The 72089-nt window shown below is 40.5% G+C and overlaps 2 protein-coding genes across 2 annotated transcripts; both read left to right on the forward strand.

The window, feature by feature from the left end:
- The first annotated feature begins 17443 nt into the window (after nt 1-17443).
- On the forward strand, nt 17444-21506 carry LOC104590865 (uncharacterized). Its single transcript, XM_010249621.2, has 3 exons — nt 17444-18002; nt 20296-20390; nt 20634-21506. The coding sequence occupies exons 1-3, from the start codon at nt 17444-17446 to the stop codon at nt 21504-21506; spliced, it is 1527 nt and encodes a 508-aa protein (XP_010247923.2).
- Nucleotides 21507-22945: 1439 nt separating this feature from the next.
- LOC109114252 (uncharacterized) lies at nt 22946-25291 on the forward strand. Its single transcript, XM_088903829.1, has 5 exons — nt 22946-23236; nt 23312-23719; nt 24082-24511; nt 24648-24982; nt 25070-25291. Exons 1-5 carry the CDS (start codon nt 22946-22948, stop codon nt 25289-25291), a joined length of 1686 nt encoding a protein of 561 aa, XP_088759955.1.
- The last annotated feature ends 46798 nt before the right edge of the window (nt 25292-72089 follow it).

The following is a 72089-nucleotide window of genomic DNA, read 5'->3' on the forward strand; positions in this document are numbered from 1 at the left end:
AGAATTAACAAAGACAAAAAGGGCACTACAGAGATGATAACAAGAAGGTAAAACAGAGAGCAGATGCAATCTCCCTACACTATTATAAAGATTTCCCCATGCATGAGGAATGTCAAACGGTGTCGGAGAAGACGAACGGATGCCAGTACAATACCTGAAATGATGCTTAGCAGAAAAGTAACCCATGAATTTACATAAAAACCCTTCAACAAGTGGGACTAAATGGTGCATTAATTCAAAAGAGATGCCACATCAGCAACCATCATTTCAAAATATCGGTTAACAAAATGATGCCGCATAGACGGTCAAGCCACATTAATTACAGTTTAATTAACGAAGATGCCACTAATCAAGACTACCACGCGGGCATAGCCCAATGACCACCCTGACCCCCATTAACAACACAACACACCAGCTATCGAATCATCCATCATTAATCGAACAGCAGATTAAGTGGTTCATTAATTTAAAAGCGATGCCACATCAGCAACCATCATTTCAAAATATCGGGTAACAAAATGATGTCGCACAGACAATCATGCCACATTAATTACAGTTTAATTAACGAAGGTGCCACTAATCATGACTACCACATGGGCACCGCCCAATGACCACTCTGACCCCCATTAACAACACAACACACCAGCAATCAAATCATCTTAATCGAATAGTTTGCTGCACCGTCGCACAGGGGGGCTTCGCCCCTGTTCAGTCACTAATGATAGAACCCCCCCGCCAATCCCTTTCTTGCTGATAATAGTCAGGGGTGCTTGATACACCAACAGACACCCCTCTGCAAACAACCAGGGGATAAAATTAAGAAACTGAACACAAGTCCGCTCACTGGCAGCAAGGAGTCGGTTGGAAGTAGTATTTCCTAATGTCTTTTGCCGATTTCCTTCCATCAACGGTCAGGGGGGCTGAAACACACAGACAAAGCATAGCAATGACCATTGGCAGGAAGCAAATCACCAAAAGACAGGGGGGCTAAACTGTGGAATGACAGAAACTACCACCACAGGCACAAGGCACACATCATCTACACAAAACTACAAAATACGGTAAATCCCTAGGCCCAACCCATGCAAACGAACCCACAAGAAGACCCGAAAATGAGAAGGCAAGTGCTTATCGACAAGCTCCCATTTACCGATAAACAGGGCTAATGTAGGTATATAGTGTTCACTCAGACCCTCAGAGAACATTAAACACTAAATTGATACCATGTGGTTGCATGCAAACAACCTACAGCCAATTTTCCTGCTGCAATGAACCCACAATGTATCACAGGCCTGCAATGAACCCACAACATGCATCACAGAACCACAATAAACCTGTGGTTTATCTTACACCCTCGACGAACTCACTCACAACCCGAGACAAGGGAAACCTGGGCCGAACCCTTGACAAGGCCCGCATATGCTCGGACCTGCGATAAACCCATGGCCCGTTAAGGAACCACGCCCAGACGACAACTATGTGAGTAACTCTGAAACGACAAACGTGGCAAGGTGCCATGTGGGGTTAATGAGACGTAGCTCGCCAGGTAGTGACGTCACCACCACCATGTCAATTAAGTAAGGCACATGATGGGTGGTAGCACACGTGAGTAATGAGGGCTCCTAGGGGAAAGGAGAGTTGATCCTCAAGAAGATCCCCATGAGACACATGGTGAAACCCCAATGGTGCACTTAATGATTGACAGTAAACACTATATCCACTTTCCTAATGGGAAAGGAGCATCTTTATCTCCTACCTTTTAGGATCTCGGGACCCCCCTCGTAAATAGAAATCCTCCTTGTATTGAAATTGATCATCATCTTCACTCAACACTCAAGCACCCTTTGCCTTGGATTCCCTACTCTACCAACAAAACCCAGCACACTAATTCGGGAGGCAACCTCACTCCAATTCTTGGTCTTTCTCTGTCTTTCAAAGAGACCACCCCCCAACCAAGCCTTACCCTACCTATAGTAACCATGGTAACTAATTAGTTGAAAATGATGAATAGCTCATGAGAGATTGATTCCACATCTTAAAGAGCTGCAACTTTACATGTAGTTGTCTTCTGATGGAATACTTGAAAGAGAAGATTGGTAACAACAAGGCAATGCTTCCATTACATAAAGTCTGCAGTTCTCTCCTTGCAAGGCCGAGCAAGCTCCTCAATAACCCCAAGAATGACTTCTTCAAATTCCACAACAGAAGCATGTACTTTCCTCTCAGTGTCAATTTCAGTCTCTGATTAATAGAGATAAAGAATAACAACTTCAGATATTACTGTTGTCTTGCATCAATCACCATGTGAGAAGAGTCAACCTGTTAGATATAATTTACAAGTAAAACAATAAAATGCATCAATCACCATGTAATAAGTATCACAATGAATTAGAAGATCATGAAAAATTATAGTATCAGCTAGTAGAGCTCAAAACTCAAATAATTTTTATTGATCTTCCTCTCTTTTTATTCTAGTGAGTTCTCATTCTGAATCTGGGAATTCAGAATCGGACTGATATAGGAGCCTGATCTTCAGGTCAGGCTTAAAGATGAGTCTTTTAGTTTTCTCATGGCTACTAACCAACAAATCTTCACCATAATCCCCCTCTCCAATCTCCACTACCAATAGAACTAGCTTTAAGAACTTAAACCTCCCCTTCCCTAAACTCTATCAACATACTCATTAAAACAAGATTTGTCAAATGGAGTATATTTTCTGTAGCCAAACTCTAATCTTCATTGGTAGAGCTCCCATGGATATGTAACAACTTGTAGTTTTAGAACATAACAGAACCTCTGAACCTGTAGTTATTTAACTGTAACTGAGAGCATGAAATGTAAATGAACCATAAAGACTAACATGAAATGTAAACAATGTAATTTCAAAAGTATGTTCTTTTTGAGCAAGGAATTAGATGAAGTTTCCTCTCGTTGTCAATTTCAGTCTCTGATTAACAGAGATAAAGAATAACTCCTTCAAATATTCTTGTTGTCCTGCATCAATCTGTTAGATAGTGTATGCCCTTAGCTCCAATTAGCATAATGTACATTATGACATTTATTGTAATGAATAAAGTACATATTTGACTCATGTCATTGTGGTGTATTTCTGTGTAATACCCTTAAACTAGACAGTTATGAGACTCGTGTTAGTTTAGAATCTTCATAGCCATTGGAAAGATCTGGGGAGATTTATCTTACCAAGTCTGACACTGATGTACCGCCAAGTTGGTTAGGGTGGCTTGTCTCAGCTTCCAGCATGAGACCTAAGGTACATGTAGTGTGGGTTTTCTTGAAACCCTGAACCAGACCAAAATTCCAATATTGCCATGGACCTTGGAGAGAGATGGGAAAAACTGGAATGTTACACCTGACCCCTAGACTTGATTACGGTATTGCACTAGGTGTTGGATCGTGCTGTCTTCGATATGCCAATCAGTGAGATCCTTAGAGGGGGTCAAAACTTGGGTATGTTGGGACAGTCCAAGAATTCATCTGAGTGGGTGATCATAGTGACAGGATCAGCCCCTTTGTCAGACAAAGTGAATGATCGGGGATGCACTCTCTCTAATGGAAACCTAAACTGTCGGTAGTTGATTTCAACGGTTGAAATTTGTTTTGCAAAATATATTTATATAGAGATATACATATATATATTATGGCTTCAAAATGTTTGCAAAAGGTTTTAATTCTTGGGATCCATGTGAGTATAGAGTGCAACACTATTCCTTGCAACCGAAGGAGAGGTCCTCTCTTGTTGGGTAGTGTTTGATCATTATGGGCTAAGAGGTTAAGTGTAAGACCACTAAGGATAATACCTGATGGGTTAATCTTGCATCTACTCATAATCCTTGGGTTTTCGTAAGGTGGCTGGACCCAAAGACCATTTAGTGTAAATGTTGGGCCCATTAAGAGCCTATGGTGATGGACTCGGGGGTTCACTGTGTCCTACAGTGAATTCAGCCAGTCCTTGTAACAAAGGCTAGGCTGAACCCATGTGGGTGATGTGTAGATCAATGTTTGGGTCCCACGCCATACAAAGAGAGCCAACTAGGTAGTAGGTTAAGAGGTTAAGTGAGCACATAAACTTAATCGGCCTAAAGCCCGATTTTGAACTAGGTTAATTAGATTAATTAAATAGGGGCGGGTCTGGGTTTGGATCAGCAGATAAAGATAAGAGGACAAGTCTTATCCTCTTAAAGATTCCATATCCAAATAAAGATTTGGATTAGGAAACTCCTAATTTGATTAGGATTAAGCTAGTCTTAAACTACAGATAAAATAAGGGATTATCCTTATCACTTAAAGAGTCTAGATCCAAATAATGATTTGGATCAGGAAACTCCTAATCAGATTAGGAGGTTGTCTCTTTAAGGCTCTAAATAAGAGAGCAGGGTGGACATGCAAAACAAACCGGACAAGACACAACAAACTGCAGAGTTCTTCCCTATTTTTGCCACCCCTACCCAGTTTGATTTCCACTTGTGAGAGTGATCAAGAATTGTTCTTGATATTGCTTCTTTGTAGAAGAAGCAATCTAAAGTGGTGCTCACCATCCCTCTACTCCATTCTTGCTGAAGAATTCGGTTCTTGCTGAAGAGTCGTCCTACTGATCCTGCTTCACCTCACACTATGTCATCTTCAGTGGAAGCAGGTTTTGGTTTCCTCCTTGGGCGTGAACCCCTTCATTGGGAGTTACTGCTACTCCGTATCAGGCATATCCCTCTCCTCCCTTTTGGTTTCAGATAAGATTGATCCTTGAAAATGCAGTTTTCTAAAATAGAGAATGCGATTCCCAGATGGGAGAGAGAGAATTTTTTTGAAATTTCGCCCAACCTACCTGCAAGGTTCGGCCATCCATATGATGGATCTCTCATCCAGTGGTATTAGAGTCAGGTTCAAATCTTGAACCAAATTAAACTAGATATGAATCTATGCAAATGGGCAGAAAGCGTTCTACCCGATTTGCATAGCTAGCATTTTTTTGGGAAATTGCTTCCCAGTTTTTTGGGCGAATGATCTGAAATTAAATCTTTATTAATCTGATTTATATTTAGAATTGTTCTATATATTTTTCTTGGATTTTGGGCTGTTCGTATGGTGGAGATCGAATTCTTTTATTGGCGCAAGAAATCTGTGCACCTACTGATTTATTCTATTCATTCTTGGTCTGTAATTAATTTTATTTTTTTTTAATTTTTAGATAGAATGTATGGGAATTTGAATCTGATGTAATATTAATAGAAAAATTTGGTTTTCTATTTCTATTTCATTCAAAGATGAAGCAGAAAACGGAAAGGAGAGAATTTCGCAGATTCAGGTTAAGCGATTTGTGATTTGCAGTTTTGGAAACTACATACTGTGAACTAATCTTTGTTTTGCAGTGTAATAGTCTTATGAACAACCCTATTACTGATTCTTGATTGTCATGTATCAGTTGTTTAATTTCAGATCATCTTCTTCAATTGAATCTTGAATTAAACATCAGACCCTAACCCATTTGAACCAGATTGGACCAAATTGGTTGGACCGAATATGTGGTTCGATAGGGGCTGTTCTCAGCCCTAAAATTTCCTATATGGGTTAAGGAGTTGATGGTTAATTACAAAATGCAATTCGGCCCACATCTGTAAAACCCCATTTTAATATGTTAAAACTACTTTAGCCCAATTCAGCATAAATGCTATATGGGCCGAACTGCTCTTTGAAGCTTAGTCCATATACCTAGATAATATTTATTGGTAATATTATTGAATTAAATGGGTTTTGTATATGGGTTTTATAGTTATTTAATTGATTGGATCAATTATGGATTTCATGCATGTGATGTATGGATGTGTGATACGCTACGTTCATGGGCCATAAGCACTTGGCCCATGCTGATTCAATAGTGGCTTTTTCGCACACCATAGCAGAATGCACATCATTGCCATGGTGTCCTTAAAGATCATTGGATGATCTCCCTGCATGGTGGGCCCCACACCAGCTTCCTCCCTAAGAGGAATCATGCGAAACCCTAGCTGTTTAGGGCCCATCAAAATCTAGCTTTATGAAAGTCAGTGGGAGCCACTTTGGTTTGACCTAAATTAAATTAGGGCATAATTATTCCTTCCCTCCTGAAAATATAAGTGCATGTGATAGGGAGATTCATATGATGAAACTCTCTAAAGGCCTTCCATCATTAGTATGGAGATTGGCTGTATTGGTGGGTGGAGATGCACCATAAAATTGGGCTATCAATCTGCTAATGCAATCGGTTGGATTGCTTTATAAGATGATAGGGGCGCCATAGACCGATGTGGGAGGGGCCTATCCTAAAATGGAAGACTCTCTCATGGTACCTTGGCATTCATGAACATGATGGGTGAGCACTTATGGACAGAAAGGTTTAACCTAAAATGGCTATAAACCTTGTTTTACATAGGCCAAAGGGAAAGCACATAAGATGAGTGGTTGAGATCCTTCACAGAAGGTGGTGGGGTTTTGCATCTGAAACAGTTGGCTCCATGCACCCCATGTGGTTTTCTACATTTTTATAGACACAACTATCTCCGTCATTGAGATTGGAGGGAATCTTAGAAATGCCCAAAATGGTAATGGAACATAGATTAAAAGCCCTTTTTATGTGATGACAAGAATCAATTAGATTATGGACTTACAAATCTACCTTGCCTTTACTAGAAATGGCAAATGGAAACTTCACCAAACTATTGGATGATAACAAACTCAAGGGCCCTAATTATGTTGACTGGTTCTAAAACCTTATGCAGATTCTAACGTCCGAGAAGTTGGACAAAATTTCTAAGAATGGGTAGAGAAAAACTCTCTTGCCTGGTGTTATATTATAGCCTCTTTGGACAATCCAATACAGCGACAATTCGATAAAATCGAAGTGTCCAAAGATGTATTGGATAGTCTGAAGACTATGTATGAAGAGCGGAACCGTTCTACTCGACAAAAGGTCTTAAAATTGTTTATGACCGCATAGATCACCGAGAACCAACAGGTTCATGACCATTGTCTAAAGATGATGGGTTATATCAATGAACTGGAGGCTTTCGGGTCAGGGCTAGATCATGACACCAAAATTGATGTTGTCATCAATTGGACAATTCATGACTCCGAATTGGACAATTCGGACAATTCAAGAAGCATTAGAAAGATGAAAAAAAGGCCCACAACTTTTTTGTTTTGGGTTTTGACAGATTCGGCCCGAATCGAGTACGAAAATGATCCCGAAGTCGGAGCAAGTTCGCAGCCAGGCCCATTTCACAACTTAAACCCAACTCGTAGAAGTACCTTGAAGCAGCCCAAGTTTTAAAGCAGCCCAACTCGAATTCAAGAGTTAAGAGTCTGAATTTCGAATGTAATCTCTAAGGATAGAGTCTTATTAGATCTAAAGTCTTTAATGTAATTCTAGAGAGATAAGAAGATTGAGATTAGATCATTAGATAAGAGATAGGAAAGGATTAGTTCAAAGAAGATCAAGACTCCCTAAAGATAAGATGATCTCCTAGAAGGAGTTGGAAAACAGCCCTCTCCTTTGGCTATATAAAGAGGGGGGCGAACCAGCTCTAGCATGACTCACTCTCAGATCCAAGAGATCATCAAGAAGATCAAGAAGCTCAAGAAGGCAGTTCGGCTATGGAGAAGAAAAGCATGGAGATTTCGCAGATCATGAGCAGCTAAGCTTCTTTTTCTGGTTCAAGGGGGGAGGTTCGATTGTGTCATTGTGAGGTTCTGTAGTTAATTTATTTTCTTGCTTTTTAATTCAAGTATTCATTGATTCTTGTGCATATCTTTATTGGATGTTGATGTTAATTAGTTTGACAAACTGAATTAATGTTGATTTTCCAACTGCTATCCATGATTTCGGGGATCCGTAATTATCACGAATAATGGTACAAGTAGCAATTAGGTTGATATCTTTTTGGGTCAATTGTTCGTGACAGCCTTTGACCAATGTTTTAACATGATTCAACCTAAAGGAATTGATGGAAGAAGATTCAGTAATTGTAGCTATCTCAATTATTGTTATTTTAGTTTAACTGTTTTCACAAATCTTAATGCTATCACTGTTTAATATGGACGCTATCGTACCCAGTTAAGTGGTGATAAGTGTTGATCGAATGCTAGGTTTGGTCAACTAAATTAGGAAAACACAAGGTTTATTATGACTATCCTAATAAATCTAAGGTTAAATGCTTGAATTGCAAGAATGCTGAAACATACCTGGGATAGATGGCCAATCGATTCAACCCGAACCCTTGAACCAGAATTTGGTAAGACTGGTTTTCTCTTGTTTAAATTACTATTTATTTTCTTTTCTTTTGCCAATCGATTCAACCCGAACCCTTGAACCAGAATTCGGTAAGACTGATTTTCTCTTGTTTAAATTACTATTTATTTTCTTTTCTTTTAATTTCATTATTTAAATTCTCTCACTCAATTACATTACCCATTCGGCTAAGAGATTATTGATTTGTTCACTGTGGGATTCGAGCTAGAACAAATTTTATTGCAAATATTTTATTGTGGGACTAGTATTAATTTTGAGGGCTTCGACAACCCGTCAAAATTTTGGCGCCGTTGCCGGGGAGCAACTTTAATTTCTTAGCTATTACCTTCCTCTTGTTAACCCCTTCTTGTTTATGACTCGTTCTTCTCAACGAGGTGAACTCGAGTACAACCCCGAAATTGAGAGGACCACCTGTCGTTTAAGGAAGGAGGCGAAACAAAGGAATGATCGTTCACCAAAAAGGGTGAACTCAGATTGTGAATTTCCCACTTGTGATTTTCCCATCTTCGAAGAAGAAGAAAGAATGGCTAACAGAGAAAGGACATTGAGAGAGTTAGTTGCACCAATTATGAACCAACAGCCCCTATGCATCACGTATCCCACTCTTGAGGTAGGTTTTGAATTGAAATCTGGTTTGATTCAATTATGAACCAACAGCCCCTATGCATCACGTATCCCACTCTTGAGGTAGGTTTTGAATTGAAACCCCATGGTATGACCGAGAATCAGGTAAAACTCATAGCCTTTCCATTTACTTTATGTGATAAAGCAAAGGATTGGTTGTATATTCTTCCTCCCGGTTCAATACGCACATGGGATGAGATGAACAGGGTATTTTTAGAAAAATATTTCCCTGCATCCCGGGCTGCAAACATAAGAAAAGAAATATGTGGATTTCGGCAATTTGGTGGTGAGACACTATATGAATATTGGAAAAGATTTAAACAACTTGTTGCTAGCTGTCCACACCACCAAATACCCGAACAACTTTTGATCCAATGCATCTATGAAGGGCTTCAGCCAATGGATAGAAGTATGGCCGATGCAGCCAGTGGAGGAGCCCTAGTGAACAAGACACCTAAAGCGGCCAGGGAATTAATTTCCAACATGGCCAAAAATTCACAGCAGTTCGGTGCAAGGATAGATGGCACCATTAGGCATGCAAATGAGGTAAGCCATGTAAATTTAGAAAATCAGATTTCTGACTTAACTGCCTTGGTAGGCAACTAGCTACAGGACAATTACAAACTGCTAGGGTGTGTGGTATCTGTTCGATCCCTGGCCATCCTACGGACATGTGTCCATCATTACAAGATGGATCGATGCCGCAAGTAAATGCCATAGGAGGATTCCCAGGGCAGCCCCAACGAAAGTATGATCCCTACTCCAATTATTACAATCCGGGGTGGAGAGATCATCCAAATTTAAGCTACGGGAACCAAGGAGGACTGCAGCAATATCAACCCCATTTTCTCAGTCGACAGCCCCAGTTTTCAACACCCATCACAGCGCAAGGCCAACCCCCAAATTCAGGTACGTCATTAGAAGATATAGTTAAGGCTCTAGCTACTAATACTCAACAATTTCAACAGGAAACAAGAGCCAGCATTCAGAATTTGGGGAACCAAATCAGCCAACTTGCCACTGCCATTAGCAAGTTGGAGGCACAGAGCTCCGGGAAACTACAATCACAAACGGTAGTCAACCCCAAGGAGAGTGTAAGTGCAGTGGTGCTAAGAAGCGGGAAGGAACTGTAGCTAGAACCTACCTCACCAAGGAAGGTGGATAAAGGACAGGAAGAAAAGGAGGTACCGGACTCAAGAGTTAGAGAGAATGTTTCAGCTGTGATCAAGAGGACCTTACCAGAAAAACTTGCTGATCAAGGTATGTTCACCCTACCTTGTGTGATTGGCAATAAGCAAATCGAGCATTCCATGCTAGACTTAGGTGCATCTATCAATGTCATGCCATACTCGATTTACTATGCTTTGAGATTAGGTCCTTTAAGGGAAACTAAAGCTGTTATCCAATTAGCTGATCGTTCTAACGCCTACCCAGAAGGGATTGTTGAGAATGTAATGGTGCAGGTTAACGATTTAATTTTCCCAGCTGTTTTTTACATTCTGAAGATGGAGGAGAACACGATCAAAGGTTCAGCCCCACTTCTATTAGGCAGGCCATTCATGAAAATGGCCAAGACCAAAATAGATGTGGATGAGGGTACCCTCTCCGTCGAATGTGACGGAGAGACTGTTAAATTTAATATTTTTGTAGCTATGAAGTACCCAATTGAAGACCATTCGATCTATTTGGTTGACACTTTTAGTCCAACTGTGCAGGAAATTTTTGAAAAAGATATGAATGAGAAGTTAGAATCGAGTGCACAATTGGATACCAAGGCCCCTATTCCAGATTTGAACCCGCCCATGATTAATGGAAGGGGAGCACACCGAAAACTGCAACCACGAGAGTTAAAGTAGCAAGGGAGAATGTCGAGGATAACGACGTTAAACAATTGCGCTTGTGGGAGGCAACCCATTGTGTTTAGTTAATTTTGTTATTTTGTTTGATTTTGATTTTTGTGTTTAGCAGGAACCCAACAAGACAAATAGGGAAGTACCCCCAAATCCTTCTACTTTATGCATAATCACATACATTAGGGACAATGTATAACTTAAGTGTGGGGGGATTAGGGAAATCTAATGGAATATTTGGGATACCTTACCTTCTTGAAATTTCTGCTCCCGGAAACTTATCCTTGAACAATTTCAACTTATCAGGAATCATGTACATAGGCTGAATAGATAAGATAGAATGCAAGCATGACTAACTGAATCTTTCTTGGCTGCATATGGTACCTCATGATTTTAATCGATCAATAGGCAAGATGCATAAGGGTTTGATTGATTTTCACATAATTATCTGCCAAACTTGGGTTGATTATTCTAAAACTTGCTGTGTTAGGCATATAGAGACCACGATCAATGAATTCATGGATCAGGCAGTGAAACCCTGTGATTCTTGTGAAAAAAAAAGGAGTTTGAAAATAAAATCGTGACTAATGTGAGATGGAGCATAAAATGCACTCACATCTAGAAACAAAAACAAGTGTGAGATGGAGCATAAAATGCACTCACATCTAAAAATGAAAGCAAGTGTGACATGGAGCATAAAATTCACTCACATCTTGAAAAGAAGGCAAGGGTGAGATGGAGCATAAAATGCACTCACCCTAGAACCCCAACCCCATTCTCACCTTCAGATCCTAGGAATTCACACTAAGTGGTGGAGATGTGATACATAGCAAGCTTATGGCAATAAGCACACATTGTTTTGATTCACAGAAAAGTAATTGCATCTGGCTGAATTGTTTTGTTAAAAGCAATGAGCACCCGTGCAGTCCAAGGAGTTTCAGCCCTGAAAGGCTTGTCTCCTTGACTATCGATTTAACTTGGGACCATGAGGAATGGTGATTTGCGATAACTCTTGGTCAAGAAAAAGGGGAGAAAGAGATGAAAAGGGAAAGATTACCAAGTCTGGACTAAAGCATGCAATGAACCAGGCCTCCTGTAGAGAAAAAGAAAGATTGAAAATCAGTAGTTGGTTTCTTTTGTGTTACTTGAGTTTTTGCCTTGCCCGAGGACGGGCAAAGTTTAAGTGTGGGGGGATTTGTTGAGACTGAAAAGAACCCTATTTTTGTCCCCTAATTTTCATATTTTTACATTATTTTAACACTTAAATGCACTCATTACTCTTGTATTTCGATTCAGGGCAATAAGAAGGCAATTGGAAGAAAACAGGGCAAATCGGGTGATTTAGCATAGTTTCGGCGACAATCAGTAATCTGGGCCTAACTCTCAATTCCAGACTCTGAATTGGACAATTCAAGAAGCATTAGAAAGATGAAAGGAAGACCCACAAATTTTATGTTTTAGGTTTTGACAAATTCGGCCCGAATCGAGTACGAAAACGAGCCCGAAGGCGGAGCAAGTTCGTAGCCAGGCCCATTTCACAACTTAAGCCCAACTCGCAGAAGTACCTTGAAGCAGCCCAAGTTTTAAAGCAGCCCAACTTGAATTCAAGAGTTAAGAATCGGAATTTCGAATGTAATCTCCAAGGGTAGAGTCTTATCAGATCTAAAGTCTTGAATGTAATCCTAGAGAGATAAGAAGATTGAGATTAGATCATTAGATAAGAGATATGATAGGATTAGTTCAAAGAAGATCAAGACTCCCTAAAGATAAGATGATCTCTTAGAAGGAGTTGGAAAACAACCCTCTCCTTTGGCTATATAAAGAGGGGGGTGAACCAGCTCTAGCATGACTCACTCTTAGATCCAAGAGATCATCAAGAAGATCAAGAAGCTCAAGAAGGCAGTTCGGCTATGGAGAAGAAAAGCATGGAGATTTCGTAGATCATGAGCAGCTAAGCTTCTTTTTCTGATTCAAGGGGGGAGGTTCGATTGTGTCATTGTGAGGTTCTGTAGTTAATTTATTTTCTTGCTTTTTAATTCAAGTATTCATTGATTCTTGTGCATATCTTTATTGGATGTTGATGTTAATTAGTTTGACAAACTGAATTAATGTTGATTTTCCAACTGCTATCCATGATTTCGGTGATCCATAATTGTCACGAATAATGGTACAAGTAGCAATTAGGTTGATATCTTTTTGGGTCAATTGTTCGTGACAGCCTTTGACTAATGTTTTAACATGATTTAACCTAAAGGAATCGATGGAACAAAATTCAGTAATTGCAGCTATCTCAATTATTGTTATTTTGGTTTAACTGTTTTCACAAATCTTAATGCTATCACTGTTTAATATGGACGCTATCGTACCCAGTTAAGTGGTGATAAGTGTTGATCGAATGCTAGGTTTGGTCAACTGAATTAGGAAAACACAAGGTTTATTATGACTATCTTAATAAATCTAAGGTTAAATGCTTGAATTGCAAGAATGCTGAAATATACCTAGGATCGATGGCCAATCGATTCAACCCGAACCCTTGAACCAGAATTCGGTAAGACTGATTTTCTCTTGTTTAAATTACTATTTATTTTCTTTTCTTTTAATTTCAGTATTTAAATTCTCTCACTCAATTACATTACCCATTCGGCTAAGAGATTATTGATTTGCTCCCTATGGGATTCGACCTAGAACCACTTTTACTGCAAATATTTTATTGTGGGACTAGTATTAATTTTGAGGGCTTTGACAACCCATTATAGACCAATTTGTTGGTCACTTCTGCTTCCTGGTGTATTGACTCTGGGGCTTCAACTCATGTGTGTAACTCACTGTAGGGGTTCAAGATAAGCAGAAGATTGAGTGACGGAGAAGTGGCGCTCTACTCGGAAACTTCTGCAATAGTTGTAACTATAGCCATAGGAACTATAGAACTAGTTTTCAGAGAATGAATAATTGTACTTAAAAATTGTCTTTTCATACTTAATTTAAGAAGAAATTTGATTTCTGTCTCAAAATTGTGCATGGATAGTTATTCTATCTTATTTAGTAATGAGATTACTATTAAATGGAATAACAAATTCCTCGCATACGGAGAACATGAGAATGGTCTCTATGTTCTCCATCCTTCTTTGGAAACAAACATTATAGAAACTACGTCAGAATTAATCCCCAAGAAGAGGACTCGTGATATAGTTAATCCCACATGCCTGTAGCATTACCAACTTGGCCACATTAATATAAATCGTATCACAAGGTTGGTAAAGGATGATCCTTTACCATCTAAAAATATATATATATATATATATTATGTTTTATGAAAAAGGTTTTAATACCCGATAACCATTCGAGCAGAGAGCGCAACACTGTACCTTGCAGCCGAGGGAGAGGTCCTCTCTTTTCGGGTAGTGTTTAATCATTAAGAGCTGAGAGATTAAGTGTAAGACCATTTAGGGTTGTAATACCTGATGGGCTAATCTCACTTAAAACCGTTGTCCTTGGGCTTTCATAAGATGACTGAAATCAATGACCATTTAGTGTAAATGTTGGGCCCATTGAGATCTCATACTAATGGACTCTGGGGTTCACTGTGCTTAGCAGTGAATTCAACGAGGCCTTGTCACAGAAGCTAGGTTGAACCCAAATGGGCTTTTGTGAGGTCAATGTTAGGGTCCCATGATGAGAACGAAAAATATCATATTTTTCACTCTTAATATTTAGTCTTATATTTATTTTATGCCCAAATGCACTCATTATTCTTATATTTTGGTTTAGGGCACGGAAGGAGGAGGTAAGTGAAAAACAAGGCTAATCGGGTAATTTTACACAGTCTTGGTGCCGTGTGGTAGCTTGAGCATAACTCTCTCATTCGGACTCATATTGAGATGATTCAAGATGCGTTGGAAAGATAAGGAAAAACTCTACAACTTCCATGTTTTACGTTTTGATATACACAGACTGAATCGAGATCAAAATCGGGCCCAAATTCTCTGCAACTCCACTGGTGACGTGTTAAAGACATTCCTTAGCCTTGAATCTTTCATCCGCGAATTCACCACTCTTCCACTCACACAAGAACTTCATTTTATCTTATTTTTGAGTTTTCTCTTGATAAGTCAGACTTGGAGATTGTTACCTATGGAAGTTTTAGGAGATTTTGTAGGCTTCTTTTGTGGGAAGTAGAGAGAAGGAAAGAAAGGAGAAAAGAAAATCAAGAAATCAAGCAGAAAAAGAGGGTCAAACCTCTCTTTTCTTCTCTTCCCCTCTCTTCTCTATTCTCTGATTTTCTTGAGTTTTCACCATGACCATGCGTGGCTAAACTCTCATACTTGGTCGAAGGAAGCAGAAGCCTCAGAATCCACCAAATTGTGAGATCTAATTTGATTTTTATTGTTTGATTCATGCTTTGAATATAAAATGTTCTTCTATGTTTATGTCTATGATTGTTTCATTTGATTACTAGGAGGCCTACTAGTTTATTATTTATTACAATCTATTGCTAAATTAGATATCAAATCTGTAATTATTTGATCCCTCTAATATGCGAAGCAAGTAGAGTTTAATGGTTTGCTACGTAAGAAATCGTTAGATCCTAGGAACAACACTTGACTGAATTAAATGCATCCGCTTGTGCTTGTGTTGTTTAGATTCATCAACCTCTAATACTTAAGGCTATTCCTGGATTAAATCTTTAACGCTTGTTTGATGGTTGTTCAATAGTAAGGGTTAAGAGGATTGCTTGTTTTTTGATTTACTATGATAGGGAGATGTAGGAAACCAATTCCTACGATGAATATTTGAAGTCTAAATTGATTTATTTTTGCATTGATGAGAAGTAGTGAAATTCTGATGGTGGATGTTATCCTAGACCAAGACTCGTTCTTTTGATTAGTTTCAGCACTCTAAGTTGCCTTGCTTCCCATTTAAATTTTGTTCTTTTTAATTCTGTTTTTCTTTCTTTTAATTCTGGTTTTCGATTTGATGAGAATGAAAAATATCATATTTTTCTCTCTTAATAATTAGCCTTTTATGTTTGGTTTATACCCAAATTCACTCATAATTCTTATATTTTGGTTTAAGGCACGAAAGGAGGCGTTAGGTGAGAAACAAGGCTAATCGGGTCATTTTACACAGTTTCAGCGCTGTGTGGTAGATGGAGCATAACACTCTCATCCGGACTCTGATTGAGATGATTCAAGATGCGTTGGAAAGATAAGGAAAAGTTATACAATTTTATTGTTCTGAGTTTTGATAGATTCGGACTAAATCGATATCAAAATCGGGCCCGAATTCTATGCAACTGCACTGGTGACGTGTTGAAAACATTCCTTAGCCTTGAAACTTTCATCCACGATTTCATCACTCTCCCACTCACACAAGAACATTGCTTTATCTTATTTTTGAGTCTTTCTTGGATAAGCCAGACTTGTAGATTGACTTAGAGGAATTTTAGGAGATTTTGTAGGTTTCTCTTGGGGGAAGTATATAAGAGGAGAAAACCCTAGAGACAAGGCAAGCAGATTGGGAGCAATCGAACCTCTCTTGTCTTCTCTTCTCTTCTCTTCTCTCCGCCCCTCTCTTCTTCATTCTCTGATTTTCTTGGAGTTTTCACCATGACCATGCGTGCCTAAACTCTTGTACTTGGTCAAAGGAAGCAAAAGCCTCAGAATCCACCAAACTGTGAGATCTAATTTAGTTTTTATTGTTTAATTCATGCTTGGGATATCGAATGTTCTTCTATGTTTATATATATGATTGTTTCGTTTGGTTGTTAGGAAGGCCTACTAGTTTATTATTCGTTACAATCTATTGCTAGATTAGATATCAAATCCGTAATTGTTTGATCCCTCTAATCTGTGAAGCAACTAGGGTTTAATGATTTGCTGCGTCAGAAATTGTTAGATCCTAGGAAGAACAGTCGACTAAATTAAATGCAACCGCTTGTGCTTATGTTATTTAGCTTCATCGATCTCTAATGCTTAATGCTATTGCTACATTAAATCTTTAACGCTTGTTTAGGGGTTGTTCAGTAGTAAGGGTTAAGAGGATCGCTTGTTTTCCGATTAACTGATAGTAGGAAGATGCGGAAAATTAATTCCTATGATGAATATTGAAAGTCTGAATTGATTTATCTTTGCATCGATGAACAGTATTGTAATTCTGATGGTGGATGTTATCCTAGACCAAGATTTGTTCCTTGATTAATTTCAGCACTCGAAGTTACCTAAATTCTCATTTAAATTGTGTTCTTTATTAATTCTGATTTTCCTTATTTTAAATTTGATTTTCATTACATACACCCCGCTCCATCTTTGATTCACGTAGCACATAATTTGGGTTAGATACTCTCTGTGGGAATGATCCCTACTCGCACTACTACATTCCAACTTTATGAGTAGAGGTTTATTTTTGGGTGCCTACGACAGCATGCCAAATTTTGGCACCATTGCCAGGGAGTATTCTAATCAGTTTTGTGCTTCTCGTGATCATTGTTTAGTTCTCGAAATTTTTGAAAAAAAAATTCCCTTTTTCTATAGATCGTTTTGATTGTTTGATGATTTTCTGTTTTATTCATTTATTTATTTGTTTAACATTCTAGATTTTTATTTGTATTTTTTTATTATTTTTGTTTGTTTTATGGTATGTAGTTTAGGGTTTATTAGGATTTCCTCAATTTATGCATGTAACTCGATACTCTAAGAAAGGTGATTTGCAGTTCGATCCGGAAATAGAAGGGACTTTGTGCAGGTTAAGGAGGGAAGCTCGGAGTCATTTCGAGGAGAATGATCCAGTCTTCGATTCTCTACCTGTTAGCGGATCTGCTTTGAGAGAAGAGGACATCATGGCCGGAAATCGAACCCTGAAAGAGCTGGCTGCACCGGATTTAAATCAGCAACCCTTATGCATAACTTTTCCTGCTTTAGATGCTGATGTTAATTTTGAATTAAAATCTGGATTGATACATCTCTTACACATTTTTCATGGTCTTGTAGGTGGGGATCCTCACAAGTACTTGAAGGAGCTGCATGTGGTATGCACAAGCATGAAACCCATGGGGGTAACTGAAGAGCAAATCAAATTGAGAGCCTTCCCGTTTTCTCTGAAGGATTCGACTAAGGATTGGCTCTATTATCTACCCTCCGGGAGTGTTACAACATGGAACGAGATGAAGAGGCTCTTCCTAGAAAAGTACTTCCCAGCTTCAAGGGTGGCCAATATCAGAAAAGAAATCTGCGGTATAAGGCAATATAACGGGGAGTCCTTACATGAATAAGGGGAACGCTTTAAGAAGTTATGTGCAAGCTGTCCCCATCACCAAATCAGCGAACAACTACTTATTCAGTATTTTTATGAGGGACTTCAACCTACTGATAAGAGCATGTGTTAGACAGTTTTGTATGCCCTTAGCTTCAATCCGATTTGATGTACTTTTTACATTTAGTGTAAATAAATAAAGTGCATGTTTGATTCATGTTGTTTGGTACAATTCTGTGTAAAACCCTAAAATTGGACACTTATTGAGGCTCGTGTTAGTTTTAAATGTTCACAGCCATTGGATAAGTCTGGGGAGATTTATCCTGCCAAGGCTGATACTGGTGTGCCACCAAGTGTTGAGATGGTCTGTCTCAGCCACCAGGGTAAGACACAAGGCACATGCAGTATGGGATTACTCGAATCCTTGAACCAGACCAGATTTCCAGTATTGCCCTGGACCTTGGAGACAGATGGGCAAAACTGGAAAGTTACACCTGACCCCTAGACTCGATTATGACACTTCACTAGGTGTTGGATTGGGCTGTCTTTGATATGCCAATCAGTGAGTTCCTTAGCGGGGATCAAAACCTGGGTATGTTGGGAGAGTCTGAGAATTCATCTGAGTGGGTGATCATAGTGACAGGATTCGCCCATTTGTCGGACAAAGGTAATGATCAGGAATGCACTCTCTCTGATGGAAATCAAACTGCCGGCAGTTGATTTCAATCGGAATTTTGTTTTGCAAAATTAATATATATATATATATATATTTGTACGGTTTCAAAATGTTTGCAAATGGTTTTAATTCCCGTGATCCATGGGAGTAGAGAGTGCGGCACTGTTCCTTGTAGCCAAGGGAGAGGTCCTCTCTTGTCGGGCAGTGCTTGATCATTAAGGGCTGAGAGGTTAAGTGTAAGACCATTTAGGATAGTACCTGATGGGCTAATCTTGCACCTGCCCACAGTCCCTGGGTTTTTATAAGATGGCTTGGCCCAGGGACCACTTAATGTAAGTGTTGGGCCCATAGGGTCCATGTGATGGGCTCAGGGGTTTACTGAGCTTTTCAGTGAATTCGGCTAGGCCTTGTAATAAAAGCTGGGCCAAACCCATGTGGCTGGTGTGTAGATCAATGCTTGAGTCCCACGCCATACAAAGAAGCCCAACTAGGCAGTAGATTGGAAACTAGTTAAGCACTAAACACTTAATGGGCCAAAAGCCCATTTCGAGCTGGGCTGATATGATCACCCATTTATGGGGTGAATCTGGGATTGAAGTTAGCAAAAGGATTGGGCCTTTAACCTTATCCACTCTGGGAGACCAAATTCAAATTAGATTTGATTCTGGTAACCCCCTGATATGATCAGGAGTAAGCTAACCTAATCTGCAGATAGGATTAAGATCATCCCCTATCCAAATATTGATTTGGATTGGGATAACTCCTAATTAGGAGGTTTCTTAATCAAGAAGTAAAGAGGAGAAACCCTAAGAGAAAATAATCAGATTTCGAACCTAGGGTTGTGTGCAAGAAATCATCCTACAAATTGAGATTAGATCTCATACACATTCCAGAGAGAAGAGAAGCAATTCAGCCATCTTCGTCCCAGGAGTTCTCCTCCAGCCGCCGCCATTCTTTCTTACAAGATTTGATCTTTGAAAAAGAAAGAAGTCAAGAAATTGGTTCTTGACATCAGTTTTGTAGAAAAGACTAAAAAGATCTGGTGCTCAGAGTTTCCAGTGGATTCTTGCGAAAGATTTAGTGTGTAGGACGCACCCTGCTGGTTCCATTCCACATACAACTGCGTCATCTTCAGCAGGAGCGGATCTTGGTATCCTCTTTGGGCGTGAACACCAACTTTGGGAGATACTGCATCTCTGGATCAGGTATAATTCCTCCCATCCCTTTTGGTTCAGATCTGGTTTGATTATGGTTCAAGTAGGATCCTTGAATATTGTATTCTTAAATTAGGGAATATGATTCCCAGTTGGAAGAAGCTAGGAAAATTTTTGAAATTTGCCCACCCATTCCGCAACTTTCATGGCGTCCATTAAATGGATCCTACCATTCTTTTAGCATGATCGATGCTGCTAGTGGAAGAGCCTTAGTGGATAATACCCTCGAGGCCGCAAGAAATCTGATTGCAAATATGTCGACCAACTCTCAACAGTTTGGCTATAGGCTCAACCCTCCAGCAAAGCATGCTAGTGAGGTAAACATCTCTTCCCTAGAACAACAAATTGCAAGTCTGACCTCTCTTGTCCGTCAAATGGTTGTAGGTAACATGCAAATGGTGAAGGCTTGTGGGATATGTTCAACAGTGGGGCATCCAACTAATATGTGCCCAACTCTTCAAGAAGAGCCTGTTGAGCAAGTAAATGCAGCAGGTGGTTTTTCGGGGCAATCGCAGAAGAAGTATGATCCCTATTCTAGCACGTAAAATCCGGGATGGAGGGATCACCCCAATCTTAGCTATGGGAACCCGCAAAATCACCCTACTTTCCAACAATATTAGCCATACCCTCCAAGACAACAGCCAGGCCAAACTTCTAATTCAGGTATGTCCTTAGAAGATATTGTTAAATCTCTTGCCACTAACACTTTGTTATTTCAACAGGAGACGAAACAATTTCAGCAAGAGACACGGGCCAGTATCCAACGTTTGGACAATCAGATGGGCCAAATGGCGACGACAATTAGTCAGTTAGAGGCACAAAGTTCGGGGAAATTACCCTTTCAAACGGTTGTGAAACCAAAAGAAAATGTAAGTGCCGTCGTTTTGAGAAGTGGTAAAGAGTTTGAGACTCCAGCAAGAGCTGCCCCCGCAGTGTCGAATCAAGGAAAGGAGAAAGACATCATTCCCGATGATGATGAAGTACCTAAGCGTAAGTTTCCTCCCCTTTCTGTTTATAAACCAGTACCTCCTTTTCCTAATGCTTTAGTAGGAACGAGAAAAGATGAGCAGTTCAAAGAATTTTATAAAACTTTCCGTAGATGCGAGGCAAATACCCCCCTTTTTAATGCTCTTAAACAAGTACCTCATTATGCTAAATTCCTGAAAGAGTTGTGTACACATATGAGGAAACATAAACTAAAAGGATGCGAAAAGGTGAGAGTAGGGAAGAATGTTTCTGCGGTCATTAAAAAACTCCCTACAAAGTGCAAAGATCCAAATATGTTCACTATCGCCTACATGATAGGTAACACTAGAATTAAGAAGGCCATGTTAGACTTAGGAGCTTCTATTAATGTCATGCCATATTCTATATATGCTTCTTTGAAACTTGGTCATTTAAATAAAACTAGTGTAGTGATTCAATTGGCTGATAGATCTAATGCCTATCCTAAGGGTATAGTTGAGGATGTTCTTGTGAAAGTAAATGATTTGGTTTTTCCTGCTGATTTTTATGTGCTTGATATAGATAATGGTGATCAAACCACTCCTATTTTGCTAGGAAGACCATTTTTGAAAAATCCAAAACTAAGATAGATGTTTATAGTGGCACACTCACCATGGAATTTGATGGTAAGATTGTTAAGTTTAATATTTATGATGCCATGAAATATCCTACTAATGATAATCATGTTCATTCTATTGATATGATTGATTCTTTATCACAGGAAGCTTTTAAACTTAATGCGAAGGATGGGTTGGAGATTGCCATCAGTAAGCATCTTGAGAAAGAGGGGCCAATGTTGAATGCTGATTTGCAAGAAACGATTGCAACATTGAATGGTTTTCCAGAGTTATAACAGTCAGGTAATGCACCTATCGAATGTTATTCTATGTTTATATATATGATTGTTTCATTTGGTTGCTAGGAAGGCCTACTAGTTTATTATTCATTACAATCTATTGCTAGATTAGATATCAAATCCATAATTGTTTGATCCCTCTAATCTATGAAGCAACTAGGGTTTAATGATTTGTTGTGTCAGAAATTGTTAGATCCTAGGAAGAACAGTCGACTAAATTAAATGCAACCACTTGTGCTTGTGTCGTTTAGCTTCATCGACCTCTAATGCTTAATGACCGCTTGTGCTTGTGTTGTTTAGCTTCATCGATCTCTAATGCTTAATGCTATTGCTGGATTAAATCTTTAACGCTTGTTTAGGGGTTTTTCAGTAGTAAGGGTTAAGAGGATCGCTTGTTTTCCGATTAACTGATAGTAGGAAGATGCGGGAAATTAATTCCTATGATGAATATTCAAAGTCTGAATTGATTTATCTTTGCATCGATGAGCAGTAGTGTAATTCTGATGGTGGATGTTATCCTAGACCAGGATTTGTTCCCAAATTAATTTCAGCACTCAAAGTTACCTAAATTCTCATTTAAATTGCGTTCTTTATTAATTCCGATTTTCCTTATTTTAAATCTGATTTTCGTTACATACACCCCCTCCATCTTTGATTCACGTAGCACATAATTTGGGTTAAATACTCTTTGTGGGAATGATCCCTACTCGCACTACTACATTCCATCTTTACGAGTAGAGGTTTATTTTTTGGTGCCTACGACAACACACCAGTTACATACACCCCCCTCCATCTTTGATTCACGTAGCACATAATTTAGGTTAGATACTCTCTATGGAAATGATCTTTACTCGCACTACTGCATTTTATTTTTACGAGTATAGGTTTTATTTTTGGGTGCCTACGACAGCACGCCAAATTTTGGCGCCGTTGCTGGACAATTTTTCTAATCAATTTTTGTGCTTTTCGTGATCATTATTTAGTTTCTTGAAAAGTTTTTAGCGTAGAGTATTTTCTACCTTATTTATTGATTTATTTATTCATTCCAGATTTTTTTTATTTTTATTTTTATGGTATGTCGTTCATGGTTTATTAGGGTTTCCTTGATTTATGCCTGTAACTCGATTCTCTAAGAAAGGTGACTTGCAGTTCGATCCAAAAATAGAGGGAACTATGCACAAGTTAAGGAGGGAAGCTCGGAGTCATTCTGAAGAGAACGATCCTGATCTTGATTCCTTATCTATTAATGGTTCTGATTTGAGAGAAGAGGACATCATGGCTGGAAACCGAACCTTGAAAGAGCTTGTTGCACTTGATTTGAATCAGCAACCGTTATGCATAACTTTTCCTGCTTTAGATGCTGATGCTAATTTTGAATTGAAATCTGGACTAATACATCTCTTGCCCACTTTTCATGGTCTTGCAGGTGAGGATCCTCACAAACATTTGAAGGAGCTGCCTGTAGTATGCACGAGTATTAAACCCATGGGGGTAACTGAAGAGCAAATCAAATTGAGAGCCTTTCCGTTTTCTCTGTAGGATTTGGCCAAGGATTGGCTCTATTATCTACCCTCCGGGAGTGTTACCACATGGAACAAAATGAAGAGGCTATTCTTGGAGAAGTACTTCCCAGCTTCAAGGGTGGCCAACATCAGAAAGGAAATTTGTAGTGTAAGGCAGTACAACGGGGAGTCCCTACAGGAATACTGGAAACGTTTTAAGAAATTATGTGCAAGCTGCCCCCATCATCAAATCAGCGAGCAGCTACAGATCCAATATTTCTATAAGGGTTTTCAACCCACTGATAGGAGCATGATTGATGCTGCTAGTGGAGGAGCTTTAGTAGACAAAACTCCCGATGCAACGAGAAATCTGATTGCAAATATGGCGGCCAATTCTCAACAGTTCGGCTATAGACTCAACCCTCCATCAAAGCATGCTAATGAGGTAAATATCTCTTCCCTAGAACAACAAATTGCATGTCTGACTTCTCTTGTCTGTCAAATGGTTGTAGGTAACATGAAAATGGTAAAGGCTTGCGGGATATGCTCGGTAGTAGGGCATCCAACTGATATGTGCCAAACTCTTCAAGAGGAGCCCGTTGAGCAAGTAAATGCAGTAGGTGGTTTTCTAGGGCAACCACATAGGAAGTATGATCCCTACTCGAGCACATACAATCCGGGATGGAGGGATCACCCCAATCTCAGCCGCACCCCATTAGACAACAGTCAGCCAAAACTTCAAATTTAGGTATGTCTTTAGAGGATATTGTCAAATCTCTTGCCACTAACACTTTGCAATTTCTACAGGAGACAAGGGCCAGTATCAAACATTTGGACACTCAGATGGGCCAGATGGTGACTGCAATTAATCGGTTAGAGGCACAGAGTTCGGGGAAATTACCCTCTCAAAAGGTTGTGAATCCAAAAGAAAATGTAAGTGCAATCATTTTGAGAAGTGGTAAAGAGGTTGAGGCACCAACAAGGGTAGTCCCCGCATTGTCGAACCAAGAAAAGGAGAAAGACATCATTCCCGATGATGATGAAGTACCTAAGCATATGTTTCCACCTCTTTCTGATTATAAAAAGCTACCTCCTTTTCCTCATGCTTTAGCAGGTTCTAGGAAAGATGAGCAGTTCAATGATTTTTATGAAACTTTTCGTAGATGCGAGGTAAACATTCCACTCTTAGATGCTATTAAACAAGTACCTCGTTATGCTAAATTCCTGAAAGAATTGTGTACACATAAAATGAAATAGAAACTAAAAGGATATGAAAAGGTGAGAGTAGGGGAGAATGTTTTTGCAGTTATTCAAAGAAAACTCCCTACAAAGTGCAAAAGATCCAAGTTTGTTCACTATCCCTTGCACGATAGGTAACACTAGAATTGAGAAGGCCATGTTAGACTTAGGAGTTTCTATTAATGTCATGCCATATTCAATATATGCTTCTTTGAAACATGGACCTTTGAATAAGACTGGTGTAGTGATTCAATTGGCTGATAGATCTAATGCCTATCCTAAGGGTGTAGTTGAGGATGTCCTTGTAAAAGTAAATGATTTGGTTTTTCCTGCTGATTTTTATGTGCTTGATATGGATAATGGTGATCAAACCACTCCTATTTTGCTAGGGAGGTCATTCTTAAAGACATCCAAGACAAAGATAGATGTTCATAATGGCACACTCACCATGGAATTTGATGGTGAAATTGTTAAGTTTAATATTTACGATGCCAAGAAATATCCTGCTGATGATAATCCTATCTGTTCTATTGATGCAATTGATTCTTTGGCATAGGAGGTCTTTGAACTTGACAGGAAGGATGGATTAGAAGTTTCCATCAGTAAGCATCTTGAGGAAGAGGAGTCAATGCTGAATGCTGATTTGCAAGAAAATGTTGTAGCATTGGATGATTCTCCAGAGTTACAACAGTCAGGTAATGCTCCTTATGGTATGTTGTTGATTTCTGACTGGAAGCCTTTACCCTCTGTTTTGCAGGCCCCCATTCCAGAATTGTAGCCTCTCCCTAGTCACCTCAAGTACGTGTTCCTTGGAGACGAAGAGACATTACTAGTGATCATCTCTAGTAGCCTTAGCGCATCACAAGAAGAGCAGCTTGTGTAGGTTATCAAGGAGCATAAGACGACTATCGGTTGGACGATTGCGGATATCAAAGGAATCATCCCGTCTACATGCATGCATCACATCTTATTTGAAGAGCAAGCAAAACCTTCCTGTCAACCACAAAGAAGGCTGAACCCACCCATGATGGATGGAAGGGGAAAGCACCGAAAGTTGCAACCACAATTGTTAGAGGATCCAGTTTATGGTGATTAAAAACAGGGAAGTTTGTTTTTTCTTTTTCTTCTTGTTTTTGCATTTATAGTTTAGTTATTTCCACCTTTTCTTTGCATTTTACCTTGCATTGGGGACAATTTAAGTTTTAAGTGTGGGGGAGGGGATTTAGGTTGCGTTTTAAATTTTGATTTAGGTTGTGATTTTCTACATTTGACCAAAAAAAAAAAAAAAAACTCAACTCTTTTGGAATCAATTGAAACAGTGTTCTGGGAAAACTCTTGTGAACTTAGTAAAGTAATATGATTAGGGAATATAGGATTCACCTGAAGCCATCCCCTTTTTGAGCTAGTCCTAAATCCAGGTGTAAGTAAATAGGGTAAATAATTTACTATTGCTATAATTGGTAGGACGGAGCATAAAATGGACCTACTAGACAATAATTCAAATAGTGGGATGGAGCGTAAAATGCACCCATTGACGTCCTAAAAGTGAGATGGAGCATAAAATGCACTCACTTCCACCAAGAAAAAAAAAGAGGAGATAAAAAAAAAAAATTGTTTTCCCTAGTTTACTACCTGGTTTGTAGTAGTAAAAAATTGGATTGGTTGATGGATGAGTCATGTATAACTTGGTCGTGTTGATTTAAAGTTTGTAATAGTTAACCTAGAATATTTGTGGAAAAAGATGAAGGAAAATTGAGTTTAAAGTTTGGTAGAATAGTTTGCTTAATTTCTGTTTTGCTCGAGGACGGGCAAGGTCTAAGTGTGGGGGGATTTGATGAGAACGAAACATATCATATTTTTCTCTCTTAATATTTAGTCTTTTATATTTATTTTATGCCCAAATGCACTCGTTATTCTTATATTTTGGTTTAGGGCACGGAAGGAGGCGTTAAGTGAAAAACAAGGCTAATCGGGTAATTTTACACAGTCTTGGCGCCGTGTGGTAGATTGAGCATAACTCTCTCATTCGGACTCCAATTGAAATGATTCAAGATGCGTTGGAAAGATAAGGAAAAGCTCTACAATATTCATGTTTTGAGTTTTGATAGAAGTGGAATGCATCGAGATCAAAATCGGGACCGAATTCTCTTAAACTGCACTGGTGACGTGTTGAAGACATTCCTTAGCCTTGAAACTTTCATCCGCGAATTCACCACTCTTCCACTCACACAAGAACTTCGTTCTATCTTATTTTTGAGTCTTTTCTTGATAAGTCAGACTTGGAGATTGTTACCTAGAGAAATTTTAGGAGATTTTATAGACTTCTTTTGTGGGAAGTAGAGAGAAGGAAAGAAAGGAGAAAAGAAAATCACGAAATCAAGCAGAAAAAGAGGGTTGAACCTCTCTTCTCTTCTCTTCCCCTCTCTTCTCTAATCTCTGATTTTCTTGAGTTTTCACCATGACCATGCATGGCTAAACTCTCATACTTGGTCGAAGGAAGCAGAAGCCTCAGAATCCACCAAACTGTGAGATCTAATTTGATTTTTATTGTTTGATTCATGATTTGAATATCAAATGTTCTTCTATGTTTATGTCTATGTCTATGATTGTTTCGTTTAATTACTAGGAGGCCTACTAGTTTATTATTCATTACAATCTATTGCTAGATTAGATATCAAATCCATAATTGTTTGATTCCTCTAATCTGCGAAGCAACTAGAGTTTAATGGTTTGCTGCATCAGAAATCGTTAGATCCTAGGAACAACACTCGACTGAATTAAATGCAACCGCTTGTGCTTGTGTTGTATAGCTTCATCGATCACTAATGCTTAAGGCTATTGCTGGATTAAATCTTTAATGCTTGTTTAGGAGTTGTTCAGTAGTAAGGGTTAAGAGGATCGCTTGTTTTCTGATTAATTATGATAGGGAGATACAGAAAACCAATTCCTACGATAAATATTCGAAGTCTGAATTGATTTATTTTTGCATCCATGAGCAGTAGTGAAATTCTGATGGTGGATGTTATCCTAGACCAAGACTCATTCTTCGGATTAGTTTCAACACTTTAAATTGCCTTGCTTCCCATTTAAATTTTTTTCTTTTTAATTTTGTTTTTCTTTTCTTTTAATTCTGGTTTTCGTTACGTACACCCCCCTCCATCTTTGATTCACGTAGCACATAATTTAGGTTAGATACTCTCTGTGGGAATGATCCTTGCTCGCACTACCGCATTTTATTTTTACGAGTATAGGTTTTATTTTTGGGTGCCTATGACAGCATGCCATCGCACACCATACAAAGAGAGCTAAGTTAGCCAACAATTACTAAAGGAACGTGAGCCACCTGCTTAATGGGCCTAATGCCAAAAGATTAATTGGATTAATTAGCGTGGGCGAATTTGAGTATGGATATGGGTTTGGATCAGCAGATATGCGTAAGAGGATAACTCTTATCCACTTAAAAAGTCCAGATCCAAATAAAGATTTGGATTAGGAAACTCCTAATTAGATTAGGAGATCAACTCTTTAAGATCTATATAAATAGAGGAGGGAAAATGGATCCAAGTTTACACATTGTTCTCAGTTCTCCCTCTCTCCTTCTGCTCTTGCCGCCCTAACCCTAATTCGACCTCCATTCTTGAACTGATAGAGATTAGTTCTGATTCTGAATTTTGCAAGAAAATATCAAATCTGATTTCGTGCTCACCTCCCTTGCTCAATCCATGTTGTTGGATTGCAGTTTTTGCTGAAGGACTGCATGGTTCGGCCATCCATATGATTGATTTCCCTTCCCTTCAACAATAGTAGCGAGAAATCCCCTTGAACCAGTCCCCTTCCCATCAAATTCAGTTGAGCAGATGAGCCCAGAAGTCATAGGCAGAATTCGACACCGAAGTTGAAGAACAAACGCTAATATGTAATTACAAACAATAGAATCAATCAAATTTGAAATTAATATGTTTTTACAGCAAATTACAAGATTGTATTGGTTGTTACGTTTATATTGTTAGACAGTTTTGTATGCCCTTAGCTTCAATCATTTTGATGTACTTTTGTTATTTAGTGGAAATAAATAAAGTGCATGTTTGATTCATGTTGTTTGGTTTAATTCTGTGTAAAACCCTAAAACTGGACATTTGTAGAGACTCATGTTAGTTTTAAATGTTCACAGCCGTTGGATAAGTCTGGGGAGATTTATCCTGCCAAGGCTGATACTGGTGTGCCACCAAGTGTTGGGATGGCCTGTCTCAGCCATCAGGGTAAGACCCGAGGCACATACAGCATGGGATTACTTGAATCCTTGAACCGGACCAGATTTCCAGTCTTGCCCTGGACCTTGGAGATAGATGGGCAAAACTGGAAAGTTACACCTGACCCCTAGACTCGATTATGACACTTCACTAGGTGCTGGATCAGCCTGCCTTTGATATGCCAATCAGTGAGATCCTTAGTGGGGATCAAAACCTGGGTATGTTGGGGCAGTTTGAGAATTCATCTGAGTGGGTGGTCATAGTGACAGAATCAGCCACTTTGTCGGACAAAGGGTAATGATCGGGAATGCATCTCTCTGATGGAAACCAAACTGCCGGCAGTTGATTTCAATCGTTGGAATTTTGTTTTTGCAAAATTAATATATTTACATATATATGTACGGTTTCAAAATGTTTGCAAATGGTTTTAATTCCCGGGATCCATGTGAGAGGAGAGTGCGGCACTGTTCCTTGCAGCCGAGGGAGAGGTCCTCTCTTGTCGGGCAGTGCTTGATCATTAAGGGCTGAGAGGTTAAGTGTAAGACCATTTAGGATAATACCTGATGGGCTAATCTTGCACCTGCCCACAGTCCCTGGGTTTTTATAAGATGGCTTGGCCCAGGGACCACTTAATGTAAGTGTTGGGCCCATAGGGTTCATACGATGGACTCAAGGGGTTCATTGAGATTTTCAATGAATTTGGCTGGGCCTTGTATTAAAGGCTGGGCCGAACCCATGTGGCTGGTGTGTAGATCAATGCTTGGGTCCCACGCCATACAAAGAAGCCCAACTGGGCAGCAGATTGGAAACTAATTAAACACTGAATACTTAATGGGCCAAAAGCCCATTTCGAAGTGGGCTGATATGATCACCCACCAATGGGGCGAATTTGAGATTGAAGTTAGCAAAAAGGATTGGGCTCTTAGCCTTATCCACTCTTAGAGACCAAATTCAAATCAGATTTGAATCTGGTAACCTCCTGATAAGATCAGGAGTAAGCTAACTCTATCTGGGAAAGGGATTAAGATTATCCCCTATCCAAATACTGATTTGGATTGGGATAACTCCTAATTAGGAGTTTTCTTAATCAAGAAGAAAAGAGAGGAGATTTTTCGAATGAACCAAGACAGGGAAATCAGATTTCGATCCAAGAGGTTCTGGTAAGCAAGAAAGGTTCCTGCGAATTGAGATTAGATCTCATTCTCTCCAGAAAAAGAAAACAGTTCAGCTTTTTCGTTTCTAGAAATCTCCTCCTGCCGCCGCCATCTGCATTGTTGCAAGATTTGATCTTTGCAGAAAAGAAAGTCAAGAAACCAGTTCTTGACATCAGTCTTGCAAGAAAGACTGAAAGAATTCAGTGTTTAGTACATCCAGGGGATTCTTGTGAAGGATCCAGTGTGTAGGACGCACCCTGCTGGTTCTGTTCCATCCACAGCTGTGTCATCTTCAGCAGGGACAGATCTTGGAGCATTCTTTGGGCGTGAACACCAACTTTGGGAGATACTGCTTCTCCGGATCAGGTATAATCCTCCCATTTATCTTTTGGTACAGATCTGGTTTGATTAGGGTTCAAGTAGATCCTTGAATATTGTATTCTAAATTCAGGGAATATGATTCCCAGTTGGGAGAAGGTAGGAAATTTTTGAAATTCGCCCCACCCATTCCGCAACCTTTATGGCGTCCATTAGATGGATCCTACCATTCTTTCATATATGACTACCAACACGAATGAATGACCAATTTTGTTGGATACCTAATATGTAGCAGAGACATGGCAACTAAGAACCCATAAGGAAACATGGTCACTTGAGCAATACATATTGTGAGCTTCTATAATAGCGTTTTTGCTGGAATTATGTGGTCCTATGTCCATTGAGTTGAACCTACTCATGTTTCCATTCTGCTAGGGAGCAATCCCAGTTTGCAATATAGAATAGAGTCTCATTCTTCTCCTACAATTATAAATAACACCCAATAGATGATTTCAATGTACCATTGGTGAAAGATTGGGAAAAGTAACCAGACAGCATGATTTGAGAGTACGCTTCTCAATATCCAATGACCATTTGAAATAGCTGAATCCTAGGAGATTCAACTTCATATGGAATAAGTGGCTTCCTTTGACAATGGGCACTGTTAATTCAAAGTTCACGGGACCTCTAGGAGTAACTTCAAGGAGAGTGTTGGGGGTAGTATTTTTAGAAATCATGAGGGATCCTTCTTTTTGATATTGCTCGCTAATTTGGCTTTTGTTCAATGATGAAGGCTGATCTGATATCCCTTCTACAAGTTGTCTTATATGCCAAGGATATCTACCTGAGATCCCTTTGGATTGAAAGTGATTCAAAGTCTGCTATAGATATTCTAAACAAAAACTGTTCATGTCCATAGCCAGTGCTACGCATTGTTGATCAAATTACTAAGGCCACTAAAGATTTTGAAATCAAGACCACTCAATATTCTCAGGTAAGGAAATATAGTGGTTGATTCACTCGCCAACTTTGGTTGTGATGAGAAAAATGAGGTTATGTTCTATTTGATGCAAGAGTTGCCTAGACAAACAATATGTGCCTTAAAGTGTAGGGTTAAAAAAATCTCCCGAATCAATGGCCTTCCATACGAACATTTTCCCACAAGGGCTAGGTGAAGATCAACACAATTTTTTGCATTTCTTCATCAAAGAAGAAAATTGCAAGCTCCCCCCATGAAGAGAAAATGCCTCAGTTACACCTGATCAACTTTCAAACCAAAGAGAAACACAATGAATTTGTAAAGGATCAAGAAGGATCCCCAAGGGATCAGGTTTGACAGTTGAGGCTTCTCCCATTGACTTCTTGACAGGGATCAGGTTTGACACCTTTCAAAGGGCTTTAATTTCTCTCCCCAACTGTTTCTCGACTTTTTGTCTTAACTCCATGAACTTTTCAAAGGATTCAGACTTATGTCTCGTTAGGTACACGCAACCATACCGAGAATAATCATCGGTAAAGGTTATGAAATAAATGTGCGGATTATGTATCCTAACATTCAGGGGACCATGTACAACAGTATGTATCAGGTCAAGTGTGCCTGTAAATCTTTCAGGCTTACCGTTAAATGGCCGCATCATCATCTTACCCTGAAGGCACGGTTCACAGTTTGGAAGATCTTCTACTATTAGAAAATCTCCTTTACCAAACGTATGATATGATCTATGTTAATGTTGCCAAGTCTGTAATGCCACAAGCACGTGGGACTAACTGTATCATGGAATCTTTTCTTGGGGATTATCTCCGACGTAGTTTCGGTAATGTTGGTTTCCAGAGAGGATGGAGAACATAGAGACCATTCTCAATTTCCCCATATTCTAGGAATTTGTTACTCCGTTTAATAGTAATCACATTACTAAACAAAATAGAATAACCATCCACGCATAATTTTGAGATAGAAATCAAATTTCTTCTTAAATTAGGTATGAAAAGACAATCTTTTAGAACAATAATTCCTTCTCTGAAAACTAATTCTATAGTGCCTATGGTCGTAGCTGCAACAGTTCTAGAAGTCCCCAAGTAAAGTGTCACTTCTCCATCATCCAGTCTTCTGCTTATCTTGAAACCCTACAGTGAGTAACACACATGAGTCGAAGCCCCAGAGTCAATACACCAGGAAGCAAAAGTGACCAACAAATTGTTCTTTATGATGAAAGAATCGAACATACCTTGTTTCTTAGTCTCTAGGTATTGAGGACAATTCCTCTTCCAGTGACCAGTCAGCTTGCAGAAGTGACAGGCATCTGATGCCTTGTCTTTCTTCTGCCTTTTGGTTTTGCTGCCCTTCTTTTGAGTCATCATTTTTGCTTTCTGCTTTCTCTTGCCCGATTTGCCACCTTCAACAAGCATGGCTATCATCTTATCCTTCTTAATCAGTTCTTCAGCCCTCTACAACATATTGCTGAGTTCCTAAAGGCAAATGTTTAACTTATTCATGTTGTAATTCAAGATAAACAGATTGAAGGACGGAGGTAAGGAATTGAGGACAACATTAATTATGATGTCATGATCTAGCCCTAACCCAAGAGCCTCCAATTCATTGATATAACCCATCATCTATAGACAATGGTCATGAACTTGTACGTTCTCGGTCATCTGTGCAGTCATAAACAATTTTAAGACCTTTTGTCGAATAGAACGGTTCTGCTCTTCATACATAGTCTTTAGACTAGCCAATATATCTTTGGACACTTTGAACTTATCGAATTGTCGCTGTATCGGATTGTCTAAAGAGGCTATAATATAACACCAGGCAAGAGAATTTTTCTCTTTCCACTCTTGATACTCTCTTCTTCGGGCCTCAGAAGCCCTATCACTCGGACAATCCGGAGCAGGGTTCTTAGCAATTTTGTCCAATTTCTCGGATGTCAGAACCAGCATAAGGTTTTGGAATCAGTCAGCATAATTAGGGCCCTTGAGTTTGTTATCATCCAACAACTTGGTGAAGTTTCCATTTGCCATTTCTGGTAAAGGCAACGGAGATTTATAAGTCCACAACCTAATTGATTAATGTCATCACATAAAAAGGGCTTTTAATCTATGTTCCATTTTCATTTTGGGCATCCTTGAGATTCCCTCCAATCTCAGTGATAGAGACAGTTGTGTCTCTGGAAATATGGGAAACCACATGGGGTGCATGGAGTCAACTGTTTTAGCTACAAAACTCCACCACCTTTTGTGGAGGATCTTATCCACTCATCTTTTGAGCTTTCCCTTTGGCCTCTGTCAGACAAGATTCATAGCCATTTTAAGTTAAACCTTTCTGTCCAGTAAGTGCTCACTCATCATGTTCATGAACACCAAGGTACCGTGAGAGAGTCTTCCATTTTAGGATAGGCCTCTCCCACATCAGTCTATGACACCCCTATCATCTCATGAAGCAATCTAGCCAACTACATTAGCAGATGGATAGCCCAATTTTATGGTGCATCTCCACCCACCAATACAACCAACCTTCATAGTAATGATGGAAGGCCATTAGAGAATTCATCATATGAAATTCCCTATCATATGCACTTATATTTAATGGAGGGAACAAAAAACCCCTAGATCTGATTTAGGTCAAACCAAAGTGGCTCCCACTAACTTTCAAAAAGACAGATTCAAAGTGGGCTTGAAACGGCTAGGGTTCTAGGGTTTTCCTCTTGGGGAGAAACTGAAGTGGGTTCCACTGAGAAAGAGAGATCATCCAATGATCTTAAAGGGCACCATGGCAATGATGTGCATTCAGCCATGGTGTTCGAAAGAGCCACTATCGAATTAACATAGGCCAAGCACTTATGGCCCATGTACGCAGCACATCACATCACATACATCACATGCATGAAATCCATAATTGATCCAATCAATTAAGTAACTATAAAACCCATAATTAAAGTTTAAAACCTTTTCAGCTCATTTAAAGCCCATAATATTATCAAATAATATTATCTAGGTATATGGGTTGAACTACAAAGAGAAGTTCGGCCAATATAGCATTTATGCTGAATTGGGCTAAAGCAGTTTTTACAAAATCAGAACTGGGTTTTACAGATGTGGGCCGAATTGCATCTTTCAATTAACCATCAACCCCTCGGCCCATGAAGGAAATTTGAGGGCTGAGAGTAACTCCCATTGAACCACAGATTCGGTCCAACCAGTTTGGTCCAATCTAGTTCGAATGGGTCTAGGGTTTTATGTTTAATTCAAGATCCAATTCAAGAAACATGATCTAAAAATAAAGAAACTGATAAATGACAATTAAGAATCAGTAAATAATAGCAAGAGGGCTGCTCGTAAGGCTGCAATCCTGCAAAACAAAAATTAGTTTCTTATTTGCAATTTCCAAAATTGCAAATCGCAGATCACCGAACCCAAATCTGCAAAATTTTCTCCTTCGCGCTTCCGACTTCGTCTTCAAATGAAATAAAATAGAAAACCTAATTTTTCTATTAATATTACATCAGATTCGAATTTCTATACATTCTGTCTAAAAAAAATAATAAAAATTAATTACAGACCAAGAATGAATAGAAAAAACACAGATGCGCAAATTTCTTGTGCTGTAGAAAGATTTCGATCTCCTCCATACGAACAACCCAAAATTCAAGAAATATAAATATAACAAATCTAAATATATAACAAAATAACAAAGATTTATTTCCAGATCATTCACCCAAAACAGGGAACCGATTTCCTAGAAAAATCGCTAACTACGCAAATCAGGTAGAACGGTTTCTACCGATTTGCGCAGATCAAGTTTGGCTCAATTTCAGTTCAAAAAGCAAACTATGGCTCTGATACCACTGAAGGAATGAGAGGTCCATCATATGGATGGCTGAACCCTACAGGAAGGTTGGGCGAAATTTCAAAAAATTCCCTCTCTCCCACCTGGGAATTGCATTCCCTATTTTAGAAAACTGCATTTTCAAGGATCAATCTTGAACCAAAAACAGGACCAAATCTGAAACCAAAAGGGAGGAGAGGGATATACCTGATATGAAGTAGCAGTAACTCCCAAAGAAGGTGTTCACACCCAAGAAGAAGACAAAAACCCGCTTCCACTGAAGATGACACAGTGTGTGAAGAAGTAGGATCAGCAGGATGGCTCTTCAGCAAGAACCATGATTCTTCAACAAGAATCAAACAGGGGCTGGTGAACATGACTTGAGATTGTTTCTTCAACCAAGAAACACTATCAAGAACCTTTCTTGATCAATTCCACAAGAGGAGATCAAACTGGATAGGGATGGCAAGAATAGGAGAGAATTCTATAGGTTGCTGTGTGTTAAATCTGAGGAATTCGCCCCTATTTATATTCTTCTTTGGATCAGCCTCCTAATCTAATTATGAGAGAGTTTCTTGATCCAAATCTGATATTTGGATCTAGACTCTTAAATGGATAAGACTTATTTTATCCTTTCAACTGATCCTAATCAGATTATAAATCAGATCTTGCCTTCTTTTAATTAACTAATTTAATACTAGTTCGAATTGGGCTTTAGGCCAATTAAGCTTATGTGCTCACTTACCCCTCAACCTTCTGCTCAGTTGGCTCTCTTTGTATGGTGTGGGACCCAAACATTGATCTACACATCAGTCACATGGGTTCAGCCTAGCCTCTTTTACAAGGCCTGGCCGAATTCATTGTAGGAGATAGTGAACCCTTGAGTCCATCACCATAGGCTCTTCATGGGCCCAATATTTACACTAAATGGTCCTTTGGTCCAGCCACCTTATGAAAACACAAGGACTATGGGCAGATGCAAGATTAACCCATCAGGTATTACCCTCAATGGTCTTACACTTAACCTCTTAGCCCATAATGATCAAACACTGCCTGACAAGAAAGGACCTCTCCCTCGGCTGCAAGGAACAATGTTGCACTCTCTACTCACATGGATCCTAGGAATTAAAACCTTTTGCAAACATTTTGAAACCTTAACATATATATGTATATCTCCATATAAATAATATTTTGCCAAACAAATCTCAAAGTTTGAAATCAATTGCCGGCAGCTTAGGTTTCCATCAGAGAGAGTGCATCCCTGATCATTTACTTTGTCTTACAAAGGGATTGATCCTATCACAATGATCACCCACTCAGGTGAATTTTTGGACTGTCCCAACATACCCAGGTTATGACCCCCTCTAAGGGTCTCAGTGATCGGTACATCAAAGACGGCCCAATCCGACACCTAGTGCAATATCATAATCGAGTCGAGGGGTCAGGTGTAACATTTCTGTTTTGCCCAATCTGCATCAGGAATTTATGGATAGTTTCTCACTCAGGAGGATATTTGCACAAAAGGTAAAGCTGGATCAGTATGTAACCAAAGAATCGGCTCGCATAGAGACTGATTCTCTGCTAGCAAACGCTCGGGGAGGCGGTGTCAACGTAGCTGGGGCTGCAGGGCAGCACCAAGCGGATGCCCTGATAGAGAGTCTAGAGCAAAGCGAGGAATTACGTCAATTCCTCACCAAGCAAGGAGCCAAATCGACAATACAGAGATTGGCCATCATGGCACTAGCGGAAGTCTTTCAACACCCACTGCAACCGTGTACCTGTGATTGCAGTAATGTAGAGTTCACGACAGATGACATGCTGGCGGCTAATACCCTTCATAACCGATCCCTGTATATCATGGCTAAAATAGGGAGGCATGATATACGGAGATCCATGGTTGATCTCGGTAGTTCTGTAAACCTCATGCCAATCCACACACTAGAACTCAGGGGGATTCGAAAGGAGGACATCAAGGGGCTCCTGCTGGAAATAATAGACTTCAATGGAACCCCCTTGACCACCGAAGGGTTTATAGAACTGCAAGTTGTGATTAGGCCATGCATCATAATGCAAGAATTCCAAGTGGTTCAAGGAAGAACCTCCTACCACGCACTCCTGGGGCGACCGCTGAACACGACCTGGACCTCATTCCTTCGACATACCATCAATGCATCAAGGCAAGACATCGTGGGAGGTCAATAAGATTTCTAGCTTCCAGGGCTCCATCTGACAAATCAGAAACACATCTTTAGGATGCTATATACTTCACGGAATTAGTAGAGGATGGCAAGACCCAAATAGCAAAGGTTGAAGGGATGAGGTTACCCCAACCGCTTAGAGGCAAACTCGCAGGGACGTCAGAGCGTCGCAAGAGGAGTAGGTGTGTGCAAATAACGGGGGACAATGGAAAAGAATACTACACCATTGTCGAGGAGTACGAGAGCGATGTACCACCCACGACCAAGAAAGCCATCCACGAGGTATGAGAACGATTTTGTTTTATTTATATATAACTGGTTAAATATAGCCTAATCGCAGCATACATGTTCCCGAAAAGCATGTTTATGAGAAAAGAAAAAAACCTTTATGTTCCCGAGGTATGCCATACCTCAAAGCGAAGTCGCTATGACCGCACCACCAAGCAATGGATCAAACTTTGAATTCATAGGTATAACACTCGAACCACATAAGTGTTTAAAAAAAATAATATATATACGTATATACATAAATATATCTATATACGTGACGCCGGAAGAATAATAGTTAACAAAGTGTACAACCCCAGGAGTTTGAAGGAGAAATGTTAGAACACTGTGATGAAGTTAGAGCACCTCCGAAAGGCATGACGAACTCCATCAATAAAATTGAGGAGCCACTAACAGAAGTTAACTTGGCAACCGATGGGTCCGATAAAAAACCCTTGTATGTTTCCACCAATTTTCCTGCAAAAGATAAGGAGCAATTAGTGGCGCTCTTGAAAGAATTTCAGGATGTGTTCACCTGGTCATATGACCAAATGCCAGGACTTCACTTAGAATTAGTCCACAACTCTCTGTGCATAAACCCGAAATGTCAACCGGTGAAACAACCACAAAGCGTTTTCAAACCAGAAGTAACACTAAAAATCAAAGAAGAGTTAGAACGGCTTTTGAAGGTAGGTTTCATCAAGCCCATAGCGCACCCGCAATGGTTGGCTAACATAGTCCCTGTGAAGAAGAAAAATGGACTACTAAGATGTTGTGTTGATTTTAGAGACTTGAACAAAGCCTATCCGAAAGACGAGTTCCCTCTCCTTAATATGGAGGTATTAATAGACTCGACGGTAGGGCACGAGCTCTTTTCCTTTTTAGACGCCTATAGTGGGTATAACCAAATCTACATGGACCCCAAGGATGCCCCTCACACCGCTTTCAAAACGCCCATAAAAAACTTTTACTACAAGATGATGCCCTTTGGGCTCAAGAATGTTGGGGCCACATACCAGAGAGCGATGACTAGTATCTTCCACGACATGATCCACTGAGAGATAGAATGCTATGTGGATGATATAGTAGTGAAGACTAAGAAGAAAGAGGAACACCTCATAATCTTAAGGAAGATCTTTACTAGATGTCGAGAATTTAAACTAAGACTAAACCCGTTGAAATGTGTGTTCAGAGTGCAATCAGGCAAATTTATGGGTTACCAGGTAGACCAAAGTTGAATACATCCGGATGAAAGCAAGGTCTGGGCCATTCTAGATTTGCCGCAGCCGGTGAATCAATTCCAGTTGAAGACCTTCCTCGGAAAATTTTCCTACCTAAGAAGATTCATCCCTGGTCTCGCTCACTCGACCCTATCACTAATGAGATTGGTTCAGAAAGCCACCGGATTCAAATGGACCAAGGAACACGAAGACGCTTTCGAATAGTTAAAATGAACACTAGCTAAGGCACCTGCGATGCAGCCTCCTAAGGATGGACGTGATTTCAAGATGTACATCGCAATAGGGCCAAAAGCATAGGGTGTCTGTTGGTGCAAGAGGATGATAACAAGCTAGAAAGCCCCATCTATTACGCCAGTAGGACCCTCAAGATAGTGGAGAAGAACTATTCTCACCTGGAGCAACAATGTTTGGCCTTGGTTTTTGCCACATAGAAATTTAGGCATTACATCCTTGGGCACAAGGTAAGGCTCATCGCAAGAAGTGATCCGATCAAGTTTCTTATGAATAGACCTCCCTTGTCTGGAAGGCTTGTGAAGTAGATGATGCAACTCAATGAATACGAGGTGGAGTATACACAGCCCAAAGCTATTAAATGTCAGGCCACGGCCAACCTCTTGGCCATCTTCTCGTCTACCTCCGATTTCCCCATATCAGAAGAAATCCTAGGAGATCTACCCATGGTCGCTCTAACAGGGGATAGTGAGTGGATCTTAACCTTCGATGGGAGGAGTACAAGCACCTTTGCCGGCACTGGAGTAACGCTGACTTCACCCGACAGACAGACAATGGCCTTTTCATTTAAACTCTGTTTTCAATGCTCACATAACATCGCGGAATATGAAGCACTGATTCTTGGACTGATGAAAGCTATTGAATCTGGTATGAAGAAGATAAAGGTGTTCGGTGATGCGAAGCTAGTGATCGGGCAACTCGATGGAAGCACAGTGGTAAAAGAGCTCACCATCCTACCATATAGGACATTGATACAAAAGCTGATTCATGGTTCGATGTACGCTTCAAGCATCAAAATAGAGCAAAAAATAGGTTCGCTGACGCCTTGGCCACGTTAGGATCCATGATGCAAGCCAGCCCTAAAACGATAGAAATCACTATCCAAACCATCGATGAACAGTTGACCATCACCCTGAAGGCACAGGTGGAAGATGAGGAGTAGATAGCGGCTGACAACTAGAAGCATGAAGTGGTACGAAAACTAAAAGGGGAGATCATGGGGACCCAGGATATAGGGTTGGTCGTGAAGTTCCAGCTGGTGCAAGGGGTATTGTACCATCGAGAATCGAACGGCATGAGGACAACGTGTTTAGGAAAGAAGGAAGTGGAAGTCATGCTTGAAAGAATGGTAGGATCCATCGTATCGACGCCAAAAAGGTTGTGGAATGGGTGGGCGAATTTCAAAATTTTCCTACCTTTCTTCCAACTGGGAATCGCATTCCCTTATTTTAGAATCAAATATTCAAGGATCTACTCGAACCAAACCAGACCAGATCTGAACCAAAGATCAGGGGAAGGGTGGGCAGAACCAACAGTGTACGTCTCACGTACCGAACTCTTCACAAGAACTCGTTGGAGGCTTAGAGCACCAAACCAAATCAGCCTTTTAGCAAAGACTGATATCAAAAACAGATTTCTTGATTTCCCCTTCAATGGAGTTTGAACTATGCAGCAAGGTGGCGATGGCTGGAGAAGATCCCTAAGGCTAAAAGAGGCATGAATGCAGTTTTCAGCTTAGGGGAGGTGAGATCCTATCTCAGATTGCAGAGAGTGTTAACTGCAAAACCCTAGGTCGAATTCTTGTAATTCTTGATTAGGGTTTTCTCCTTTCTTAGTGATTAAGAAACCTCCTAATCCTATTAGGAGTTATCCCAATCAAATCTGTATTTGGATAGGGGATAATGATCGGGGATGCACTCTCTCTGATGGAAACCAAGACTGTCGGCAGCCGATTTCAATCGTTGAGATTTGTTTTGCAAAATATATTTTATATGAGATATAAAAGTATATATATTATGGTTTCCAAATGTTTGCAAAAGGTTTTAATTCCCGGGATCCATGTGAGTAGAGAGTGCAGCACTGTTCCTTGTAGCCGAGGGAGAGGTCCTCTCTTGTCGGGCAGTGTTTGATCATTAGGGGCTGAGAAGTTAAGTGTAATGATCGGGGATGCACTCTCTCTGATGGAAACCAAGACTGTCGGCAGCCGATTTCAATCGTTGAGATTTGTTTTGCAAAATATATTTTATATGAGATATAAAAGTATATATATTATGGTTTCCAAATGTTTGCAAAAGGTTTTAATTCCCGGGATCCATGTGAGTAGAGAGTGCAGCACTGTTCCTTGCAGCCGAGGGAGAGGTCCTCTCTTGTCGGGCAGTGTTTGATCATTAGGGGCTGAGAGGTTATGTGTAAGACTATTGAGGGTAATAGCTGATGGGCTAATCTTGCATCTGCCCACAGTCCCTGGGTGTTACAAGCTGGCTTGGCCTAGGGACCACTTAGGGTAAGTGTTGGGCCCATAGAGCCCATGCGATGGGTTTCAGGGGGTGCACTGTCCATAATAGTGTATTCGGCCAGGTCTTGTAACAAAGGCTGGGCTGAACCCATGTGACTGATGTGTAGATCAATGTTTGGGTCCCACGCCATACAAGGAAGCCCAACTGGGCAGCGGTTTGGAAGGCTAAGTGAGCACATAACCTTATTGGGCCTAAAGCCCATTTCGAACTGGGCTGATTTGATCAGTTAAATGAGGGGCGAATTCTAAGATTAGATTAGCAGATAGGATTGGGTCTTAACCTTATCCACTCAGAGAGTCCAGATCGAAATGTGATTCAGATTTGGAAACCTCCTAATGAGATTAGGAGAAGGCTGATCTAATCTGCAGATAAGATAAGGGATTTATCCTTATCACTTAAAGGGAATTCTGATCCAAATATGATTTGGTACCACCAAAATCTGGCTTTATGAAAGTTAGTGGGAGCCACTTTGGTTTGACCTAAATCAAACTAGGGCGTAATATTTCGTTCCTTCCAGCAAATATGAGTGCATGTGATAGGGAGATTCATGTGATGAACTCTCGAAAGGCCTTCCATCATTAGCATGAGGATGGGTCCTTTAGTAATGAGGAAACACACTAGAAAATGGGCTATCCATTTGTTGTTGGGCTTGTCCGAGTGTTTCATAAGATGATAGGGGCGTCATAGACCGATGTGGGAGGGGCTTCACCAGAAAAAGGGAACTCTTTCACGGTACCTTGGTGTTCACGAATATGATGGGTGAGCACTCACTGGACAAAAAGGTTTACCTGAAAACGGCTCTGAACCTTGTCTGACAGAGGCCAAAGGGAAAACTCATATGATGAGTGGATATGATCATTCACAGAAAGGTGGTGGGGTTTTGCAGTTGAAACAGTTGGCTCCATGCACCCTATGTGGTTTCGCACATTTCCAGAGACAAGTCACTATCTCTGTTACTGAGATGGGAGGGAAATCTCAGAGATGAGCAAATGGAAATGGAACATAGATTAAAAGCCATATCTATGTAATGCACATGAATCAAATTAGGTTGTGGACTAATGTTTGTTGTTTTATCAGAAAATGGCAAATTGCAAAGCTTCTTGATGACAACAAGCTTAAGGGCTCGAACTATGCCGATTGGTACCGTAACCTCATGCTGATCTTAACATCTAAAAAATTGAATAAGGTTGTTAAAAATCCTGCCCCGGAGCGTCCGAGCGACAGGGCTTCTGAGGCCAGAAGGAGGAAATTCCAAGATTGGGAGGATAAAAACTCCCTACCCCGCTGCTATGTCATTGCATCCCTAGACAATCCGATACAGAGGCAGTTCGATCAGATCAAACTAGCCAAGGACATATTGGATAGTTTAAAGACAATGTACGAAGAGCAGAATCATTCTACTTGGCAGAAGGTCTTGAAACAGTTTATGACCGGTCAAATGTCTAAGGTGAAAGAATGGTAGGATCCATCTAATGGATGCCAAAAAGGTTGCGGAATGGGTGGGCGGATTTCAAAAATTTTCTTACCTTCTTCCAACTGGTAATCGTATTCCCTAAATTTAGAATACCATATTCAAGGATCTTACTTGAACCATAATCGAACCAGATCTAAACCAAAAGGTAAAAGGGAGGAATATACCTGATCCGGAGAAGCAGTATCTCCCAAAGTTGGTGTTCATGCCCAAAGAATACACCAAGATCCGTTCCTGTTGAAGATGACACAGCTATGGATGGAACAGAACCAGCAGGGTGTGTCCTACACACTCGATCCTTCACAAGAACCCTCTAGAAACACTAAACACTGAGTCTTTTCAGTCTTTCTTGCAAGATTGATGTCAAGAACTGATTTCTTGACTTCCTTTTGCTGCAAAGATCGAATCTTGCAAGAGGGAATGGTGGCGGCTGGAGGAGAACTCCTGGGACGAAGATGGCTGAACTTGCTTCTCTTCTCTCTGGAGTACAAATGAGATCTGATCTCAATTCGTAGGAGGTATCCCTTGTGTATCAAAAAGTGGTTCGAAATCTGATATTTCTCCACCTCTTGTTTTTCCTCTTTTCTTCTTGATTAAGAAAACTCCTAAATTAGGAATTATCCCAATCCAAATCAGTATTTGGATAGGGGATAATCTTAATCCTATCTACAGATTAAGTTAGCTTACTCCTGATCTTATCAGGAGGTTACCAGATTCAAATCTAATTTGAATTTGGTCTCCTATAGTGGATAAAGTTAAAGGCCCTATCCTTTTGCTAACATTAATCTCAGATTCGCCCCATATGGGTGATCATATCAGCCCACCTCGAAATGGGCTTCTGGCCCATTAAGTGTTCAGTGTTTAATTACTTTCCAATCTGCTGCCCAGTTGGGCTTCTTTGTATGGCATGGGACCCAAGCATTGATCTACACTCCAGCCACATGGGTTCGGCCCAGCCTTTAATACAAGGCCCAGCCGAATTCACTGAAAAACTCAGTAAACCCCTGAGCCCATCATATGGACCCTATGGGCCCAACATTTACATTAAGTGGTCCCTGGGCCAAGCCATCTTATAAAAACCCAGGGACTGTGGGCAGGTGCAAGATTAGCCCATCAGGTACTATCCTAAATGGTTTACACTTAACCTCTCAGCCCTTAATGATCAAGCACTACCTGACAAGAGAGGACCTCTCCCTCGGCTGCAAGGAATAATGTCGCACTCTCCTCTCACATGGATCCCGAGAATTAAAACCATTTGCAAACATTTTGAAATCGTACATATATATATATATATAAATATATTAATTTTGCAAAACAAAATTCCAACGATTGAAATCAACTACCGGCAGTTTGGTTTCCATCAGAGAGAGTGCCTTTCCCGATCATTACCCTTTGTCCGACAAAGGGGCTGATCCTGTCACTATGATCACCCACTCAGATGAATTCTCAGACTGTCCCAACATACCTAGTTTTTGACCCCCATCTAAGGATCTCACTGAATGGCATATCAAAGACAGCCCGATCCGACACCTAGTGAAATGTCATAATCGAGTCTAGGGGTCAGGTGTAACTTTCCAATTTTGCCCATCTGTCTCCAAGGTCCAGGGCAATACTGGAAATCTGGTCTGGTTCAAGGATTCAAGTAATCTCATACTACATGTGCCTCGGGTCTTACCCTGGTGGCTGAGACAGGCCATCCCAACACATGGTGGCACACCAGTATCAGCCTTGGCAGGATAAATCTCTTTAGACTTATCCAACGGCTGTGAATATTTAAAACTAACACGAGTCTCTATAAGTGTCCAGTTTTAGGGTCTTACATAGAATTAAACCAAACAACATGAATCAAACATGCACTTTTATTTATTTCCACTAAATAACAAATGTACATCAAATCGGATTGAAGCTAAGGGCATACAAAACTGTCTAACAGCTCCCACTTGCACTTAGGTCCAATCTGGTACAAGCCGGAGTCCCATACTTTCCATGTGTTTCTCAAACACCTTCTGTGTCAGTGGCTTAGTCAATGGGTCTGCCACATTATCTGCTGATCCTACCTTCTGAATTGGGACGTCCCCTCTACCAACGATCTCCTACAGTACATGGTACTTTCTCTCGATGTGCTTTGACAACGGGATGGGTGATGTGCTGGATGGAATCGTTCCCAATTCGTGTATGAATTTCTTCATCCACACGACTTCCTTGGTAGCTTCACTTGCGGCAATGTACTCGGCCTCGGTTGTGGAGTTTGCAGTGGACCCCTGTTTGCTGCTTTTCTAGCAAACAACACACGATCCTATCATGAAAACATACCCAGATGTAGACTTTCTATCATCTGGATCCGACTGGAAATCGGCATCGGTATACCCTAGAACTTGCAGTGAACTACCATCGAATACCAGACAAAACTCTTTTGTCCTTCGAAGGTATTTGAGTATGTTCTTCACAGTAGTCCAATGCTCTTGCCCTGGGTTTGCCTGGAATCTGCTTACCACACTCACCGCCTAAGCAATGTTCGGGCGAGTGCACAGCATGGCATACATGATGCTCCCTACGGCTGAGGCATAGGGAACGTCTCTCATGCTCTCAATCTCCTCAGAAGACTTGGGAGACATCTTCTTGGAGAGAGTAACTCCATGCCTGAAAGGAACGTTTCCTTTCTTGGAGTTCTCCATGCTGTATCTTTTGACAATTTTGTCAATATAAGCAGTTTGGGATAATCCAATTATCTGCTTCGATCTATCTCTATAGAGTCGAAGACCCAGTATGTATGAAGCTTCTCCAAGATCTTTCATGGAGAACTGCTGTGATAGCCATACCTTGACCGAAGTCAACATTCCTACATCATTCCCAATGAGTAGGATATCGTCCACGTACAACACCAAAAGGGTGATCTTATTCCCACTGGATTTCCTGTAAACACAGGGCTCATCCGGATTTTGCTCAAAGTCAAACATTTTGACTGCAGAATCAAAACGGATGTTCCAACTCCTAGAAGCCTGCTTTAGTCCATATATGGATCTATTGAGTTTACATACCATGCGTTCCTGACCAGCAGCAATGAAGCCTTGCGGCTGCTGCATGTAGATATCTTCACTAAGATCTCCATTCAGGAACGCGGTTTTGACATCCATTTGCCAAATCTCATAGTCATGGTACGCTGCTACAGCTAGCAGGATCCTAATGGATTTAAGCATGGCCACGGGCGAAAAGGTTTCCTCATAATCGATGCCTTCTTTCTGAGTATACCCTTTCGCCACCAAACAAGCTTTGTAGGTCTCAATTTGCAACCAATTGCTTTTACACCGGAGGGCGGGTCTACTAGAGTCCAGACTCCCTTGGTCTCCATCGAGTCCATCTCAGCTCTCATGGCCTCCACCCACTTCTGGGAATCTATGTCTAACATAGCTTCCGCGTAAGTCACGGGATCCTCTTCACTAGTCAAGGCTTCCACTAGGTAACTTTCCTGGTCATTACCATATCGGACTGGTGGTCTGGATACCCGAGTGGACCTTCTAGGTTGGTCATTACCTGGAACTAGTGGGATATCTCCTACTGCTCCTGAGCTCTCCTCATCAAGAACTATTTCCTGACGATGGGTGTCCAGGATGTATTCGGATTCTAAGAATTAGGCGTTTCGACTGCAGAACACTTTCTGCTCACTTGGGTCATAGAATAGATAACCCACTGAATCCTTTGGGTAGCCTATAAACAGGCAACGGCTGGTTTAGATTCCAACTTGTCCACAGTTGTTCTTTTAACCTGTGCAGGACAACCCCAAATCTTCAAGTGTCTCACACTTGGCTTCCTTCCGGTCCAAAGTTCATATGGAGTTTTCGGAACTGATTTGGTTGGAACCCGATTCAGCACGTAGATTGCAGTCTGTAATGCGTATCCCCAAAAGGATGTGGGCAATTCTGAGTGTATGAGAAGTGACCAGACCATGTCCAACAAGGTCCTATTCCTCCTCTCTGAAACACCGTTGAGTTTAGGTGTAGCAGGAGGAGTTAATTGTGACATTATCCCATTGACCTTTAAGTAGTCCTTGAATTCGTCAGAGAGATACTCGCCACCTCGATCTGATCGAAGGGCCTTAATTTCTCTCCCTAACTGTTTCTCGACTTCTTGTCTGAACTCTTTGAACTTTTCAAAGGATTCAGACTTATGTCACATTAGGTACACGTAATCATATCGTGAAAAATCATCTGTAAAGGTGATGAAATACACGTGTTGATTCCGTGTCCTAACACTCAGGGGACCACATACATCAGTATGTATTAGGTCAAGTGTGCCTTCAGATCTTTCAGGCTTACCGTCAAATGGCCGCTTAGACATCTTACCTTGAAGGCAAGGTTCACATGTGGGAAGATTTTCTACGGTTAGAAAATCCAAAGGACCATCCTTTACCAGCCTTGTGATTCGGTCAGCACCGATATGGCCAAATCGGTAATCCCAGAGGCACGTGGAATTTACTGTATCACGATTCCTTTTCTTGGGATTTTCGACCGACGTAGTTTCGGTTAAGTTAGTTTCCAGAGAAGGATGTAGAACATAGAGACCGTTCTCCAGTTCCCCGCATGCAATAGTTTGTTATTCCGTTTAACAGTAATCATATTACTAAAATAAACAATATATCCATCAGCAAACAATTTAGAAACAGAAATTAAATTTCTTCTCAAGTTCTGTACATAAAGACAATCTTTAAGTACAAGTACTCCTTCTCTAAAAACTAATTCTACGGTTCCTATTGCCGCAGCTGCAACACTTGCAGTCGTTCCCAAGAACAATGTCACTTCGCCTTCACTCAACCTTCTGCTAACTTTGAACCCCTGCAGTGAGTTACACGCATGAGTTGAAGCCCCGGAGACAACACACCAGGACACAGAAGTGACTAACATATTAGTTTCTATGACACAAGTTTCGATGTTACCTTTCTTAGATTCCAGGTAGGCAGGACAATTCCTCTTCCAGTGGCTGGTCTGCTTGCAGAAGTGACAAACATCAAATGCCTTGTTCTTCTTCTGCTTCTTAGGTTTGGCAGTTTTCTTCTGGGGCTTCTTTGCCTTTCTCTTTTTCTTGCCCGATTTGTTAGCTCCGACAAGCATAACCACAGGCTCATCCTTCTTGATGAGTTCCTGGACGCTGAAATTCAACTTATTCATATTATAGTTCATTGTGAACGCATTGAAGGAAGAGGGCAAAGAATTTAGGATGGCATCCACTTGCGTGCCAAGATCTAGCCCGGATCCAAGAGCTTCTAATTCGTTAATGTATCCCATCATCCAAAGACAATGGTCATGAACTTTCTGCCCTTTGGACATCTGCGCGGTCAATGAACAATTTCAAGACCTTCTGTCGAGTAGAACGGTTCTGCTCTTCATACATTGTTCTTAGACTATCAATATGTCCTTGGCTAGTTCAATCTGATCGAACTGCCTCTGTATTGAGTTGTCTAATGAGGCAATGACAAAGCAGCGGGCTAGGGAGTTCTTATCCTCCCAATCTTGGTAGTCCCTCCTACGAGCCTCAGAAGCCCTATCACCCGGACGTTCCGGAGCAGGATTTTTCACCACCTTGTCTAACTTTTCGGAAGTTAGGACCAGCATAAGATTCCTGTACCAGTCGGCATAGTTTGGGCCCTTAAGCTTGTTATCGTCTAGAAGCTTTGCAAATTGACCATTTGCCATTTTCTGATAAAATAGCAAAGACGTTAGTCCACAACCTTAGATTGATTCATGTTACCTACATAGATATGGTTTTTAATCTATATTCCATTCCCATTTGTTCGTATCTGAGATTTCCCTCCTTTCTCAGTGACGGAGACGACGAAATGTCTCTGGAAATGTAGGAAATCACATGGGGTGCGTGAAACCAATTGTTTCAACTGCGTAACCCCACCACCTTTCTGTGACGAATCATATCCACTCATCAAAACCCAAAACATAAAAGTTGTGGGCCTTTCTTTCATCTTTCTAATGTTTCTTGAATTGTCCAAATCGGAGTCCGGAATGGAAAGTTATGCCCCGATGACTGACCATATCCAAAACTGTGCAAAATCACCCGATTTGCCTTGTTTCCTTCCAATTGCCTTCTTTCTTGCCCTGAATCGAAATACAAGAGTAATGAGTCCATTTAAGTGCTAGAGTGATGTAAAAGAGTGAATATTAGGGGATAAAAATTTGGTTCTTTCTGGCCTCATCAAATCCCCCCACACTTAAACCTTGCTCTTCCTCGGGCAAGACAAAATTCAAACAAAAACAAACTAACTATCCTACCGATTTTTTTAAACTCAACTCTCCTTCATCTTGGCACGCAAGTGGATGCCATACTTAACTCTTTGCCTCCTTCCTTCAACCCATTCATAATGAATTACAATATGAACAAGCTGAATGTCAGCGTCCAAGAACTCAGTAACATGTTGTAGAGGGCCGAGGATTTAATTACGAAGGATGAGCCTGTGGCTATGCTTGCTGAAGCTAGCAAATCGGGCAAGAAAAAAAGGAAGGCAAAAAAGCCTCAGAAGAAAGCTGCCAAACCCAAGAAGCAAAAGAAAGACAGGGCATCAGATGCGTGTCACTTCTACAAACAGACCGGCCACTAGAAGAGGAACTGTCCTTAATACCTGGAATCCAAGAAAGGTAATTTTGAATCTTGTGTCATAGAAACCAATTTATTGGTGGTTTCTACGTCCTGGTGTATTGACTCCGGGGCTTCAACTCATGCGTGTAACTCACTGCAGGGGTTCAAGGTAAGCAGAAGGCTGAATGAAGGTGAAGTGATGCTCTACTTGGGGACTTCTGCTAGTGTTGCAGCTACGGCAATAGGAACCGTAGTGTTATTTTTTAGAGAAGGATCCATTGTACTTAAAGATTGTCTTTTTGTGCAAAATTTAAGAAGAAATTTGATTTTTGTCTCAAAACTATGTGCGGATGGATATTATGTCTTTTTCAGTAATACGAATACTATTAAAAGAAACAACAAATTCATCGCATACGAGGAACTGGTGAACGGTATCTATGTTCTACATCCTTCGATAGAAACTAACATAGTCGAAACTATGTCGGCTGATATCCCAAAGAAAAGAGTACATGATACAGTTAATCCCACGTGCCTGTGGCATTACCGACTTAAGCATATCGGCATTGACCGAATCACAAGACTGGTAAAGGATGGTCCTTTGGATTTTCTAACTGTAGAAGATCTTCCCACTTGTGAGCCATGCCTTCACGGTAAGATGACTAAGAGGCCATTTAACGGTAAGCCTGAAAGATGTACAAGCACGCTTGACCTTATACATATTGATGTATGTGGTCCCTTGAGTGTTAGGACCCGTAACCAGCATGTGTACTTCATTACATTTACCGATGATTATTCTCGGTATGGTTATGTGTACCTAATGAGACATAAGTTTGAAACCTTTGAAAAGTTCAAAGAGTTTAAACAAGAGGTTGAGAAACAGTTAGGGAGATAAATTAAGACCCTTCGATCAGATCAAGGTGGCAAGTATCTCTCTGACGAATTCAGAGACTACTTGAAAGTCAACGGGATAGTATCACAGTTGGCTCCTCCTGCTACACCACAACTTAATGGTGTTTCAGAGAGGAGGAATAGGACCTTATTGGATATGGTCCGGTCACTTCTCGTCCATTCAGAATTACCCACATCCTTTTGGGGATACGCATTGGAGACTGCGATATATGTGCTGAATCAGATTCCAACCAAATCAGTTCCGAAGACTCCCTATGAGCTTTGGACAGGAAAGAAACCAAGTGTATGACACTTGAAGATTTGGGGTTGTCTGGCACACATTAAAAGAACGAGTCTGGACAAATTGGAATCCAAGACCAGCCATTGCCTATTTGTAGGCTACCCAAAAGGCTCTGTGGGTTACCTATTCTATGACCTAAGTGAGCAGAAGGTGTTCTGCAGTCGAAATGCACAATTCTTGGAAAATGATTACATCCTGAACAATCATCGTCAGGAATTTGTTCTTGATGAGGAGAGCTCGGATGTAGTGGGAGGTGTCCCACAAGTTTCAGGTAATGACCAACCTAGAAGATCTACCCGGGTATCCAGGCCACCAGTCCATTTTGGTTATGACCAAGATAGTTACCTGGTGGAAGCCTTGACTAGTGAGGAGGATCCCGTGACTTATGCGGAAGCTATGTTGGACATAGACTCCCCTAAGTGGGTAGATGCCATGAGAGCTGAGATGGACTCAATGGAGACCAATGGAGTCTGCACTCTGGTAGATCCGGCCCCTGGGGTAAAAGCAATTGGTTGCAAATGGATCTACAAGAGGAAGAAGGGCCCCGGTGGCAGGGTTGAGACCTACAAAGCTCGTTTGGTGGCGAAAGGGTACACTCAGAATGATGGCATCGATTATTAGGAAACCTTTTTGCCTGTGGCCATGCTTAAATCCACTAGGATCTTGCAAGTTGTAGCAGCATACCATGACTACGAGATTTGGCAAATGGATGTCAAAACTGCGTTCCTGAATAGAGATCTTACTAAAGATATCTATATGCAGCAGCCGCAAGGCTTCATAGCTGCAGGTTAGGAACACATGGTATGTAAACTAAATAGATCCATATATGGACTTAAGCAAGCTCCTAGGAGTTGGAACATTCGATTTGATTCTACTATCAAAACGTTTGACTTTGAGCAGAATCCGAATGAGCCCTGTGTTTATAGGAAGACCAGTGGAGACAAGGTTACTTTCTTGGTTCTGTATGTAGATGACATTCTACTCATTGGGAATGATGTAGGAATGTTGACTACGGTGAAAGTATGGCTTTCACAACAATTCTTCATGAAAGATCTTGGGGAAGCCTTCTATATATTGGGTCTTCGACTCTATAGAGAGAGATCAAAGCGGATAATAGGATTATCCCAATCTGCTAACATTGACAAAATTGTCAAGAGATACAGCATGGAGAACTCCAAGAAGGAAAATGTTCCTTTCAGGCACGGAGTCACTCTCTCCAAGAAGATGTCTCCCAAGACCTCTGAGGAGATTGAGGGCATGAAGGACGTTCCCTATGCCTCAGCAGTAGGGAGCATCATGTATGCCATGCTGTGCACTCGTCCTGACATTGCTCAGGCAGTGAGTGTGGTAAGCAGATTCCAGGCCAACCTAGGGCAGGAGAACTGGACTACTGTGAAAAACATACTTAAGTACTTTCGAAGGACAAAAGTGTTTTGTCTAGTATTCGATGGTAGCTCACTATAGATCCATGGGTATACTAATGCCGATTTCCAATCGGATCCATATGATAGAAAGTCTACATCTGGGTATGTTTTCACGATAGGATCGTGTGATATTTGCTGGAAAAGCAGTAAACAGGGATCCACGGCAGACTCCACAACCGAAGCCGAATACATTGCCACAATTGAAGCTGCCAAGGAAGCCGTGTGGATGAAGAATTTCATTCACGAATTAGGTGTAGTTCCATCAAGCACATCACCCATCCTGTTGTTGTGTAACAACATTGGAGCGATTGCTCAGGCTAAGGAGCCACGAGCCCACTCGAAGTCGAAGCACATTGAGAGAAAGTACCATGTACTGTGGGAGATTGTTGGTAGAGGGGACATCCTGATTCAAAAGGTAGCAACGGCGGAGAATGTAGCAGACCGATTGACTAAGCCACTATCACAGAAAGTGTTTGAGAAGCACGTGGAAAGCATGGGACTCCGGCTTGTACCAGATTGGACCTAAGTGCAAGTGGGAGCTGTTAGATAGTTGTATGCCCTTAGCTCCAATCAGAATGATGTACATTATGAATTTATTGTAAATGAATAAAGTACATATTTGATTCTTGTTCCCATGGTATGTTTCTGTGTGATACCCTTAAACTGGACACTTAGGAGACTCGTGTTAGTTTAGAATGTTCACAGCCGTTGGATAAGTCTGGGGATATTAATCCTACCAAGGCTGACACTGGTGTGCTGCCTAGTGTTGGGGTGGCCCGTCTCAACCGCCAGGGTGAGACCCAATTCACATGCGGTGTAGGATTAATTGAATCTTTGATCCGGGCCAGATTTCCAGTGTTGCCCTAGACTTTGGAGATTGATGGGAAAAACTGGAAAGCTACACCTGACCCCTAGACTCAATTATGATATTGCACTAGGTGTCGGATTGGGCTGTCTTTGATGTGTCAATCAGTGAGTTCCTTAGAGGGGGTTAAAACCTGGGTATGTTGGGACAGCCTGAGAATTCATCTGACTGGGTGATCATAGTGACAGGATCAGCCCCTTTGTCGGACAAAGGTAATGATCGGGGATGCACTCTCTCTGATGGAAACCAAGACTGCCGGCAGCCGATTTCAATCGTTGAGATTTGTTTTGCAAAATATATTTTATATGAGATATAAAAGTATATATATTATGGTTTCCAAATGTTTGCAAAAGGTTTTAATTCTCGGGATCCATGTGAGTAGAGAGTGCAACACTGTTCCTTGCTGCCGAGGGAGAGGTCCTCTCTTGTCGGGCAGTGTTTGATCATTATGGGCTGAGAGGTTAAGTGTAAGACCATTGAGGGTTATACCTAATGGGCTAATCTTGCATCTGCCCACAGTCCCTGGGTGTTACAAGGTGGTTTGGCCTAGGGACCACTTAGGGTATGTGTTGGGCTCATAGAGCCCATGTGATGGGTTTCAGGGGGTGCACTGTCCATAACAGTGTATTTGGCCAGGCCTAGTAACAAAGGCTGGGCTGAACCCATGTGACTAATTTGTAGATCAATGTTTGGGTCCCACGCCATACAAGGAAGCCCAGCTGGGCAGCAGTTTGGAAGGTTAAGCGAGCACATAACCTTATTGGGCCTAAAGCCCATTTCGAACTGGGCTGATTTGATCAGTTAAATGAGGGGCGATTTCTAAGATTAGATTAGCAGATAGGATTTGGTCATAACCCTATCCACTCAGAGAGTCCAGATCTAAATGTGATTCAGATCTAGAAACCTCCTAATGAGATTAGGAGAAGGCTGATCTAATCTGCAGATAAGATAAGGGATTTACCCTTATCACATAAAGGGAATTCTGATCCAAATATGATTTGGATCAGCAACTCCTAATGTGATTAGGAGCTGATCCCTTTAGGGTTATAAAAGGAGGAGGGGGCGACAATCTTTTGACACATACTTCACATCCTGTCTTTAGAGCTGAAATCACAGAAGAGAGAATTCAGCATTACTGCGCTAAATCTCTCTTGCCGCCTCCTTCCTGCCACCGCCATTTCTGCCAGTTCGATCTCCTGTTCTCAGTGGGAGTGATCTAGATTAGATCTTGTTATTAGTCCTTTGTGAAAGGGCTGATTGGAAGTAGTGCTCACATGCCATTCAGCGGATTCTTGCAAAGTATCTGGTTCTTATGAAGAACGCTGCTGATTCTGCTCCATCCTGCACTGCGCCATCTTCAGTGGGAGCAGTTTTTGGTTCCTTCCTTGGGCGTGAACACCTCCATTGGGAGATATTATTTTTCCATATCAGGTATCTCCCTCTCCTACTGCTTTTGTCCAAATCTAGTTCAGTTCTTGGTTCAACATTGATCCTTGAAAATTATGATTTTTCTAAAATAGGGAATACGATTCCCAACAGGATGGAGAAAAATTTTTGAAATTTGCCCATTTTATTCCACAAGATTCGGGCGTCCATACGATGGATATCTCATCCCTTCAGTATGCCCTTAGCTCTAATCAGCATGATGTACATTATGACATTTATTGAAAATGAATAAAGTACATATTTGATTCATGTTATTATGGTGTGTTTCTGTGTAATACCTTTAAACTGGACACTTATGAGACTCGTGTTAGTTTAGAATCTTCACTGCCGTTGGATAGATCTGGGGAGATTTATCCTACCAAGGCTGACACTGATGTACCACCAAGTTGGTTGGGGTGGATTGTCTCAACTGCTAGGGTGAGACCTGAGGTACATGCAGTGTGGGTTTCCTTGAAACCCTGAACCAGACAAAATTTCCAAAATTACCCTGGACCTTGGAGATAGATGGACAAAATTGGAATGTTACACCTGACCCCTAGACTTGATTATGATACTGCACTAGGTGTCGGATTGGACTGTCTTTGATGTGACAATCAGTGTGATCCTTAGAGGGGGTCAAAATGTGTGTATGTTGGGACAGTTCGAGAATTCATCTGAGTGGGTGATCATAGTGACAGGATCAGCCCCTTTGTCAGACAAAGTGAATGATCGGGGATGCACTCTCTCTAATGGAAACCTAAATTGTCGGCAGTTGATTTCAACCATTGAAATTTGTTTTTGCAAAATATATTTATATAAAGATATACATATATATTATGGTTTCAAAATGTTTGCAAAAGGTTTTAATTCCCGAGATCCATTTGAGTGTAGAGTGCAGCACTGCACCTTGCAGCCGAGGGAGAGGTCCTCTCTTGTCGGGTAGTGTTTGATCATTATGGGCTGAGAGGTTAAGTGTAAGACCATTGAGGATTATACCTGATGGGCTAATCTTGCATCTACCCACAGTCCTTGGGCCTTCAAAATGTGTGCAATAGGTTTTAATTCCCGGGATCCATGTAAGTATAGAGTGCAACACTGTTCCTTGCAACCGAAGGAGAGGTCCTCTCTTGTTGGGCAGTGTTTGATCATTATGGGCTAAGAGGTTAAGTGTAAGACCATTAAGTGTAATACCTGATGGGCTAACCTTGCATCTGCTCACAATCCTTGGGTTTTCGTAAGGTGGCTGGACCGAAGGACCATTTAGTGTAAATGTTGGGTCCATTAAGAGCCCATGGTGATGGGGTCAGGGGTTCACTGCATTCAGCAGTGAATTCAGCTAGGCCTTATAATAGAGGCTACGCTGAACCCAAGTGGCTGATCTGTAGATCAATGATAGGGTCCCACACCATACAAAGAGAGCCAAACTAGTCAGCATTAAAGTGGAAGTGAGCTTGAAAGGTTAATGGGCCTAAAATCCCATTAAAATAAAGTTTTGGATCAAAGGTTAATATAAGGAATTATCCTTATGCACTTAAAGAGTCTAGATCCAAATAAAGTTTTGGATCAAAGGTTAATATAAGGAATTATCCTTATGCACTTAAAGAGTCTAGATCCAAATAAAGTTTTGGATCAAAGGAACTCCTAATTTGATTAGGAAGAAAAATCTTTATTTGCAGATAAGATAAGGGATTATCCTTATCACTTAAAGAGTCCAGATCCAAATAAAAGATTTGGATTAGGAAACACCTAATGAGATTAGGAAATTGTCTCTTTAAGGCTATAAATAAGAGAGCAGGGTGAACCTTCAAAACACATTCACTGAATACAGAGAGAAGACAACGTAGTTAGACTACTCTTGCCTTCTGCTCTTTTTCTTCCTACTCTTTCCACCCTACCCTGTTCGATCTCCAGTTCTTGGATTGGATCATGATTCGATATTGATATTGTTTCTTGCCAGAAGAAACAATCTAGAAGTTGTGCTCACTGTCCCACTCGATTCTTGCTGAAGAATGACTAGTTCTTGGTGAAGAACTACCTACTGATCTTGCCTCACCCTAAGCTGCGTCATCTTCAGTGGAGGTAGGATTTGGTACTCTCTTTGGGCGTGAACACCTACATTGGGAGGAGCATTCTTGCGTGGATTCCGTATCAGGTATATCCCTCCCTTATTTTGATTTTAGATTTGGTCTGGTTTGGTTACAAGAACGAACCTTGAAAATGCAGTTTTCTAAATTGGGAATAGGATTCTCGGATGGGAGTAAAGAAATTTTTGAAATTTTGCCCAACCATTCTACATGGTTCGACCATCCATATGATGGATCTCCCATCCATTCAGTGGTATCAGAGCCAGGTTCAAGTCTTGAACCAAATTAGAACAGATCTGAATCTGCGTAAATGGGCAGAAGTCGTTCTACCCGATTTGCACAGTTAATGTTTTTTTTTTGGGAATTGGTTCCCAGAATATGGGCAGATGATCTGGAAAATAAATCTTTATTATTCTCTAAAATTTATAGAATTGTTCTGTGAAATTTTCTTGAATTTTTGGGTTGCACATGTGATGGAGATCGAATCTTTATGGTGCCAAGATTGGCACACCCTGCGATTTCTCTTCTATTTAATTCTAGTTTGTAAATAATTTTTTTTTTATTTTATTTTTGGACAAATTGTATAGGAATTTGATGTGATGTAATAATAGAAAAATTAGGTTTTTCTATTTTATTTCCATCTGGAGATTGCTGGAGCGCACAACAAAGGAGAAGAAATTTTTGTAGAAACAAGTTCTGCAATCTGCGATTTTGCAGATATCAATTCTATAATCTATGATTGACTATTCTTTGCAGGTTTCCAGGATATCCAAGAAAATCAGAGTGCAGCCCTCTGATTTTAGTTTCTTGAATTAATTAATTTTCAGATCATTATTTTTGAATTAAATCTTGAACTAGACACCAAAACTTGGGCTGATTTACACCAGATTTGGTCCAAACTAGTTGGACCGAATTTATGAGGGAGAGTAAACTCAATACCCTCCCCTGTGCTTCCAGAACAATGTTCCAGATCACCGGCAACCTCTGGTTGAAGTGAAGCATCACCACCATTGGCCGTAGCAGCCCCCTCCCCAACAACACTAGACACGCTAACACTGTTGGCAGTGGCAATGACTTGCGGTGAAGGGATGAGAGATCCATCATATGGATGGCCGAACCCTGCAGAAAGGTAGGGCGAAATTTCAAAAATTTCTCTCTCTCCCATCTAGGAATCACATTCCCTATTTTAGAAAATTGCATTTTCAAGGATCAATCTTGAACCAAATTGGACCAGATCTGAAACCAAAAGGGAAGAGAGGGATATACCTGATACGAAGTAGTAGTAACTCCCAATGAAGGTGTTCACGCCCAAGGAGAAAACCAAAACCCGCTTACACTAAAGATGACACAGTGTGTGGTGAAGCAGGATCAGTAGGACGACTCTCAGCATGAACTGAATTCTTCAGCGAGAATGGAGTAGAGGGCTGGTGAGCACTACTTCAGATTGCTTCTTCTACCAAGAAGGAATATCAAGAACAATTCTTGATCACTCCCACAAGTGGAGATCGAACTGGGTAGGGGCGGCAAGAACAGGAAAGAACTTTGCAAATTGTTGTTGTGTATAACTAAGGAATTCACCCCCTTTATTTATAGCCTTTTTAGGATCAGCCTCCTAATCCAATTAGGAGAGAGTTCCCTAATCCAAATCTGATATTTGGATCCGGACTCTTGAATGGATAAGACTTATCTTATCCTTCAGCTAATCCTAATCAGATTATAAATCCTATCTTGCCTCCTTTTAATTAACTAAAGCCTAGTTCGAATTGGGCTTTAGGCCCATTAAGTTTATGTGCTCACTTAACCTTTTAACCTGCTGCCCAGTTGGCTCTCTTTGTTTGGTGTGGGACCCAAACAATGATCTACACATCAACCACATGGATTCAGCCCAGCTTTTATTACAAGGCTTGGCCGAATTCACTGTAGAAGACAGTGAACCCCTGAGTCCATCACCATGGGCTCTTAATGGGCCCAACATTTACACTAAATGGTCCTTGGGTCTAGCCACCTTATTAAAACCCAAGGACTATGGGCAGATGCAAGATTAACCCATCAGGTATTACCCTCAGCCCATCAGGTATTACCTTCAGCCCATCAGGTATTACCCTCAGCCACCTTATTACACTTAACCTCTCAGTCCATAATGATCAAACACTGCCCGACAAGAGAGGACCTCTCCCTCGAATGCAAGGAACAGTGTTGCACTCTCTACTCACATGGATCCTGGGAATTAAATCCTTTTGCAAACATTTTGAAACCATAATATATATATACATATATATATATATATAAATATATTTTGCAAAAACAAATTTCAACAGTTTAAATCAACTGCCGGCAGTTTAGATGATCCTGTCACTATGATCACCCACTCAGATGAATTCTCGGATTGTCCCAACATACACACGTTTTGACCCCTCTAAGGATCTCACTGATTGGCATATCAAAGACAGTTAGATCCGACACCTAGTGCAATACCATAATAAAGTGTAGGGGTCATGTGTAACATTCCAGTTTTGCCCATCTATCTCCAAGGTCCATGGAAATATTGGAATTTTGGTCTGGTTTAGGGTTTCAAGAAAACCCAAACTACATGTACTTCTGGTATCACCCTGGCAGCTGAGACAAGCCACCCAACCAACTTGGTGGCACATCAGTGTCAGCCTTAGCAGGATAAATCTCCCCAAATCTATCCAACGACTATTAAGATTCTAAACTAACATAAGTCTCATAAGTGTCCAGTTTAAGGGTATTACATAGAAAAGCACCACAATTACATGAATCAATTATGTACTTTATTCATTTACAATAAATGTCATCAAGTACATCAATCTGATTGGAGCTAAGGGCATATACTATCTAACATGCGGTTTGAACACCGTTGTGCATGAAATCATTGCCATTTGCCCAACGTGAAGCATCGCTAACCTCACCTCATTGCAGGCATCCTCGTTGGGACCCACACCCACCACATCGACCATATGTTCAAACCTGGGGTGATATTCATTCCTTACTTCCTCCGCTGCACTGCCGACTGGTTTAGCGGGCGAATCCTGTAAAAATTCAAACATGAACAGTCAGCAAACTACAGTCAATGAAGAAAGAATATGGGAGGACCAATATGAAAATGATTGCGACTCACTCCATGACCCACCTCATCGAACTCGACAACATCGTCATTGAGTTGGGCACCATTGCGATGTACCGACTGTGGAAGTATACAAAACCAAAAAATTAACTACCAAGTCATACCACATAGCGTGACCTATCCATAGATGTTTGCCAACTTACCAAACTTTGTGTGTTGTCGGTGCCGAGCGAGACGTACGCTGACCGGTCTGAAGAACTTATGGAACTCTGACCACCAACCCGTTCTCTACCGCTCTTCTCTAACTACAGTAACAACGAATGAACACATTAGCAAAATAGTACTTCCAACATAGAATATGCGATCGATCGAAGCAACCACAAAATGGGACTTACCGTGTCATTGACTTCATAGCAATGACTCGAGCGCGGAGCTGCCCTTTTCTTTATCCTCCCACTCGAGAAGCGAATGATCACCCCCGTAGTGGAGGGACCTGAGAGCGGCAATCCCACTGAGCCTTCGGGTGCTGTGGCAGCTACATCCACAGATGTTACAATCTGTGCCTTCAGACTGCTAGCGGGTAGGTGCGATGGGGCAACAGTGGAAGAGTTTGTCACAATGCCGAAATGCGACAAACAGGAGACCCGCACAGACTGGGCCCATTTGGTAATCAGCGGGCAGCTACTCTCCCTCTCTTCTGTCACCGGCAGGACCCCCTTGCATTTGCCTACACCTCTTGCTACAAGACATGATGCGATAGAGATGAGGACGGGTCCCTGGTTGGCAGCATGATCTTCCGAAGGCGCTAAGACATGGCGACGTCCAAGGGATTTCCAAATGGCTTCCTGGAAACCCGCCAGCAATGCACAAAGATAAGCCAATTGCACCACCTTGCATTGCGGCTCCCGATAGATGTCGGCAACTGGCAAACGCGAACAACCCAGGAAGGCTTGATTGTGCCGACAAACCCATAACACATCCTCCCTGGTGGCTTGTAGAAACTGCCCACCGAGATCATCATACCCAAATTGATGCATCACCCGATCTGGGCGATACACTGCCAGTTGCGATTTGCCGTTGCGATTTTCCATTGCGATCGGGACAAGCTATCACACCGGGCCATGCGATCTACCACGTGATGCCTACTGTGACATTACTTGCATCTAAAGTACAATGTTGGTCTGCATCGATAGGGACAGGTGCATCGGCACAGATCAGCATAGTATCAGGAACTATCTGGGAATAGGGCCTCCACTTGAATCCACCCAGGGAGGCCAATGGATGCCAATCTCCCCTATCCAGAGGCTTTTATGGCGATTGGTTGGTAACCATTGTTTCCCCCAACAAACACCGAAGGTCTTGTCCTCGAACTCGTCCCCTAATAGAGTCGCCACTAGAACGCTGAGATGGATGAGCGGACAAGGGGTCACCGTGAGATCAAATTGCTCACAGAGAAACATCCAAAGGAATGAAGCACATACATAACTGATGTGACGCTTACAACTGGGATCCACTAGCTACTTCATAGTGTCATCTAGCTGCTCGTACAAGGTATCGCACGAACATGGAAGCTAGAGGAAGTTGGTGACAAGTCGTGGTGAGGATGGCAAGGGGGACTAATGAAGTACGCAACCCATAGTCTGGCGGACTAGGAAAGAGAAACCGAGATAGCACATATAAGATAAATGCGGCGAGATGGCATTGACTGTTCCTACCCCTCACCATCACGTTGCGACCTCCATGCGACACGAACTAGAACTCAATCCAGTGCTCTAGCGGCATCTTTCCGTAGGCTGTAGTCTGGTCCTTCTGTGCCTTGAAGGAGCCTATCGCATGAAGTAACTCATCGCATAACTCCCTGTAATCCATGGGGACAGACTTGATATGCTGCAAATGATGGGGCGTATAAGTTACCACCAACAGGCAATGCCAACAGAGTGGCCGCGTCCTCGACCATCACTGTGAACTCTCCAAACGCCTCAACAAACGTGTGTGTGCGACAACACCACAATTCCACCAGACAACCCACATACTTCACACCCTCCTTGTCGGATAAGTCCATGCAGCAGTCTACGAGCCTCAGTAGACCGGAGTCCTACAACATCCGACAATACATGGGGTTTTGAAATACAAACTCCACCCATGCCAAATAACTATTAGGTGATTTTGAGTTGTCAATCCTCGACTCCAGACACTTGTAGGACATGGATTGATTCGAATGACTACAAAGACATAGCAACTCAGTCGCGAGAACAGGGTCAAATATACCCTCTATACCTCTCGACACTGGAAGAAGAGGCCAAAACCCCTGCTACCCGGTAGCGGCCAAAGCTGCCTCTCGTCTCGAAAGCAGTTCAGCCATGTCTACCCTCCTCACAAAATTGACAAAACGGCACTCGACCCACTTCTCAGTCTCTCTTCTCCCCTCCTACCCAGGAGTCCTAATGTCTCGGTGGTGACGTGGAGCCATGGATGGCAAACCAATTGAACTTCAAAGGAGACTATGAAACTGAAATTATCTCCGCAAAGAAAGGAGTGAACACTAGTACACCCGGTATGCTCCCACATTCTTATACAAACAAACCCCTTCAATAGTCACACGTGTCGCAGAATGAACAACAGCGAGGCACACGAACAGATGCCCACTCCGGGTTCAACGGGTTACTTAGGATGAAAGCAATCATGTAAAATTCCCCAAACACCCCCAGCAAGGTGGGATTGGCAGACTGCATCAATTCAAAAGACACACCCCATCAGTAACCATCGCTCGACCGTATTAAGCACTGACTCCATTTCGCTTACATGCTTGAAGTGTAATAATTTAGGAGGCACAGAATCGGGCGACACTATCACCGACCACCACCTGTCCATAAATGTTTAATTATGAAGACCCGACAGGACAATGACTTGAATCACTTCAATCGATTCAGATGTATATTGACAACACTACAACTCAAGGATTTTCTCCCTCTACAAGCCATCTTAGGCTCGATGGATGGGGTAGTTACAGGGTACTGATGTGCTATCACAACATCACCAATATTGTAGCATGAACATAGACAAGTAGTCTGAATGAAAGAGTTTTGCATGTTAGGGATAAAAGCTGTTCGCTAAGATTGAGTTCGACAATCGCAAAATTAAGCAAAACACCAACGTCAATATTTGTTATAACTGTACAATGTCCATTAGAATATTTACAAGATGAAGTACAACAACGATCAACCCACCCACCCAGCCCTCACAACCTTGATGTCCCAAAGTAGAGGTTCTCGAGCCTCATAATTCGATAACTCGGCAACCTCCGCTATAATGTGGCGCAGGTAAGCACATTGCACTTCGGCCTCCACCAGACGCCTGCTGGCCGCTTCCAGTCTGGCTTCCGCTACTTCCACGTGACGATGCACATCTACTGATCCCCGAGGATATCTTCATGAAACACGTGGTGACACCCCGTAGCATATCCAATAATTTCCAGCAAGTAATATATTTCCTTTCCCATAATAGGACGAATAAACTTGGCTTCTACCTTTTGGAGCCCTGACGCTTCCTCCATAAATACAGGAACCCTCTTCGTAGTTCGGGAAGAAAAAAACTGAAAAGCTTATTAGAGACACCCTCAAGCTTATACTTGCCCTCTTTCTTCATTCCCCTTTTGAGCTCATTCGTCCTCCGCAGACCTTCCTTCATCTTTCGAAGAAAGAGACCGTCTTTCCTACACCTTATAGTATCCATTAAGGTTTAACTTGCTAAAACCTTCTTCAGGGGGCCTCCAAGCTACCACAGGCTTATCACTCCTAGTAGAGCATTTTGCAACTGCTTCCCAATTCCTCCTTAAGTCATTAATGGAAAAATGTGAAAACAAATATGAGGCTTTCACCCAATTTATAGTCCTGTTAAGAATACACTCATAGTTTGTAGCCAAATCTCTCCCCTTATTAGTAAGTACAAGCCTTTCATGAAGAAACCATCCAACCGAGCCTTGCACATAGAAGGTAACGAAACAAAAATTTCTAATTTTCATAGATGAAAATGTAGGATCAAGATTTGAACAAACTGTCTTGCACACGTAGAATTTTGGAGCTAGACAGGGGGCTCCACCTAAACACAATAATATTATCCCACTATCTACCACATAGCTCCCACCATCTTCCCCTGTTTATCCCTTACACTCCATTCTCTAACTTGATAGGATTGCTTCCTCAACAAAATCATTAAACCAGGCTATCACATCTATCCATTCCAGGAATACCATGGCCATTTTCATCCCTCCAATGTTCAAGACTATCTTCCCTTTCACCCTAAATCTTTCAAAAAAAAATTACTTTGCCCTAATCTTCAAAGGTTTTCTCCACATGGCAACCTGCTTGTACTCACATATTGTTTCAATCTTGAAAACTCTAGACACTTGATGTGAATACAAATTATCATATTCTTATCTATGAATATTTAGTCTTTCTACACTTGATTAACAATTAATTGGACTCATTACTTTGGTATTTTGATTCAGGGCAAGGAAAGAAGTCGTCAGAAGGAAGACAGGGCTAATCGGATGGTTTTCCATTGTTTCGGCACCGTTCAGTAATCTAGGACTAACTCTCATATCCGGGCTTCGATTGGGCTGATTCAAGATTCACTAGAAAGATAAGAGCGAAATCTAAAATTTCCATGTTTTGGGTTTTTACAGATTCGGCCTGCACCAAAGTTAAAATCGGGCCCAAAGACGAAGTGGATCCATAGTAAAGCCCAGCTCACAGCTAAAGCCCAATTCGTAGAAAAGCCTTGTAGCAGCCCAGCATATTAAAGCAGCCCACTCGAATTCAAGAATCCAGAGTTTTCTTAGATTTGAATTTTAAATGTAATTCTAGAAAGTTAAAGAATATTGAGATAATTAGATAAGAGATAAGATAAAATAGGATATGATTAGTTTAAAACTAACCTGGATTATCCATTCTTGAGATAACTCCAAGTAGTTGTAACAGCCCCTCCCCTAAAACTATGTAAAGGGTTGGGCGTACCAGCACCTAGCACCTATCAATTACTGAAGCTCTCTCTGAAGCAATCAAGAAGACCATCAAGAAAACTTCAAGAAGGAGGTGGCGGCAAGAAGAAGAGAAGATCTCAGCTCCAAGGGCGACATCATGAGTTCTTTCTTTCCTCTTGTTTGTTTTTTTTCCTCTATCATGAATTAATTTATTTGTAGCTAGGGCTGTCGGAAGCCTAACCATGACAATGAATTTATTTTTATCATGATATATCCAAGATTGTGATTTCCATATAGTCTATGAGTTATTATGCTTAATGCGATTAAGGGTTTGGCCACCTCTTAATTGATTGGGTTTATGTGAATGAATCGGGAGAGAAATTCATATAATGGACTGAATAATTCATGGTGTGAATTGAATGGCATATAGGGATATATACACATGATTCATCTGAATGTATAAGTTTTTCTTTGAACTTAATGCATTTCTATCTCAAGAATTCTAGTCGAGGGATCGAAGGGTTACTTGATAGAAATAGATTTGATATATCTAGGGAAAGAATATTAAATAAATTTGGAAAAACTTCAGCTTATGGAAATGATAAATTATCTTGGTTAATCTCATCCATTAATATTCATTGGAATGGTTAGGCGGACCAATGGCCCTAGTGATTTCAGTTAATTGTTGCATATTCAGTTATTGATTACCCTTGCTTTTATTTTATTTCTCTATTTTTAATTTTCAGTAGTTCTTATTGTTGGATCTGAATTTCGGTTGTCCAAATAATTAGGGAATGTTGTAGTTCTAATACTTATTTTGTTAAATCCTCGTGGGAATGATATTTTTATACTACTTGACAACTAGTGCACTTGCTAGGGTTATAATTATAGCTATCAACACTCTTGCTCAATGAAACTATCATGCAAAGAACATTGTTTTCTAGGGAAAGGAATGATGTTTTGTTTTTCTCATAGATCAGGAGACAAGGCCCAACTTAGAATCACCTTCCACCTCAAGTTACCTGAATCCTGATTGCTTTCTTGTTGACCACAAGATGTTTCCAACTTCCTTCCAAGACCTCTATTCCTATTACCTTAGGATCTAGAACTTTTATTGGTTTTCAAGAAGACAAAAAAAAAATTGTGTTGACCACAAAAAAATCCCCATATAGGCATGTGCACTTTGCCTATTCCTACTAGACCTTGTGCGTCCAAATATAAAGTACAATAATTATTAGGCTAGCTACAAAGAAAGGAATGCCCATTTGACTTTTCACCAAAATTGAGATAGGATTAAAAACTCTTGTGAGTTTTCAAAAACAAAGAAAAGGTTACATCTACACACATGCCTCAATTAGGCATACCAACTACACACATTCCACAAATAGGCATGTCCACTTGGTTCCTATGATAGCTGAATTGGGGTTGAGAAATTTTCTTGGTTTTCAAAAATCAAGAAAAGCTAGTTACTGACTTACATGACCATCTTTTTCATGGTATATATTAAAAAAAAAAACTATTAATCTGAGTATGAGAGCAGTTATGGCCACATGACCTCTAAGGCTTTTGATTTAGGGTAAAGAACTTTTCTTAGTTGCTAATTATTTAGTAGGGGTTCAATGGTAATCATACAAGTCAATGGGTAATTTCTTATATATGGTAAACACTCTCTTGAGTTTGGGTGTTTTTTTTTAAAGTTGTAAATACTTTTATTTCTATGGAAAATGACATAGTGTATCCATTCACAAGGATTGATTGTGAAATATTTTTTAAGATGTTTTGACCATAAACATTGTAAGAGTTACTATGCCAAGTATGAAGTGACACATGGCCAAATGATCTCTACAACAATTGTTTCAGAGTTAAGAACTTTTTTGGTTTTCTACAATTAAGAGAGAAGTAACCACATACATTACCCAAATGAGTGTTCTGATATACATTATATGACCTATATGACCATTGCTTTGGCCCAATTAAGGAAGACATGGCCAAGTGACATGGCCAACTTCTCTTGGTTTTTAAAAAAAACAAGAAAGTCATAGACCAAATAGAGCTCCAATTAGGCATGTCCATAGTATATATGGTCAATATGGTGTAAATGTGTTATGCTGAACAAAATGCTTTAATTATGAATATTATAGCCCTCATGGGTGTCTTATAAGCTGAACCATGGTTTTAAAAAATGCTCAATATAAACTTATCTTGGTTTCATAAATTTTCTCCCTATATCCTAGTAGATTAATGTGTGCACAATTTACATATAAATTCTGGTGTTTATGCATGGTTTTGATGTTGATTTGTGTGAATTCTTACCCCAATTTAGCTTGATTTCAAGAAATTATCAAAGGGGACAAGTTTAGGAAAAAAGAGCATAAAACCATGCTAAAGGAGGCCAAATAGAAGGTGATACAGCCCATCTAGGAGCAAGGCCCAGCCAAGAGGTCAAAGGAGGGTCATTCGGCCCATGTAGCCCATGCTGCACTCTTTGGGAAAGCCCAAAGAGAAAGCACAGCCGAAGCTCTCCAATGGACCCTAATCGGCCCAGCAATGAGGAGGCCCATTTGCAGATCAAGAGCAGCTCAAGAGCAACCCAAAGTGCAGCCCAAGGATCCTAAAAGAGGAAAACTTTCTAGAAGAGAGAAAGGAGGTGTTAAGGGAAAAACAAGGCTAATCGGGTAATTCTGGACAATTTCGGCATCCTATAGTAATTTGGGCATAATTCTCTCATCCGGACTCTAATTGAGATGATTGAAGATGAATTGGAAAGAGAAGGAAAAGTTCTAGAACTTTCATGTTTTGAGTTTTGATAGAAACAGACTGTATCAAGGTCAAAATCGATCCTGAATTATCTAAAACCGCATTGTAGAACTTTCTAGATGAGAGAACTTTCTAGAGGAGAGAACTTTCTAGATGGGAGAACTTTCTAGAGGAGGAAAGGGGCTGAGGAGAAGAGAGCCAAGGGAAAAGGGGTCCAACACCTGATTTCAAACTCTCATTGAGTTCTTATTCTAAGAAAGAAGAAGATAGAGATAGGCGCAAGAGAGAAGAGAGGAGGAACAAGCAGCTTCAAGGAAGAAGCTGAATTCGAAGGGGGAGAAAGCCATTGGAGATCAAGGTTTCATCCTCACTTGATTTCTGCACAAATTGGTAATCGAATTCAGTTAAGATTTATGTAATTTCTCCATCAAATTTTCCTTTCTTACTGTAATCAAAGCATGTATTATGTAAATTCAATTCTGTAATTTGTTTTCTAAGTTCATTTGAGTAAAGTAGATTCAATCTTGAAGTTTTTTGTTTGGAATATCAATTGTGGATTGTTGGCCGAACTGCTATTCTGAAATCTCATATCTGAAGTTTCAGATCATGAATTTACAAGGTCTGAATTGCTATTTTCCAATCTCAGATCTGTAAATTCAGATCATGAAATAGTGAGATCCGAACTGCTATTCTATAAAATCAGATCTGTGATTTCAGATCATAAACTTGTAATACCTGAATTACTTGAGAAAGAATTCAGGTAGCTTTAATTCAGTCTGGCTGAATTGTTCCTCTTTCTTGGAATTCCTAGAGTGCTTGAGAAAGACTCTAAGATTTCAGATCTGCCAATCAAGAGCCGAATTGAGTGCAAGGTTAGAGATAACTTGCACAATTCAGTTGGTATTCATTCAGCTGAGTTGATGATCATCCAACTGAAATGAAGCCCTAGAATTGCTAGATCTGAATGCATTCATGGTGATTAAATCCTTGATAGAGATATAAGGACCATTATTCATGCATAGATTGAACATGCGCTCGAGAGAGGCTGTTCATTGCTTTGGGATTTCACCAAACCAAGGTTGAATCCTATTCTACTCGAATTGCCTAGAAAATTAGTTGCTGAATTTATTTTTCTATGCATCTTTAGCTTGTCTCCTCACTTGCGTACAAGGTGTTTGGTCCAATGTATTAGAAATGGCTTTGTAGTTAGAATTTCAGATTTTCATTAGTTTTACATTTTGGCTGATCAGATAACAGTAGACTGATTTATTACTAGTAGTTGCTACATAAGTCCTCGTGGGAACGATACTCTACTCACTACTCTATTACTTGAGCGGCTAGTGCACATGCTAGTGTCACCAAGACGCATCAAGTTTTTGGTGCCATTGCCGGGGACTTGTTGTATCAATATTAGGAACTATTAGCCACTGTTAATCTAATTTTCAATTCTGTGCATTATAGTTCAGATTAGTATGCATGAAACTCCATTGCTGATCTTGTTAGTTCTCTTTCCCATTGATGATCTACTTCATCTTCGATTGTTGATTTAGTCTTAGTAGTAGAGCTGCATTCTAGTTTGCATATTTCATAAAAATAGTGTGGATCAGATCTCTATACATTAACTATCATGGCTAAAATAAAAAATCAGATCTGAGCACACTGAAAAAAAAAATAATTTCTGATCTTCATTTTTGATTGTTGTTTTAGTCTCAGTAGTATAGTCTTGTATATTTCATAAAATAATGTTCTAGTTTCAGTAGTGGAGTTGTGTTTTCTTTTGTTCTGTATGCTTCATAAAAATTGTGTGGTTCAGATCTGCATACATTCACTGTCATTGCTGAAATCAGAATGCAGATTTGAGCACACAAGAAAAAAATTTGTTGAAATCAGAATTCGGATTTGAACACAGAAAAAAAAAAACATACATAGCTATTCTAATTCAGTAGTGTAGCTGGTAGATGTAGTTCTTCAGATCTGCACACACTCAATTACTGATTTAGGTAATCTTTTCTTTTAGTTCTGCACTGGTTAATCTGAATTCTCTTTCCGTTGTAGTAGGATTCAGATCTGTATTTTCCGATATCTGTAGTATGATTCAGATCTGAATTTTCCTATTACTGCTTTGCCTAGTTCAGATCTAGCTAGTTTCAGTAGTTTCAGACTTTTCTTCTTTCCCATTGCTGAATGCATCTAGGTTAGGTTGCTGTAGAATATAGCTTATTAATTCTATAGGTGACTTGGATGAGTTGACAGATTTAGATCTGATTTTCTGTTGTTATAGCTTCCATTTCTGATTTAATAGATCTGATATAATTCTGATTTAAAGTAGGTTTCAGATCTGTGTTTTCTGATTTCTGTGGTGTAGTTCCGATTTGTAACTTCCTATGACTGATTTGCTTGGTTCTTTGCAGCTGTTTTAGTTCAGATCTGCATATATTAACTATCACTATGGAAATCAAAAATCAGATCTGAGCTCACTGAAAAAAAAAATAAAAAAAATTCTTTTGATCTTCATTGCTGATTTCTTTAACTATTAGCTGATTTCAGTTCTGTACAAATCTGCATATAGTATTCTTCATTACTGATATTAGTACTCTATTTTTTTTCTATTGCTGATTTGTTTAGTTTTGATTACTGTTTTAGTGTTGCTAGTTTAGCTGGTTTTTGGGTTTATATAGCTCATAAAAACAGGGGAGTTCAGATCTGTACACAATAGATTTCAATGCTGAAATCAAAAATCAGATCTGAGCACACCGGAAAAAAAAAAAAAAGAAAAGAAAATATAGCAGTTCTAGTTTCAGTAGTTAACTGATTTGAGTTCTGTATATTGATTTTAGTGTAGTAGTTCAGACCTGTATACATTGTTTTATGCCTTTCTGACTTCAGGCCTGAGTTGATAGATTGCTGATTTGATAGAACTTTATAGGCTACTTTTCTTTTTAGACTTTGGTTGCTGTTTTGGCCTTGGTAGTATAGCTGATTTGTAGTTCAGTGTACTTTATAAAATTCTTATAGTTCAGATCTGTGTAAATTACTCTTCATTGCTGAAATTAGAAATCTTAGGCTACTATTCTTGTTTCAATCTTGTATATCAGTTTGGTAGTGTGTAGTCTCTTGATTTCAGTCTTGTATATCAGATTTCAGATCTGTCTATATTAGTTTTCAGCCAGCTGATTGTTCTTTTTATTGAAGTTTTTCTTGTTAGGTAGCATTCAACTTTCTTTGCTTTGTAGATTTCTACTCTCTTAGTGTTTAACAGTTCCTCTTTCTTAGGATTGCTGCTTGTTTGATAGCTTACATTGCTTGATTAGTGTACAATAGTTTCTTTACTATTTTCATAGAGGAGATGGCAGCAACCAACCAACAATGGCATTCCAAAAGAGCACAAGTTAGAAGGTAGCAAGGTCTTCACAATGTGGACACATATACAGCTTTATCTGCACAAATAGGTGCAATCAACAAGAAAATAGATGAAATGCAAATGGAAGCCATGCATGTGCAGTCCATGACTTGTGATTGGTGTGGGGGAGGCCACATCAGCACTGCATGCCAAGTTGGCAATCAGTTTATGCAGCCTCCAGAATAGGTAAACTTTGTTGGCCACTTTCCAAGGCAGCAATACAGTCAATACCCTTGTGCCTTTATCCCTGGATGGAGAAGATACCTGAATCAGTCATGGCCAAATCAGCATGTGCCAAAGCCCTTCCCCCAAAACTTCCATCAGCCGGAACAGAAATCTAACCTAGAGGAGCTGATGACCAAGTTCATAGCTAATGCTGAAACCAGATTTCAGAATAACGAAGCAGCAATAAAGAACTTGGAAAAGCAAGTCAGCCAGTTGGCACAATTGATTTCAGCAAGCATACCGGGCACTCTACCAGGGAGTACTGGAGTGAAGGAGAAGGCAAGGGCTGAAAAAAAGGTTAGCAGGTTGGCCAACACCCTTGAGCTTTGCATACAAGAGGGAAGAGCTGCAAGGAAAGAGAATGAAAAGATGCAAGGCATGGCAGCATACTTGAATGCCAATCCACATTTTCAAGGGAAAGAGTGTCTCAAGTTGGATGGCTTGGATACCCCGCCAATACCCATAAGCAAGCCTTCAACCCAAGAGCCACCCTCCCTTGAGCTGAAGCAACCCCCTCCACCTCTAGAGTATGCTTTCTTAGAGGCTCCATCAGCACTACCAGTAATCATATCAGCAGATTTGAGCCCTTTGCAAAGAGAAAAGCTGTTGAGGGTGTCTCGGGAGCACATGACAGTTTTAGCTCGAAAAGTGTCATTGATGATGAGGTTGGTGGATGTTTTTAGGCCAACGGTCAGCACCTCATTAGAAGGTCGAGCTTTAGACAAAAAACAAGCGCTTGTTGGGAGGCAACCCAATTCAGATTTTTAGTCATAAACTCCCTTGTTTTTGTTTCTGCTTTTCTTATTCATATCAGTTGAGTTTCGTTAGTATTTATGTAGGATGTTAATTAAATAAGTTGCTGATCTCTCTCTGTAGTTTTGTGTGATTCTTAGCAGCTAGAGGATTCCCATCACAAGAGCTATTGCAATATTCAGAAGAAACTTCAGGGAAGTCCTCTAACCCCTCTCATTGATTGATAATGCTCTTCATGCAATTACCTTCATTGCTGGATTTTTTTTTTGTTACTCTCTAACACTAGGAACATTGGGGACAATGTTCATCTTAAGTGTGGGGGAGTGAGGCTGTAGCCATGCACCTCAATCATCCCAACAAACACATGCTTGCAATGACATAACTAAATAAACTAGAAAGCCCCTTAAGATCATTGTTGTTTATTAGGTGAATTCAAAGAGGGAATACAATGACTTGAGAGAGACCACTGTATGTGTTTGCATTTATTCTTGTGAATGATATCCAACTTAGCACAATGCATGAGGTTAAGGGAGCTGAATATGACTTTCAGCATGACTGAC

The sequence above is a fragment of the Nelumbo nucifera genome, chromosome 4 (genome assembly GCF_055504915.1).
Source record: "Nelumbo nucifera cultivar China Antique chromosome 4, China Antique-T2T, whole genome shotgun sequence".
In the NCBI taxonomy this organism is placed as follows: Eukaryota; Viridiplantae; Streptophyta; class Magnoliopsida; order Proteales; family Nelumbonaceae; genus Nelumbo; species Nelumbo nucifera.

Coding starts and splice junctions, on each gene's coding strand:
- LOC109114252 (XM_088903829.1), top strand. CDS start 22,946: ATGCACAAGTTAAGGAGGGAAGCTCGGAGTCATTCTGAAGAGAACGAT. Junction 24,512..24,647: donor TAAATTCCTGAAAGAATTGT/GTACACATAAAA, acceptor CTTGCACGATAG/GTAACACTAGAATTGAGAAG. Junction 24,983..25,069: donor TGGAATTTGATGGTGAAATT/GTTAAGTTTAAT, acceptor TCTTTGGCATAG/GAGGTCTTTGAACTTGACAG.
- LOC104590865 (XM_010249621.2), top strand. CDS start 17,444: ATGCATGTAACTCGATACTCTAAGAAAGGTGATTTGCAGTTCGATCCG. Junction 18,003..20,295: donor TATCAGAAAAGAAATCTGCG/GTATAAGGCAAT, acceptor AAATGGTTGTAG/GTAACATGCAAATGGTGAAG. Junction 20,391..20,633: donor AAGAAGAGCCTGTTGAGCAA/GTAAATGCAGCA, acceptor TTATTTCAACAG/GAGACGAAACAATTTCAGCA.